Below are 72,089 nucleotides of genomic sequence, written 5' to 3' on the forward strand. Positions count from 1 at the left end.
AGACGTTCTTCTAGATTTTCACCACTCTCAGCTCGCAGTGCATCCTGGTGGTACGAAGATGTATCATAATCTGTGGTGACAGTTTTGGTGGCAGGGCATAAAACGGGATGTCTCACAGTTTATGGCTCGATGCCTTACTTGTCAACAAGTGAAGGCAGAGCATCAATGACCGACAGGATTGTTGCAACCATTACCAGTAGCTGAGTGGAAGTGAGAGCATATCACTATGGATTTCGTAACAGGACTTCTGAGGTCTAAGGCAAGGAGTGATGTCATTTGGGTCATAGTTGACAGGTTGACTAAGACGGCTCACTTCTTGCCCATGGCAGTGACAGACAATGCAGAGAGACTGAGTGGACTGTATGTGAGACAGATTGTCAAGCTTCATGGGGTTCCAGTATTAATTGTTTTGGATAGAGATCCGTTGTTCATGTTTCACTTATGGCAAATTTTTTAGGAGGCTCTTGATACGGGGCTCCATTTTAGTACGACATTCCATCCTTAGACTGATGGTCAGTCAGAGTACACTATTCAAATATTGGAGGATATGTTACGGGCATGGATCTTGGATTTTGGGGGGAGTTGGGAGGACTACTTACCTTTGGTTGAGTTTGCCTACAACAATAGTTGCTAGACCAGTATTGCAATGGCACCTTTGAGGCGTTGTATGGTAGGCCTTGCAGATCTCTAGTTTGTTAGACCAAGGCCGGTGATACCGTTGCCTTAGGTCCCAACATTATCAGTGAAACTACTGAATTATCAAGTTGATTCGGCAGCGGTTAACTACCACACAGAGCAGATAGAAGAGTTAATCTGACAGGAGGAGACGATCCTTGTCTTTTGAGGTAGGGGACCATGTCTTTCTCAAGATTTCTCCACGGAAGGGACTTCTGAGATTCTGACAGACGGGTAAGTTGTCTCCAAGGTTCATTAGACCATTTGAGATTTTGGAGCACGTCGATGAAGTTACTTATCGTTTGGCATTGCCGTCAGAACTGGATAGGGTTCACGACGTCTTTTACGTTTCTATGCTGAGGAAGTACGAGCCGGATCCATCGCATGTTCTGCAATGGACTGATCTGGTTTTTGATGAGGACGTGACCTATGAGGAAGGTCCGGTCCAGATTCTTGACTCACCGGAATAGGTCTTGCAGACTAAGACCATTCTATTAGTCAAGGTCTTGTGGAGATGGGGAGGCTACCTAAGAGCTCAAATTGGAGGGTCGCTCTCGATATCCCCATATGTTCTCTCTTTCAAGTATGACATAATTTCGGGGATGAAATCCCTTTTAAGGAGGGTAGGTTGTAATAACCCGGTCATTCTTCTCCTTTTCTTTTTTCGGTAATTTCTTTTTTTTCGTCTTTTTCCTTATTTCGTACTTTTTCTCGTTTTTCATTTTTTCCTGCATAATCTCACTTTTCGTGTTCGGATTTGATTCTGGCCTTGTATACATCCATGATATTGAATTTCTGTGATATCCACATTCTCACTTTTGTAAGAAAGCATGCTAGTTACTTACTTTCCTTGTAAAGGGTATGGATGCATAACTTTTGGTAATATTCATAACTTGTGTGGTTTTTGGTGCAATTAAAAAAATAATTATTTTTCGTCTTAGGGACCATTTTGTAATTTATTTTGGAAGATATTTTTAAAAAGTACCTTTTCGCAATTTCTGAAAAATGTGACAAGTGTCACACTCTCATGGCGCCGCTTATTGATCTTGTGGTGGAACCACTTGGAAGCTTAATCTCTTGACACATAGAGGGTGGAGATTCACCCATTTGTTAGCCTAGGATTGGAGCACTTGTTGCCTTAGATGAATGAAAAGTGTAGGCTTGGGATTAAGCCTAGGAAGGAGCCTTAGGTAAATGACAAGTGTAGGCTTATGATTAAGCCTAGGAAGGAGTCTTAGATGAATGACAAGTGTAGGACTCACAATTAGTCTTGCAAGTGTGTGTGTGAGAGGTAGTGCAAGAGCACCTAGTGAGTGGAGAATCCCACCACATTTAGTTTAGGGTTTGTGTCTTTAATTCATTTTATCACTTTCCTCTCAAGGCCTAACCTAGCCACCATTGAAGCAAAGCTTAATTTAGAGCTTTAAGCTTCATTTTGGCCTCCTTCAACTCACCCTATACCTTTCAGCTTGGAATACTTTTGATTCCTCTCACTCACCTCTACAAAACCCTAGTTTGGTTTTCCATTTTAAGCTTAGTTACTTTGGATTATAGAGATACAATTCTTTATTGAGGTTGGGGTGTTCTAGTTTATTATCTAAGTAGATTAATTGCTTTCGTACTGATTTATAAATGCTATGCATGTTTAGTACCAATTTGAGAATTTAGTGATTAATTGTAACTTGCCTATAACTCATTTTAAACTTGATATATGGCATGGCCATGACTTGATCATTGGTATATATTAATTTGGTATGATTTAAATGAACTTTTAAATCTAGAGAATTAATTAATTTAAGTTGATTTTAATTCTACTTAATTGTACCATGCTTGTAATCCATTTTAGACTTAATATATGGCATAGCCATGAGTTAATCCTTGTTATATATTAAATTGGAACCACTTGAACAACTCTTGAAATCTAGAGAAATTAACTAGTTAGTCTATTTAATTTTTATCTTATTGATATAATGATTTAGTCATGTAATTCATGGAGCTTTATTGTGTTTTATTCACATGTCATGACTTGTTGCTCAACGTGTTGATTTTGGAAACTTGGGATATCATCAAGAACTTGAATTGGCTAGGACTCGGTTCTAGCATGGGAGATAGAGAGCTCCCTACAGTATAGTCCGCACTAGGGGAAGTTACCCATGGGTTAATAGCCCTGAAGTGATCCCAAGAGTACGGTTTTAGTCCGGGCGATATCCAAGTATCCACTTTGGTTTAATTTTGCACTTTAATTTCCTAGTTGATAACTTTGTGAAATTGCATCTCATTGTGCCATGTGGAAAGTTCCAATGTCATTTTAATAGCATGGATCAAATTATATTGAATTATAAACTTTGTAATAAGTTGAACTTATGTATGCTCATTCCCTATGAGTAAACTTGTTTACTTACCCCGAAGTTACCCGTTGTTTTTCTAGTAAAGAAATGGTATTGTGGGATGCACAACACCCCTAGGCTTGCTCGACTACTTGGTGTATTTTTGTTATATTAGAATATGCACTTGTTAGCATATCTTACTCCATTTTGGTTTATTTTGACAAAACATGTATTTATTGTTCAAACTATGTAACGTGCACTTAAGTGCACCTTTTAATACTTATTGTGTATGTGTAATATGTATCCAAGGGCTAATTTACATTTGGATTCATCTTTATGCATTATTCGTGGAAAATTTCCTTTAAAAGGGAGAATTGTAAAACCTAAGTATCATTTTTGCATCGGAAGGTATTTTGAGGTTATGAGCTTCCTTTTGAGGTCTATTTATCTTATTCGAGGTGTGGCCAAGGGCCAAATACCTTTCCAAATTTTGCATATGCTCTTAGTCTCCATATTTTACATTTTTAGGAAAGTTCTTGACTAATGGGTGATTGGTAGGTCAATCTTTGCATTTAATGTTTTCGGAGGCTATGAACCATTGTCGCATGTCTAAATAGATACAATACGTTTATGTGCATGCTCACTTGGGCACAATTTACACCATTTCATGAAATGAACTTCCTTTGAACACTTTTTGACATTTTATTCACAAATTTGATGTAAGGGCATTTTGGGGATTTTTCCTTGTCAAATAAATTCCGTCTTGACATGGTCACGTAGAAAATGTTATTTTAGGGGGGTTTCTTCATGGACTCTTTCAAGAAAACATCGTCTTGGTCACGGAAATCCTATTTCAAACTCATTTTCTGCATTTTTTTACTGTTTTTGCTATTTCAGCAATTTGGGTGGGTTAAACCGGTTCAGGGTGGGCTAAACCGGTTCAAGATAAAGATTTGGGTCCAGTATGGGTGTACTATCCATGTTGAACTGGTTCAAAAGGCTAAACCAGTTCAAGTCTTCCAGAATTTGTTTGCGGGCTCAGCTTTTGTCTTCCAACTTTGAACTCTCATAACTTCTTCATTTCAACTCCGAATTGGTCCGTTCTGAAGTCTAAACTGACCACGTCGAAATAAGATTCCCAATGGTGCTAATTAGAGCTTTATATTCTATTTGTAGCTCAAGATGTTCAAGTTTTAGTGAGGTAGTGTCTGACTGGTCTATCGCACTACCGTCAAGCTTAGAGAGTGTGCATTAAGGCGAGGGCCAAGTTTTACATTTATACAAGCCACTACTACCTTTCACTATAAATATAGCTAGGGCGAGCAGGGATCGTCCCAAGGGATTGTGAGGGTCGAACAAGGTTGTGGAATCGCTATTAGGGCTAGTAGGTCGAGTGATCAAACAATTGGTTGGTTGGTTGATTAGACTAGAGAGTAACTAAATTAAACTAAGTGGTAACAAAAGAATGCAACTAAGAGCAAATAAGAGAGAGAAGAGTCTTGGGGTTTAGAGATCACCACCAAGCAATGCATATCTATACCATTGACAAGTGACTAATGAGGGCAAATGGTGTGTTGTAATATTGATGTGTGTGTGTGTTTGGTTGATTCAACAAGCAAGGATGACTAGTTAAGCATGTATTGTCTAAACATCATGTGAAAGGCACAATATATTTAAGCAATGACATATATATTGTCTAAGCAACATGTGAAAGACACAATAGATCAAAACAAGTCATTAATCCTTTCATTAAGCTCACAATCCAAATACAACACAAGATTAGAGATATATGCTACTTGCATTTAAAAGCATGGATCATCAAACAACAAGCATGAATTATCCTCCCATTTAACACTACACTACAAATACACTACTAGCATGAAAATAAACTAAGGGAGAGGCACAATCCATCAAGGAATAAGTATGAACCAGCAAGAAAATCACAAGAGCATTCGATTAAGCACTATGTTTTGACAATCTCTAAATCTGTAGCATCAATACATATAGACATGCATCAATAACACAAAATCTAGAGACAAGCACATGAACATCTATTCTAATATATATAGACATATGGATAGAATGAAATGAACAATTGAAAGCATTTAACCATATAAATCATTGAATAATCAAGATCTCTATATATATCAAAGCGTCAAAACATTAATTACAACACTAATCCCTCAATAATACACAAGATTAAGATATAGAAAGCATGCTTGGGGCTAACTCTAGCCCCAACAGGATGTGTAGCCACTTATGGTGATGTTGCTCTAACCCTCAAGGGCTAACTCCATGGAAGAAATCTACACCTTCTTGATGAAGAACTCCCCCCTTTTGTGTCTCTAGCCTCCTCCTCTTTTCTTATACACCAAGAATAGCCTCTAAAGTTGTATCTACCAAATGCTAAGTGTCTCACTCAAAAAGTACATCATATTCCTTTTATAGGTAGGTCAAATGACACACAAAATGAGCTGGGGCCGTTCAAAGCATATTCCCCAATGATTGGATAAAGGACAACTTTCAATGAGCTGGAAATTTAACTTTTTCGCACTGGAGGAAGTTTGATCGATCGAACCTTGGACTTAGATCGATCGAACTTGGCTGAGATCTATCAAACTTAGGCTGGATCGATCTTCAATGGTAGCACTTTTTGGATAAAGACAAATCTGAGATATTTTGAAGATATTTTTGGGAAAAGGACAAAAGTGGTTGGTAGGGTGGTACAACTAGATAATGTCAATCATTTGGATAAGGACAAAGCAGTTCGATTGATCCTAACTGGGGCAAGAATAGCTCCAAAGCCCCTCTGAATAATGTCATGGTAAGCTGATCGGGTCAGCACCGATTTAGAGAAAAAGCCTGTGTCAAACACTGACTCGTGGTCTACTGCCATATGCGCATATCTAGGCGCGGGCCTATCATGCTCCTGAGCTGGCTGAGCTGGCTGGCATGGTGGAGATGGTACTGGTGAATGTGGAGATGGTGATGGAATATGATCATCCTCAACCTCATGAGCAGGTGACTGAGGTAGAGTAGGTTGTACTGGCTCCTCCTGTGCACGAGAGGGCTCTACTGGCTCCTCTATCCATGGTCTGATATGTCTCTGAGGCCCGTGTTGCCTCTTAGCAACAGTCTTGCGCTTAGTCATAGCCTGAAAAATAATTTAAAAACTTTCAAAGGGAGTTAGTACCAGAATTAAGAATTGAAAGCACAAAATAGAAACATGCATGTCAAATAAGATAGACAAATCATGTAGATGACATGAATCTATGTAAGTGATAGGATATGAAATATGCTAAACAATGTAAGTATGAAATACATCCAATGTCGAATGTCACAAGCATTGGGCATATATGAGATAGCATGAACATAAGGCATGATGAATGAAGTGTGTGTGAGATCTGTGAAGTTCGATCGATCATAAAAAGGTTTGAGATCGATCTCAAAACTTCGATCGATCTGAGGTATGAGTTTAATCGATCTCTCAAGATCGATCTGGGATTGAAGTTCGATCGATCGAACTGTGCAAAGGTGAAAACTCAAAGGTCACAGATCTGTGACTTTGGAAGAACGGGGGCTTTCACGACATGGTCGTGGGCCCATCAACACAACAAATCATCAATTACCACTACCCAAATAAGGCCCATACACATATATACATACATGCTTCAAGCTCATCAATGGTGGATTTTTCATGAAAATTGCATGGATTGAACATATAAAACATGTAAGCGTGAGATCTAAGCCAAAATCAAGCATGGTGCCTCGGATCTTACCTCAACTGAAAAAGAGAAGTGGAGCTGAAGAGGGAGTGAGATTCGGGGTGAGTTTGATGTCACCGGAGGTGTCACCGGAGATGAGGAAGACGGAGAGGGTGATTGGGGTTCACGGCGATGATGAGGGAAGCAAGGGGTAGGGTAGGGAGTTGTTGGATCGATCTTTGTAATCGATCTCACAACTCTCGGTTTTATTTTTAAAAACATTTCCCTATTAGTTCGATTGATCGAACTTTGATGAACTCTCCTCAAAGTATTTTTTTTTGAAATTTTTAAAATTTTTGAAAAATGAAAAACTAAAATTAAAAATTAGAATTAAAATTAAAAATTGTAAAATAAAATAAAATAGAATAAAATATTTTTGGATTATTTTTTTATGATTATTATTTTTAATTGAATAAACAATAATAATTAAAAACTAAATAAACTAAAATATTTTTGTATTTTTGAAAACTTTTTGAAAAATAAAATGAAATGAAATGAAATGAAAATAAAATAAAATAAAAATGAAAATATTTTTGGATTTTTGAAATTTGAAAAATCAAAATAATGAAATGAAGAACTAAGATCGATCAGAATAAGAGTTCGATCGATTTGACAGAGGGCAAAAATATGCAGGTTTTTGGCTCAGAAAATTGGCTAAGTGTTTAAACTTGAAGATCGATCGAACTTTGAAGTTGGATCGATCAAAGAAGTTCAGATCGATCTTGGAATGTTTTCGATCGATGAGATAGAGAGCTGAATATACAGGTTGATGCAGGCTCGAAGTTTTTCTAAGTGTTGGATCATGAGATCAATCAAACTTTAAAGTTGGATCGATTGAAGGGCTCCTGATCGATTTAAGAATAAGTTCGAACGATGGGACAGAAAGGTGATTTGGATGTAGGTAGATACAGGTCGAAAATTTTTCTAAGTGTTGGATGCAGGTGGAAGTTCGATCGATTGAACTCTCATTTGAGATTGATCGAACTTATGCAAAATGCTCAATTACAACATAAAAATTCATGCAATCCTAATCACAGTTCCTAGCAATGCATATGAACCAAAAATAAGTATCTAGACTTCACAAGAAATGAAATTTAAGATAGAAATGAGGGAGGAATAGGGTTTTAACACCCTACGAATTGTTTTTGCTAGTCTTTAACGTCTCTAGCAAGACATTGGGCTCTTTTAGCCCTGATCAAAGATCTTGTAATGCATCCCCTCCTTGTTGGGGTGATAGATGCTTTGAACTCCACCCAACAAATGGTTTTTTGAAGAACTTGTTAGATTAAGTTTAAAAGAAACTTTTGATCCTTTGTCTATGTAATCACAACCTTTGGGCTCTTCTATGCTCTTTCAAAGCAAGAATTTGAAGCAACACTTTGAGAATGCAAGGTTGAAGATGATCCCTTTGAAGTTTTGGTCTTACACAAAAGCTCATTTCCTTGACATTGAAGAGCATGACATTTATCTACAACATTAACCTCTCCTTCATATTTGTTAAATGAATTGGGTGTGGGATTAAAGATATTCAACTTCACCTTCATGTGGCCAAATGAGATCTTCATTATCCCCGTCCTACAATTGATGTTGGCATTAGCGGTTGCCAAGAAAGGACGGCCAAGGATAACAGGAATTTGGCTTTTAGGATTAGGGACCGGTTCCGTGTCTATGACAACGAAATCAACCGGGAAGAAGAATTTATTAATTTTAATCAAAACATCCTCAATGACACCCCTAGGCTTCTTGATAGATCGGTCGGCAAGTTGCAAAACTACCGACGTTGGTTTTGATTCACCTAGGCCTAATTTCACATAAACCGAGTATGGAAGAAGGTTAACACTTGCTCCTAAGTCAAGAAGCACCCGATTAATGATATGATCACCAATGATGCATGAAGTAGTAGGTGAACCGGGGTCCTTAAACTTTGGCAAAGTGTTATGTTACAAAATTGAGCTTACTTGCTTAGTCAAAACCACTTTTCTTGGTGCTTGGCTCTTGTTCTTCCGCTTTTGGGTGCACAAGTCTTTCAAGAATTTGGTATAAGCCGGAATTTGCTTGATTGCATCCAAAAGTGGAAGATTAACTTTTACTTGCCTAAACATTTCCATAATTTCATTGGTTTTTGCCTTTTGCTTGTCTTTTGAAATGGATCCTTTTAAGGCATCTGGAAATGGAACTTTTGGTTCAAACACTTTTTTAGAATTTTCTTTTGAACTCTCTTCAACACAAGAAGTTTTCAAATCACTTTGTTTCAAATCATGCAATTATTTGGATAGTGGTTTTGGACTGTAGATTACTTGTTCATTATGTATACATTGTAATTTACCTGGATATGGAGGATGGTATGTACCGATATGGGACGGTGACATACTAGGAACGGTTTAGCTCAAAACGCCTAAACCTAACCTAACGGATTAAAGGAATGGATTTATAAATATTGAATCCTAATTTTGGTTAAGACATATCAACTGCAACTAAGTTGAGTGGCTTCCTGGATTAATGGACGGTAGTTAAGTCACATCGACTGAATAAGTTGAGTGACTAACTAGTGGGTTTTTTGTATGTTAGTTTATTAATTATTTAAACTATATACCCTGGATTTGGATGAACTTTATATATATGTTTATGGTACCACGAGCTGAGCTTGAGTCTCAGACTCGTTAGTTAGGGTGCGTATATGCAGTGGATGCGTAGCTGGTTATAATAGGTTGAGATGTACCCTGTTAGGTCTAGGTACTCATGCCCACCTTTGGGTGTGTATTTGCATGTTGCCTTCTATTCAGGTTGAGACCCCTATTATAGACCAGTGAATGTCCCTTAGTGTGGATATATTTATATGTATGGACTAGTTAGATATTGTGAGGTGTCTATGGTGTATCTACGTATCGGGTCACTGTATGGATTACAGTTAGATTAGAACTTGCTCGTGGGTCTGACCCACTCCTTTATTATTCTTTTCAGGTACAGTACGGTTCTAACCTTAGAGCTTGATCGTGCTTGTTGAGGCCAGTCTCACATTCAGATTACATAGGACTTCTCTCGATGTTTCTAGCGTTATCTATTTTCAGTTTTCAGTTTCATTTGAGCTTTTGGTTAGGAGTCCACCAGTGGATTCCCAAGTTGTAACCTTGAAGTTTTGGAGGATTAGAGTTTTATTATTCAGTTATACATGGAGGGTTTTATAATTAGTATTTGTTTCAGCTTTATTCTATCTTTATTATTTTATTTTGTCATCTGTGTTCGCTTTAAAAAACTTTAATTATTTGATATTCCCTCGGGTCTGGGCCTGGGCCTGATCAACCCATGTCTCAAATCCGAGGGGTATCACATGGCATTACCCACTTCTATTGTTTTCGTGCTTTAGATTTCAAGCTGATAGCTTTAAGAATTTGTATTTTGTTGCCTTGTATAACATGCTTTTATGTGGCTTGATTGCATTGAAATTGTAATTTGTGTTTTGATTGTTCAACATGGTCTAGGATAATTCCTTAGTCTTATTTAGAACATAGACGTTAGGTGGCATGATCATTTTAGTTGTTTGTGTATTCTAGATTGCAAGTTGATACCTTTAAGAACCTTTATCTTGTTGCCTTGTATAACGTGCTTCCATATTGTTTAAATTGCATAGATGATATGATTTATGCTAGAAATGATCTAAGATAGCTTAGGATGATTCCTGAGTCTAATCTTTGACATAGACGTTAGGTGGCATGATCCCTTCTGAACTATATCATGTTAGTCCTAAAAATCTCTAAAGAAATCGAGTCGATGCATGCTCATCCCCTACGAATAAACTTGTTAGTCTTGTTTATTCACCCCGAAGTTATTGGGTGTTTTGCAGGTGAAAAAGCTTTGTTGTGGGATACAAAACACTCTTAGATACACAATACCCCAAAGTTATTGGGTGTCTTGAAGTAATTTTGATGATATTGAATATGCACATGTTAGCATATAATGTTTACTTTTGTTTATTTTGACAAAACTTGTACTTATTGTTTAAGCCATGTAATGTGCACTTAAATGCACCTTTTGACACTCTTTTGATGTGTATGTAATGAGGCCGGAGGCCAATATCATATATTTTGTATGTTATGCACTTTTACTTACAAACTTCATTATGGAAATATTGAAAATTCATGAGATATTATGTCATAACTTTTGCATCGGGTGTGGGAATTCCATTTTCATTCATTCATAGGGTTTTATAAATCATGTTTGAAGTGTGGCCAAGGGCCAAACTGTAATTTGAAATCATTTGTCAATTTTGGTTTTCATGTTTTCCATTTCAAGTCCATTTTTGCCTTTTCGGCCGTTGGGGGGTCGGATTTTGCATCGGCGGTATTTTTAAGCCATAGACCATTGTAGTGCATCCAAATAGGTAAGTTACGTTTGTGTGCATGATCGTTTTAAAAAAAAAAAAACCCTTTCATTTGTGAATTGAGCCTCCTAGGGATTCATTTTGACATTTTGTTGCATGATCTGATTTAGGGGCATTCTAGACCTTTCCCATCAGTTTTATTTCTTCTTTTGAAATGGTCGCTTAGAAAACGTGATTTTAGGGGGGTTTCTTTTTCATGTTTTTCCAGAAAATGTCGTCTTGGTATCGGAAATCCCTCGTGAAGTTTCAGCTTCCAGTTTTCATTTAGCAGCTTTATGACCCTCATGACCAAATTTCTTTGAGGGGCATTTTGGGCATTTTACATTGAGTTTTTTTCATTTCCATCTACATAATCGGGTAGAAAACTCGATTTTAGGGGGGGGTTTCTTCTTTGTATTTTTCCAGAAAAACTCTTCTTGGCCTCAATTTCAAGCCTCGGTTCTGGAATCTCACTTTTTTTTTTTCTTGCTGTCAGCTTGGGCATGCCATTGGGCGCCGGTATGAGCGCCGGTGGGCTCGTGCATGGGCACCGTGTGCGCCACGGCCTTCGTCGGGCCGCCGCGACGTCTCAACTTCAAACCCTCGTTTCTCCCTCGTCCGGACTCCAAAACGAGTTGACTTTTTTTTGAACTTGACTAATTTTTCATTGTCTTTCCAACGTTGTGCTCGGTTGCACCCGGATCTTCCTGGATAATTACCAGTTTACCCTTTTAGCCTTAAGTGCTCGTTTTTCTTCGTCAAGCCGTTTCTCCTTTGTTCGGACTTCCAATCATGCGATTCTTGAGTCCATCTTGATTATTTTTTTGTTGTCTTTCTAGCAGTGTGCTCGGTGGCACCCGAATCCACATTTTTTAAAAATGACTATTTTGCCCCTGGGGGCTTATTTGTCATATTTTTGATCTTTTGCTTCCGCATCTGTTCTCACTGAGTTCCACGAACTCATGGAAGGTCACGTTGACTTCTTAGAGTCTTGTTTTCTGTTTTCACTTCCGCATTTCGGATCCGTTATCGGATCATCCTTACGATTCATCACAGGACACGCTGGCCTAAAAACCAGGGTCGTCACAGGTGGTATCAGAGCGTCTGGGTTCGAATACCTTGGACGACGGATTTTGGGTGCATATCATGCTCACGTTGTTTTGCTTTGATGTGTCATTTATATCTTAATAACATGCTTTGTTTGATAACATGTCTTGTATGACAACATGTTCACATGCTTAGGTGTTTTGAGGCATCTATTATTTGTTAAACATGCTTTATGTGTATATATGCTCTTGATAACATGATCTGGGTTTCTATCATGTCTACATGCTTATGTTAGCATGACCGTATGCGACGTATGTTGGTATGCCTTACGCTTTTCCCTCACGTGTATTGTCGTACCATGTACTTACATGTTTCTTGATAGCATATTTGATTTGATAACATGCCTATTTGCTTATGTGGCAACTTGTTTACTACTTGTGTGAGTAGATAGTTATACTATGTTGCATGTTACTTGTTTACTTTATGTTAGGTTTTGGCATTGTCTCTTGGGATCTGTCGTATACCTTGGATGCGTTCTTGTTTTACAAGTTTCTTCCTTGGATAAGAGAAATTCATTCTGTGAGGACCCATGTAGGGAACCTTCTTGTCTGTTCTGTTGGTTGATGCGAGTAAGGCTCATGTGAGCGTAGACGACTGCGATTCATTTCCTTTTCCTTATCTGGTGGAGTGAGACGTGGGCCGGGGAGGCACCGTTTCATTTCCTTTTCCTTCGTGGCTTCTAGATCTAAGGCCTTAAGCGAAATGGTGCCAGTGTCATTATTATCAGAGTTTTGGGATTAGCTACCCCAACTCTCGCAGATGCCTGGTTCCCGTGGTGCTTTTGGTAGTGATCATTTTCGACATTGATGTCATCCGTATCAATAGGTTTCTCAGAGTTGACCTGGTTTGGGGCATGTTATGGACTAGTGCCTTATACTGTCATACTACCTTGCTGACGAGTAAGTGTGGGCGGGTTCTGGTCGCTGTTTATATTGCCTTGTCAGTCTCCTCCTTTTATCATGTTTCAATGTTTCGTTGTCTTGGGATTGTCTCGATGGTTGACGTTGAGTTAATGTACTGATTCGTATGAGGTGTTGCCTCAATCCGTAGTTCAACATTCCTTCAATTGATCTTGGACTTCAGGAGTTGTCCTTCTGTGCTTTATGAGCATTCCTTTTGTTTGGTCCCTGCCTGTTCTTTTCCGGAATGTTCTGAATTTCGAGGACGAAATTCCTTTAAGGAGGGTAGGTTGTAACGACCCGGTCATTTACCTCAATTTCCTTTTTCCTGAAATTTTACGGATAAATTTTTTTCGTTTGATTTTCTTTTCTGAGCTCTGTTTCTTGTCGCTTAGTGTCATCTCGAGTGCTTGGAAATGATTTTCAAGATTCTTTTCCATGGATTGACAAATTCCTTTAAGGACCGAGTCATTTCTGCATTTTCACTTTTCAGACACCATGCGCCTTTCGTCCTTTTCCTTATTTCGTCTTTTTCCCTATTCTGTCTTTTCCCCCATTTGTCACATGTTTGGTAAAACCTCACTTTTCATGCTCAGAGTTAGTTTTTGACTTCACGTGCCTTCATCTTGAGTGGTTTCCTCGAAATACATATCGTTACTTTTGCAAGAAAGTAATCTGGTTGCTCTCGGTGTCCATAGGGGCATAGATGCACAATTCTTCAGAATTTTTTTCATTTCTTAGGGTATTTTTCATAAATATATTTTAAAGATATTTTATTTTAGGGGTATCTAAGAAAATATCTTTTGGAAGATATTTTCATTCTGGGGCAGTTTCGTAGTTAACCCTTTTGTAGGGGCCATTGTGCAATTAACGAAAGTTATTGCAAAATATCTCGTCTGGAGACTGGATCCTCGTATGGAATTCATTTTCACTTTTCATTGACTCATAAATTCATAGAATTCCGTTCTGGTCATTTTTTTCCCGTTTCAAAATTTCTAGACCCAGTTGCCGCCGAACTTGTTCGGGGTATAACTTTCTGGTCGGGACTCGGTTTTTGACGCTGTTTCTTCTGTTATTCATATTTTCTCATTTTGAATCTTTTTTGTTCAAGGAGTTTTGCCATTTGAGCGCGTTTGCTCAAAATTCACTTTTCCGGACTCGACAGGGCCCGTTTGGGGCACCTTTTGAGATTTCTATAAAGGGGGATGAGATATTTCATTTTTCATCTTCCCCACTCTCCATACATGACCTGACGCAGCCATGGATGTCCATGGAGCTGCCACCTTCTCTCTCCTCCTTTGATTTACTTTTCCTAAGTGAAAAGTCTTCGGCTTTCACATTTTTTTGTTCCCCTCGACATGTTCTATCATTCCCCCTTATTAGAATTCATTTCTGACCATTTCTTGAGTTTGACTTTGAGGTCAAGTTGTGATTTTCATGGGGCTTCCTTCGGATTCATGTAGATCGTGTTGTCCCCGACAAAACCCTTCGGTTTCGGTGGATTCGGAACACTTTTCTTTCGGTAGGCCTTTGAAATTTTCATCTCAAATTGAGGTAGGGGGTGTTATAATTTACTTTCTTGCTCTATTACATACTTGTGATGCTTATTCAACTCAATTGCATGCTTGGATATTAAATTTATAATTTTTCATTATTTATTTTCTAGTATGAAATTTAATTTTCCCGGTGAATTATAACATGTTTTAAATTTGTGGCTTGACATTATATTACACCTTGATATGTTGATTAACATATATTAAAATTGGAGCATTTGGATAAGAAATGAAGATTTTATTTAATATTTATCTTGAATAAAATATTAATTCATGTGGTCTTAACTAGCTTGAAATCAATGTGTGATAGCATATTATATTTGGCCTTAGTATGCTCTTCAACATGGTTGAATTTGAAAGTAATTGGAGGTGTTTTGAAAATTAGTAATTATAAATTAATTTGATTAATTAATTTGCCCCCAGTGCACTATTCACTCCATTTGAATTCCGACTTGATATTCTTGATCTACATGCCATATAGCTTCACATATATTTGATTTAGAATATTCGGTGAGGTTTTGATACCTTTCATTCAATTTAATTTCCTTGTTTAAGATTTAATCCTCATGTAATGCTAGAAAATTAGGCTTTGGTATGGTTGTTCACATATATTAAATTGGGATTTATTGCATGAGAATTGCAACTTTTATTTTATATTTAACTTTTGTGAAAGTTTAATTCACATTGTCGTAAATTGAATGAAATAAACTTGTAATGTGATATTACATTAGTCCTTAGCATGTTCTCTAAGATATGTTAAATTGAGAGCATTTGGTTAAGTTTGAAAATCTAGGGATTTTAATTAAAAGAATTAATTAAAATCTATTTAATGGTCCCCTTAGCGTAATTAAGTTTTTAACATGATAATTGTATTGATCATGACTTGTTTACTAGCATATATTAATTTGGGACTACTAGATGTTGTTTTAGAACCTTGGGATTCAAATTAGCATGATTTAATTAAAGCTCTACCTTGTTGTTGTATACTCATTTTGGTTATGTTTTGTGCATTGGATAACATAGTTGCTATGTTTATACTCATGAGAATATGTTTCCTTATTGAATATATTGTTTCCTTGTGTAATGATTTGCACACTTCGTATTTAACATCATTCATGCATAGCGTGTAACGAATCGCACACTGAAGATTCGACATTCATCATATCATATTAGTTGTGGACTTAGAGCATGTATTGTATAGGTTTCCGAATTTGGTTGTGCATGGTAGATAGTTGATTATCTTGTATATACATGCTGATATATACGTTGTTGCACAACTTGTTGATTTTGGAAACTTGGGGATGTCGTTGTTTGGCTACGGCTAGGACGTGGTTCTACTACGGGGGATTATCCTTCTATATAGTCTAGTGCGCATATAGGAAGGTTACCCATGGGCTAGTAATCCTAAAGTAACTATGTTGTCGGTCTGATCCGGCGTGACGTCCAAGTATCCACTTTATTTGATTTCGCATTTCCTTTCAAGTTGATAACTAGATGATGTTATGACTTGTCGTTTCTGACTTGTTTTCTTGTTTGAAGTTTCAGGATGTTTACTTTGAGACACCATGCTTTACGCGTTGTATTAGAAGTTCTAATGTTGGTTAGATTGCATTGAAATTGTGATTTGTGTTTTGATGTTCTAATGTAGTTTAGGAATGATCCTATAGATTCAATTGGAACATAAACGTTAGGTGGCATGACCCACTTCTGTTGTTTTCGTGCTTTAGATTTCAAGCTGATAGCTTTAAGAATTTGTATTTTGTTGCCTTGTATAACATGTTTTTATGTGGCTTGATTGCATTTAAATTGTAATTTGTGTTTTGATTGTTCAACATGGTTTAGGATAATTCCTTAGATTTATTTAGAATATAGATGTTAGGTGGCATGATCATTTTAGTTGTTTCTGTATTCTAGATTGCAAGTTGATACCTTTAAGAACCTTTATCTTGTTGCCTTGTATAACGTGCTTCCATATTGTTTAAATTGCATAGATGATGTGATTTATGCTAGAAATGATCTAAGATAGCTTAGGATGATTCTCGAGTCTAATCTTTGACATAAACGTTAGGTGGCATGATCCCTTTTGAACTATATCATGTTAGTCCTAAAAATCTCTAAAGAAATCGAGTCGATGCATGCTCATCCCCTACGAATAAACTTGTTAGTCTTGTTTATTCACCCCGAAGTTATTGGGTGTTTTGCAGGTGAAGAAGCTTTGTTGTGGGATACACAACACTCTTAGATAGGCTAGAAGTCTTGAAGTAATTTTGATGATATTGAATATGCACATGTTAGCATATCATGTTTACTTTTGTTTATTTTGACAAAACTTGTACTTATTGTTTAAGCCATGTAATGTGCACTTAAGTGCACCTTTTGACACTCTTTTGATGTATATGTAATGAGGCCGGAGGCCAATATCGTATATTATGTATGTTATGTACTTTTACTTACAAACTTCATTATGGAAATATTGAAAATTCATGAGATATTATGTCATAACTTTTGCATCGGGTGTGGGAATTCCATTTTCATTCTTTCATAGGGTCTTATAAATCATGTTTGAAGTGTGGCCAAGGGCTAAACGGTAATTTGAAATCATTTGTCAATTTTGGTTTTCATGTTTTCCATTTCAAGTCCATTTTTGCCTTTTCGGCCGTTTGGGTCGAATTTTGCATCGGCGGTATTTTTAAGCCATGGACCATTGTAGCGCGTCCAAATAGGTTAGTTACATTTGCGTGCATGATCGTTTTCAAGAAAAACCCTTTCATTTGTGAATTGAGCCTCCTAGGGTTTCATTTTGACATTTTGTTGCATAATCTGATCTAGGGGCATTCTAGACCTTTCACATCAGTTTTATTTTCTTCTTTCAACATGGTCACTTAGAAAACGTGATTTTAGGGGGGGTTTCATTTTCGTGTTTTTCCAGAAAATGTCGTCTTGGTACTGGAAATGTTTCGTGAAGTTTCAGCTTCTAATTTCATTTAGTAGCTTTATGACCCTTATGACCAGATTTCTTGGAGGGGCATTTTACAGTGAGTTTTTTTCGTTTCCGTTCACGTGCTTGGATAGAAAACTCGATTTTAGTGGGGGTTTCTTCTTCGTGTTTTTCTAGAAAAACTCGTTTTGGCCTCTGTTTCAAGCCTCAGTTCTGGAATCTCACTTTTTTTTTTTTCTTCTTGCTGTCAGCTTGTGCATGCCATTGGGCGCCGGCATGGGCGCCGGTGGGCTCGTGCATGGGCGCCGTGTGCGCCATGGCCATCGTCGGGCCGTCGCGACGTCTCAACTTCAAACCCTCGTTTCTCCCTCGCCCGGACTCCAAAGCGAGTGAACTTTTTTTTGAACTTGATTAATTTTTTGCTGTCTTTCCAACGGTGTCCTCGGTTGCACCCGAATCTTCTTGGATAATTACTAGTTTAACCTTTTAGCCTTAAGTGCTCGTTTTTCTTCGTCAGGCCGTTTCTCCTTTGTCCGGACTCCGAATCATGCGATTCTTGAGTCCATCCTGATTATTTTTTTTTTTGTCTTTCAAGCAGTGTGCTCGGTGGCACCCGAATCCACATTTTTCAAAAATGACTATTTTGCCCTTGGGGGCTTATTTGTCATATTTTTGATCTTTTGCTTCCGCATTAGTTCTCATTGAGTTCCACGACCTCATGGAAGGTCACTTTGACTTCTTAGAGCCTTGTTTTCTATTTTCGCTTCCGTATTTCGGATCCGTTATCAGATCATCCTTACGGCTCATTACAAGACACGCTGGCCTAAAAATCAGGGTCGTTATAGGTGGTATCCGAGCTTCCGGGTTCAAATACCTTGACGGCAGGTTTTGGGTGCATATCATGCTCACGTTGTTTTGCTTTGATGTGTCATTTATATCTTGATAACATGCTTTGTTTGATAACATGTTTTGCATGATAATATGTTGATATGCTTAGGTGTTTTGAGGCATCTATTATTTGTTAAACATGCTTTATGTGTATATATGCTCTTGATAACATGATCTGGGTTTCTATCATGTCTGCGTGCTTATGTTAGCATGACCGTATGCGACGTATGTTGGTATGCCTTACGCTTTTCATTCACGTGTATTGTCGTACCATGTACTTATATGCTTCTTAATAGCATGTTTGATTTGATAACATGCCTATTTTCTTATGTGGCAACTTGTTTACTACTTGTGTGAGTAGAGAGTTATGCTATGTTGTATGCTACTTGTTTAATTATGTCAGGTTTTGGCATTGTCTCTTGGGATCTGTCGTATCCCTTGGATGCATTCTTGTTTCATGAGTTTCTTCCTTAGATAGGAGAAATTCATTCTATGAGGACCCATGTAGGGAACCTTCTTGTCTGTTCTGTTGGTTGATGCGAGTAAAGCTCATGTGAGCGTAGACGACTACAATTCATTTCCTTTTCCTTGTCTGGTGGAGTGAGACGTGGGCCAGGGAGGCACCGTTTTATTTCCTTTTCCTTCGTGGCTTCTAGATCTAAGGCCTTAAGTGAAATGGTGCCAGTGTCGTTGTTGTCAGAGTTTTGGGATTAGCTACCCTAACTCTCGCAGATGCCTGGTTCCCGTGGTGCTTTTGGTAGTGATCATTTTCGACATTGATGTCATCCGTATCGATAGGTTTCTCAGAGTTGACCTAGTTTGGGGTATGTTATGGACTTGTGCCTTATACTGTCACACTACCTTTCTAACGAGTAAGTGTGGGCGGGTTCTGGTCGCTGTTTGTACTGCCTTGTCACTCTCTTCCTTTTATCGTGTTTCAATGTTTCATTGTCTTGGGATTCTTTTGGTGGTTCACGTTGAGTTAATGTACTGATTCGTATGAGGTGTTGCCTTAGGCCGTAGTTCTGCATTCCTTCAATTGATCTTGGACTTCAGGAGTTGTCCTTCAGTGCTTTATGAGCTGTCCTGGGTTTGACATTTTGTTTGATCCCTGCTCTGTTCTTTTCCGGTATGTTCTGAATTTCGGGGACGAAATTCCTTTAAAGAAGTTAGGTTGTAACGACCCAGTCATTTACCTCAATTTCCTTTTTCCTAAAATTTTACGGATAAATTTTTTTCGTTTAATTTTCTTTTCTGAGCTCTGGTTTCCGAGTCTCTTTTCTGTGGATTGACAACTTCCTTTAAGGACCGAGTCATTTTTGCATTTTCACTTTTCGGACACTATGCATTTTTTGTCCTTTTCCTTATTTCATCTTTTTCCCTATTCTGTCTTTTCCCCCATTTGTCACTTGTTTGGTAAAACCTCACTTTTCATGCTCAAAGTTAGTTTTTGACTTCACGTGCTTTCATCTTGAGTGCTTTCCTCGAAATACGTATCTTTACTTTTGCAAGAAAGTACTCTTGTTGCTCCCGGTGTCCATGGGGCATAAATGCACAATTGTTCAGAATCTTTTTCATTTCTTGGGGTGTTTTTCATAAATATCTTTTGAAGATATTTTATTTTAGGGGTATCTAAGAAAATATCTTTTGGAAGATATTTTCATTCTGGGGTAGTTTCGCAGTTAACCCTTTTTATAGGGGCCATTGTGCAATTAACGAAAGTTATTGCAAAATATTTCGTCTGGAGACTGGATCCTCGTATGGGATTCATTTTCACTTTTCATCGACTCGTAAATTCATAGAATTCCGTTCTAGTCATTTTTCTCCAGTTTAAGAGTTTCCGGACTCGGTTGCCGTCGAACTTGTTCAAGGCATAACTTTCTACTCGGGACTCAGTTTTTGACGTTGTTTCTTCCATTGTTCATATTTTCTCATTTTGAATCTTTTTTGTTCACGGAGTTTTGCCATTTCAGCGCATTTCCTCAAAATCCACTTTTCCGGACCTGTCGGGGCTCGTTCGGGGTACTTTTTGAGAATTCTATAAAAGGGGGATGAGATATTTCATTTTTCATCTTCCCCACTCTCCATGGACGACCTGAAGCAGTCATGGATGTCCATGGAGCTGCCACCTTCTCTCTCCTCCTTTGATTTACTTTTCCTAAGTGAAAAGTCTTCGGCTGTCACGTTTTTTGTTCCCCTCGACGTGTTCTATCATTCCCCTTTATTAGAATTCATTTCTGACAATTTCTTGAGTTTGGGTTTGAGGTCAAGTTGTGTTTTCATGGGGCTTCCTTTGGATTCATGTAGATCGTGTTGTCCCCGACAAAACCCTTCGGTTTCGGTGGATTCGGAACACTTTTTTTTCGGTGGGCCTTTGAGGTTTTCATCTCAAATTGAGGTAGGGGGTGTTATAATTTACTTTTTTGCTCTATTACATGCTTGTGATGCTTATTCAACTCAATTGCATGCTTTGATATTAAATCTAGAATTTCTTATTATTTATTTTCTAGTATGAAATTTAATTTTCCCGGTGAGTTATAGCATGTTTTAAACTTGTGGCTTGACATTATATTACACCTTGATATGTTGTTTAACATATATTAAAATTGGAGCATTTGGATAAGAAATGAAGATTTTATTTAATATTTATTTTAAATAAAATATTAATTCATGTGGCCTTAACTAACTTGAAATCAATGTGTGATAGCATATTATATTTGGCCTTAGCATGCTCTTCAACATAGTTGAATTTGAAAGTAATTGGAGGTGTTTTGAAAATTAGTAATTATTAATTAATTTGATTAATTAATTTGCTCCCAGTGCACTATTCACTCCATTTGAATTCTGATTTGATATTCTTGATTTACATGCCATATAGCTTCACATATATTTGATTTAGAATATTCGGTGAGGTTTTGAAACCTTTCATTTAATTAATTTCCTTGTTTAAGATTTAATCCTCATGGTGATATACAACTTGGAATTGAATTGTGCCATGCTAGAAAATTAGGCTTTGGTATGGTTGTTCACATATATTAAATTGGGATTAATTGCATGAGAATTGCAACTTTTATTTTATATTTAACTTTAGTGAAAGTTTAATTCACATGGTCGTAAATTGAATGAAATAAACTGGTAATGTGATATTATATTAGTCCTTGGCATGTTCTCTTAGATATGTTAAATTGAGAGCATTTGGTTAAGTTTGAAAATCTAGGGATTTTAATTAAAAGAATTAAATAAAATCTATTTAATGGTCCCCTTAGCTTAATTAAGTTTTTAATTTGATAATTGTATTGATCATGACTTGTTTACTAGCATGTGTTAATTTGGGACTATTAGAAGTTGTTTTAGAACCTTGGGATTCAAATTAGCATGATTTAATTAAAGCTCTACCTTGTTGTTGTATACTCATTTGGTTATGTTTTGAGCATTGGATAGCATAGTTGCTATGTTTATACTCATGAGAATATGTTTCCTTATTGAATATATTGTTTCCTTGTGTAATGATTTGCACACTTCGTATTTAACATCTTTCATGCATAGCGTGTAACGAATCGCACACTGAAGATTCGACATTCATCACATCATATTAGTTGTAGACTTAGACCATGTATTGTATAGGTTTCTAAATTTGGTTGTGCATGGTACATAGTTGATTATCTTGTATATACATGCTGATATATACGTTGTTGCACAACTTGTTGATTTTGGAAACTTGGGGATGTCATTGTTTGGCTACAGCTAGGACATGGTTCTAGTACGGGGGATTGTCCCTCTATATAGTCTAGTGCGCACATAGGGAGGTTACCCATGGGCTGTAACCCTAAAGTAACTATGTTGTTGGTCTGATCTGGCGTGACGTCCAAGTATCCACTTTATTTGATTTCGCATTTCATTTCAAGTTGATAACTAGATGATGTTATGACTTCTCGTTTCTTACTTGTTTTCTCGTTTTAAGTTTAAGGATGTTTACTTTGAGACACTTTGCTTTACGCATTGTATTAAAAGTTCTAATGTTGGTTAGATTGCATTGAAATTGTGATTTGTGTTTTGATGTTCTAATGTAGTTTAGGAATGACCCTATAGATTCAATTGGAACATAGACGTTGGGTGGCATGACCCACTTCTGTTGTTTTCGTGCTTTAGATTTCAAGCTGATAGCTTTAAGAATTTGTGTTTTGTTGCCTTATATAACATGCTTTTATGTGGCTAAATTGCATTAAAATTGTAATTTGTGTTTTGATTGTTCAACATGGTCTAGGATGATTCCTTAGACTTATTTAGAATATAGATGTTAGGTGGCATGATCATTTTAGTTGTTTCTGTATTCTAGATTGCAAGTTGATACCTTTAAGAACCTTTATATTGTTGCCTTGTATAATGTGTTTCTATATTGTTTAAATTGCATAAATGATGTGATATATGCTAGAAATGATCTAAGATAGCTTAGGATTACTCCTGAGTCTAATCTTTGACATAGACTATTGGTGGTATGATCCCTTTTGAACTATATCATGTTAGTCCTAAAAATCTCTAAAGAAATCGAGTTGATGCATGCTTATCCCCTATGAATAAACTTGTTAGTCTTGTTTATTCACCCCGAAGTTACTGGGTGTTTTACAGGTGAAGAAGCTTTGTTGTGGGATACACAACACTCTTTGATAGGCTAGAAGTCTTGAAGTAATTTTGATGATATTGAATATGCATATGTTAGCATATAATGTTTACTTTTGTTTATTTTGACAAAACTTGTACTTATTGTTTAAGCCATGTAATGTGCACTTAAGTGCACCTTTTGACACTCTTTTGATGTGTATGTAATGAGGCCGGAGGCCAAAATCATATGTTATGTATGTTATGCACTTTTACTTACAAACTTCATTATGGAAATATTGAAAATTCATGAGATATTATGTCATAACTTTTGCATCGGGTGTGGGAATTCCATTTTCATTCTTTCATAGGGTCTTATAAATCATGTTTGAAGTGTGGCCAAGGGCCAAATGGTAATTTGAAATCATTTGTCAATTTTGGTTTTCATGTTTTCCATTTCAAGTCCATTTTTGCCTTTTCGGCCGTTGGGGGGCCGGATTTTGCATCGGTGGTATTTTTAAGCCATGGACTATTGTAGCGCGTCCAAATAGGTATGTTACGTTTGTGTGCATGATCGTTTTTAAGAAAAATCCTTTCATTTGTGAATTGAGCCTCCTAGGGATTCATTTTGACATTTTGTTGCATAATCTGATCTAGGGGCATTGTAGACCTTTCACATCAGTTTTACTTTCTTCTTTCAATATGGTCGCTTAGAAAACGTGATTTTAGGGGGAGTTTTTTTTTCATGTTTTTCCAGAAAATGTCGTCTTGGTGCCAGAAATCCATCGTGAAGTTTCAGCTTCCAATTTTCATTTAGCAGCTTTATGACCCCCATGACCAAATTTCTTGGATGGGCATTTTGGGCATTTTACAGTGACTTTTTTTTTGTTTCCGTCGCTAGTTTTTGTAGAAAACTCGATTTTAGGGGAGGTTTCTTCTTCGTGTTTTTCCAGAAAAACTCGTCCTGGACTCCATTGCAAGCCTCAGTTCTGGAATCTTACTTTTTTTTTTTTTTCTTGCTGTCAGCTTGTGCATGCCATTGGGCGCCGGCATGGGTGTCGATGGGCTCGTGCAAGGGCGCCATGGCCTTCGTCGGGCTGCCGCTATGTCTCAACTTTAAACTCTCGTTTCTCCCTCGTCCGGACTCCAAAACGAGTGAACTTTTTTTTGAACTTGACTAATTTTTTGCTGTCTTTCCAACAGTGTACTCGGTTACAAACGGATCTTCCTGGATAATTACTAGTTTAACCTTTTAGCCTTAAGTGCTTGTTTTTTTCGTCAAGCCGTTTCTCCTTCGTCCGGACTTCGAATCATGCGATTCTTAAGTCCATCCTGATTATTTTTTTGTTGTCTTTCTAGCGGTGTGCTCGGTGGCACCCGAATCCACATTTTTTAAAAATAACTATTTTGCCCCTGGGGGATTATTTTTCATATTTTTGATCTTTTGCTTCCGCATCAGTTCTCATTGAGTTGCACGACCTCATGGAAGGTCACTTTGACTTCTTAGTGTCTTGTTTTTTGTTTTCGCTTCCGCATTTCGGATTAGTTATCGGATCATCCTTACGGTTCATCATAGGACACACTGGCCTAAAAACCAGGGTCATCACAATGACCCAGTCATTTTCCTTTCCTTCCCTTTTCTCAGATTTTCACAGATATTTTTTTTCCGTTGATCTTTCCTTTCTGAGTTCAGTTTCTCATCACTTAGTATCATCATGAGTGTTCTGGAAGGGTTTCCGAGACTCTTTTCCTTGAATTGACAACTTCTTTTGAGGACCGCGTCAATTCAATATTTTCATTTTTTGACACTATTTACTTTTCGTCTTTTTCCCTATTTTGTCTTTTTCCTGTTTATTATTTTTCTTTGCATAACCTCACTTTTTGAACTCGGATTTGATTATAGCTTTGTATGCATCCACAATGTTAGAATTCCATGACATTTGTATTTTTACTTTTGTAGAAAATACATTCTAGTTGCTTACTTTTCGTAAAGGGCATGGATGCATACTTTATTGTAATTATTCTTGATTTTGGGGTTTTAGTGTAATTATGTAAAATAATTACTTTTCGTCTTAGGGACCATCTTATAATTTTATTTAGAAGATATTTTTAAAAAAGGACCATTTTGCAATTCTTGGAAAGTGTGACAAGTGTCACACTCTGATGGAGCCACTTGTTGGCATTCAGGTGGGGAGACTTAGAAACATAATCTTGTGACATTTAAAGGGTGGAGATTCACCCATTTGTTGGCCAAGGATTGGTGCACTTGTTGGCTTAGATGGTTGATAAATGTAGGCTTAGGATTAAGCCTAGGAATGAGCCTTAGATTTGTGACAAGTGTAGCCACCAAAATAAGTCTTGCATTAGTGTGTGTAAGAGAGGTAGTGTAAGAGCACATAGTGAGTGGAGGAATACTAGATCCTCCACTCACTATTTTCATTTCATCTTTTTCATTGCACTTGTTCCTCAAACTCTAACCTAGCCACCATTAGAGGAAAGCTTGGTTAATAACTTATTTCTTCATTTTGGCTTCCTTCCATTCACCTTAGACCATTAACCTTGGGAGACAAAAGTTTTCTCTCACTCCCCTCTTCAAAACCCTTGTTTTGTTTTCCATTTTTGAGCTTGGTTGCTTAGGATTATAGAGATTCAATTCTCTATTGAGGTAGGGGTGTTATAGTTTACTTTTTTGTTATCTTACATGCTATTAATGCTTTTACAACTTGTATGTATGCTTTTGTTCAAGTTCTAGACATTAATTTACTTTGATTTAAATTCTACTTAATGGTACCTTGCTTGTCTTCCATTTTAGACTTAATATATGGCATGATCATGATGTAATCCTTGTTATATATTAATTTGGGACCATTTGAGTAACTTTTGAAATATAAAGGAAAATTTATTAATTAGTTTAATTCATTTTATTTTAAGTGTTTCATTCACATAATTAGATTTTCAACTTGATATTGTTGATGGCCATGTTAAGTTCTTTAACATATATTAAATTGAGGCTATTTGGAATTGTTTTGAAATCTAGAGATTCTAATTAACTGAATTAATTAAAAATCTATTTAATGGTCCTATTGATTTAATCATGTGCTTGAGTAGATATAACTTGCATAGAAAGTTATTTAATTTAGTCTAAATTCTTGTGATTTCATAGTATTATGAATATGAATGCTTTTTGTGCATCATTGGAAGTTCAATTGTTAACTTGTTACTATATAGTAGTAATATGAGATTCTTGTAAATTATCGATATTTTTAGCCTTGTAAACTTCTTGCTACAATGTTATAGAATTGGTGTTTAAAGTTTACCATGGAGACGTGACTTAAATTGTTAAATAGATAGTATGTATTGTACATTGTATCATAATAAAGACTTGACATTATATATGCCATTTTAGAATTGAAACTCTAAGGCATGGATTGTGTGGTTTCAACCTACTTGTGCATGGAAGGTGATTTCATACATCATATAAATTATGTATAAGTTGTGAACTTATTTGGTTTATTTTGGAGTATTGGGACATTGTTACAAATGATATGGCTAAAGTTTGGCTCTAGTGCGGGAGGTATGAGTTCTCCCCAATTGAGATAGTGCGCACAAAGTGATCTTCCAGAGGGATAATGCTTGGAATAACCATAGGTCTCGGCTTTATCTAAGATTTGATGTCCAAGTCTTCCACTATTTGATTTTGCACTCAATTTCAAGTTGACAATCATGTTTAATTGTGACTTGTGATTTTGGTTATTGGCGATTTTGATGTTGTTAAGTACATCTATGCATTATGATTTTGAATGAATCATAGTATGCTTTTAATGTTGTTAAGTACATTTATGTTTTATGATTTTTAAATAATCATTGTGAATTTTGATGTTGTTAAGTACATCTATGCTATAATGTTCAAATGTAGTTTAGGAATGATCCTATAGATTCATTTGGAACATAGACGCTAGGTGGCATGACCCACTTTTATCATTTTCGTATTTTAGATTTCAAGTTGATGACTTTGAGAATCTATATTGTGTTGCTTCATATGACTTGCTTCTATGTGGTTTAAATTGCATAAATGATGTGTTTTATGCTAGAAATGATTTAAGGTAGCTTAAAATGCTCGCCGAGTCTCACCTTTGACATAGATGTTATGTGGCATGACTCTTTTGAATTGCTTCATGTAAATGTAAAGATCTATAAGAAATCGAGTCGATGCATGCCCATTCCCTACGAGTAAACTTGTTTACTCACCCTGAAGTTACTGGTGGTGTTGTTCAGGTACAAGATACAAGATTTGGAGATTTGCACTTGCCTTGGGTGGTTTGGAGATTTGAAGCTTCGTTTAAAGTATTCTTGTTAACATGCATGTGTAACATGCTTTACTTTTGGATGATATATTTTGTACACCATGGATGTATGGTATTTTAGAAGCTAAGATGGCTTCCTTCTTGTAATGCGTATCTAAGTACATTTAGAAGTGTTCATTTTGCATGTATGACATGTGTCCAAAGGCCATTAACTTTAAAGATTACAAGTATGCTTTCCTTAAAACTCAAGTATTGCCATTGTAGCTTATTTGTAAGAATTTGGGGCTTGGTAGGCCAAAACTTGTAAATGTATTGTGATGAGGCCATATGCCATTGTAGCACATCTATTTTATCATATTACATACACTTGCATGCTCACTTTGGCAAACAATACCCTTCTTAATGAAACAAAAACTTAAGGCTGCATTTTTTTTAGTTTTTACCCTATTCTGTTCTAGGGGAATTTCGGGAATTTCACAATGTGTTTTTTTTCATTTTTGTCCATGTAGTCGGGTAGAAAAATCGATTTCAGAGGTGGTTTCTTCTTTGTGTTTTTCAGAAAACATCATCTTGGCTCTCAAAAACCCATTTTTTCCCAGAAAATCCTTGCTGCCAGGTTTTTGTTGATTTTTAATACAAGTGTACATGGTATATTCATCGACTTATTTTTGAAAAGTGTGATGATTGATCCAAAACTTCCGGGGGTCTTGTGGGTGTATTTTAAGATTGCATTTTCAATTTAGGCAATTTAAAAACCCCCCGAAGACCCATTTCCTTTCCTTGGGCAGTAGCTAGGAATGATTTTTACCCTCTTGACCTGATTTTCTTGGGGGCATTCTGGGCATCTTGCAATGTATTTATTTTGTTTCCGTCCATGACATTGAGTAGAAAACTTGATTTTAGGTGGGGTTTCTTCTTTGAATTTTTCCAAAAAAGTTCGTTTAGATGCCCCTTTTTACTCTCAGTTGCAGCAGCAATGGGTCGATAGCATTGTAGCTGTCATGACCCTCTTTTTGTTTTTGACCTTTCTCCCTCGTCCGGACTCCAAATTGAGTAAAAAAAATTTTGAACTTGACTATTATTTTTTTGTCTTTCCAACAGTGTGCTCGGTTGTACCCAGATCTTCCTGGATAATTACCATTTTACCCTTTTTGCTTTGTATGTCCGTTTTTCGTTGTTTTGCCGTTTCTCTTTCGTCCGGACTCCTAATCATGCGATTCTTGAGTCCATCTTGATTATTGTTTCATTGTATTTCCATTAGGGTGCTCAGTAGCACCTGAATTTATATTTTTTGAAAAGATTATTTTGCCCTTGGAGGCATACTTGGTCTATTTTTGATCTTTTTCTTCTGCATTAGCTCTCGTTGAGTTTCGTGGCCTCTTGGAAGGTCACTTTGATTTCTTAAAGACGTATTGTATCTCTAGAGACTTAGGTTCTATTTTTTTTTTTTTCTTTTTTGCTTCCGCTTTCTGGATTCGTTATCGGATCTACGTTCGGTTCATCACAGGATGTACTGGCTTAAAAACCAGGGCTATCACAGGTGGTATCAGAGCTCCTAGGTTCAAAAACCTTAGGACGATGGGTTTTGGGTGCATATCATGCCTGTGTTGCCATGTTTATGTGTTTTTATGCTTCCCCATAACATGTTTATGTGCTTATGTGCTATATGTGGTATGCCGTTGTTTAACCTGATTTTATTCTAATGTAAAGAGCATGGCATATGATGTATGCTAGATTTAATTTGTATATGCATAATTATTTTGCATATTTGGCAGGACTTGGGATTAGTCATTGGACGTTTGAGTTGAGGTTGGGTCGTTTAGTGAGTTTTCACTTAGTACAATGGTTGGTGTGTTTGGTTTTATTTAGGCACTCTTCCTTGAGGTTGTTGGTGATTGTCCACATGGTTTTACAGTAGTATAGGTTGTAGTCGACCTAACTTTGGTTTTAAGGTAGGTGGAGAGACAACTTTTGTTTAGACTCTTATGAAGTGAGTCATTAGGTGTTGTCGTAGTGCTGGATTTGTTGGTTCTAGGCCATGATGAGGTTATAGACCACTTAGGATCCTTAGTTGTTCAGGATAATTCCTCTGGGATTACGATTTTTATGGGCAGGTACGTTTGTGGGTGGGTGCTTGGCACTATCATGCTACTGTACTGGATAGCTACAAGTGTAGTTCGGATGGAATCAATGTTGGTTTTGTTTTGATGGGCATTGTCTTTATGATCGATGATGATGATAGTTGTTTTGGGGATCAGTCGTAGTGATTGATTTGTTTGTTGTTGGTATGGCTATAGTTGCCATTTTTTTTAAGTTTTCCTTGCTTGATGACGCTTTTGGGATCAAGTCAATTAATTGATATTTTGGGTAGAGAGAGCATTGCACTGTTAGTGTCATTTGTAGTGTCACCTCTAGATTCATAAATGGATTGTTAGAGTCTTACCATTGTGGTGAGGGCTCACGTTTGTTTTGAGACGAGTTGTTGTTATATTGGTTTTGGAGTCAGTTTATGGCTAGGACTGGTCATTCATTTTACCTAGACACTCTAGGACACAATGTCCATAGGGTCCATTGTTGCATCATTTTTATTTTATTCAGTTTCATTTTCTACTATGTTAGTAGTATGATTTATGATATTGCAATGCATGAGTAGGTGGAAGTGTGTCCACATTTGCTTTCTTGTTATATGGCATTATCATACCTTCCTTATATGCTTAGAGACGCTATGTTGTTATTGCATTTTTTTTATATGACTTTTGTGCTTATGTGGAGACGTGCTGAATGTACCTTTGATTTTAGCTATGCAAGTAGATTTATTTATTTAGTAGTTGCATTCCTTATCGTATGCATGACTTCCATATTTGGCTTTCCCTTTTGTTTCCTTCAGTCACACGTTGTTTGTGTGCCGGTTTCTACAATGGTTTCGTTGTGAAATTCCTTGTAAAGGAATTCTCCTCTTTTTCTTGGTTCATGTTAAGGATTTCACAAGGAGTGAGTCTCTTCTCTTCGTCGCCTTAGCACAATTTTGGGGTTGGTTGGTCCGTGAGGATCACCTTTGTTGTCTTGAGTCCTTAGTGAGGATTTGATGGATTTTAGTCGACTTACTTCTATGTAGGGGGCGAAGCCTTTGGCCTTGTTGTCTTTCATTTTAGAGGTGGAGTTATGGTGTTGTCATTCTTACGACTAGTGGTTCCCTTTCTTTCGTGTCTTCCCTTGGGGAGTTTTTTCCGTAGTTGTTGACAAAGTTGTGGTGCTCAAAGTGAGTGGATTGGTGTGAGATCATTTTTCAAGGACTTGTGTCCATATCATTAAGGATCTAGTTGATCCGTGAGGTAAGCTCGATGCTCTTTTGAGAATGTCTTTTGGAGACTTGTTTCAATTTTGGAGACCTAGATATGGTTGACTCTTAGGAGAAGTTTTGGAGGATCACTGTTAGATATGGCTTATTTGTGGAGTTTTCTTATCATAGTTATGACTAGGCATAGTTTTGAGGAATTTTAATACCAGTGGTTGTTTATGGGTCAATGGAAATTGAGGAATTTTGATTTAGCTTGGTAATGCCAAGCACAATTTTGAGAGATTCATTTTGTGACCTTAGTTATCAGGATTTTGATGTCTATGCCACGTGGTGGACTTATATTTCGAGGATTTAGCTATCCATGATAGGGATGTGGATCTGATGTTTAATTACGGTATGATCTTGTAGTTGATTTGTTTCAAGGAGATATGTAGGACTTTCGATGAAATGTCTTGTAGCGAGGTTCATTTTGATTTCTAGAGGTTTTGATTTGCTTTTCAGGCTTTGGATTCTTCATTGATGTTATTAATAGGAGTATTTTTAAGATATTAGAGATGTTGGTTTTGCTATATTGAGGATTTGGGGCATTAAGCATAATGGTGCCTATGGCATTGTTGTTAGAGTTTGGGATTGGCCGGGATGGTCCGGAACGTCTTTGGACCACATTCCAACTCTCACAGATGCCTGGTTCCCATATTGCTTTTGGCCATGATCATTTTGCGACATTGATGTCATTTGTATCGAAAGGTTTCATTGGTAGACCTAGTGGGGAGCAGGTTATGAATTGGTGCCTTCTACTGTCATGCTACCATACAAGTTGTGTGTTGTAGTCGGGTGCTGGTTGCCGTTGATGCTATCTTACTAATGAGTAAGTGTGGGCGGGCACTAGGCACTGTCATTGCTACCACACATTTGAGTACGTCGTGGGCGGGTTCTGGTCACTATTCGTACTACCATGTCGTCTTTGTTAAGTACCTTAATTTGATACGTGGTTATTTTGGAGTTATTTTGGTGGTTATTTTTGGTTCATAATGATGGTTCGTTAAGAGGGACGTTTACGGTTATTGTCTTCCATTCCTTTATCTAACCTTGGGTTCTGTGTGTAAGTTCGAACTTTTTGTGTGGCCGTGTGGTCACTTTTCGTTGAGAGGTTATCCTGTCGTGAACACGTGGGTACGAATGACAATGGTTTGTACGTTGTCTTTCAGTTTTGGGATTGCTTTCGTAGCACGTTATGTCAGATACTCGGTGATGTACACTGTAGTTATGCTGGTTTCACCCTTTATTTTGTTGGGGCCGGATATCGGGGACGAAATTCCTTTAAGGAGGGTAGGTTGTAATGACCCAGTCATTTTCTTTCCCTTCCCTTTTCTCAAATTTTCACGAATATTTTTTTTCTGTTGATATTTCCTTTCTGAGTTCGGTTTCTCGTCACTTAGTGTCATCTCGAGTGCTCTGGAAGGGTTTCTGAGACTCTTTTCCTTGAATTGACAACTTCCTTTGAGGACCGCATCAATTCCAGATTTTCATTTTTTAACACTATTCACTTTTGGTCTTTTTCTCGTTTATTGTTTTTCTTTGCATAACCTCACTTTTTGAGCTTGGATTTGATTCTGGCTTTGCATACATCCATAATATTGGAATTCCATGATATTTGTATTTTTACTTTTGCAGAAAATACATTCTAGTTGCTTACATTTCAAAAAGGGCATGGATGCATACTTTATTGTAATTACTCTTGATTTTGGGGTTTTAGTGTAATTATGTAAAATAATTATGTTTCGTCTTGGGGACCATTCTGTAATTTTATTCGGAAGATATTTTGAAAAAATAACCATTTTGCAATTTTTGGAAAGTGTGATAAGTGTCACACTCTCATGGAGCCACTTGTTGGCATTTGGGTGGGGAGACTTGGAAGCATAATCTTATGACATTTGGAGGGTGGAGATTCACCCACTTGTTGGCCTAGGATTGGTGCACTTGTTGGCTTAGATTGTTGACAAGTGTAGGCTTAGGATTAAGCCTAGGGAAGAGCCTTGGATTTGTGAGAAGTGTAGGCACCAAAATAAGTCTTGCATTAGTGTGTGTGTGAGAGGCAGTGTAAGAGTACATAGTGAGTGGAGGAATACTAGATCCTCCACTCACCATTTTCATTTCATCTTTTTCATTACACTTGTTTTTCAAACCCTAACCTAGCCACCATTGAAGGAAAGCTGGGTTAATAGCTTATTTCTTCATTTTGGCTTCCTTCCATTCACCTTAGACCATTAACCTTGGGAGACAAAAGTTTCCTCTCACTCCCCTCTTCAAAACCCTTGTTTTGTTTTCCATTTTTGAGCTTGGTTGCTTGGGATTATAGAGATTCAATTATTTATTGAGGTAAGGGTGGTTATAGTTTACATTTTTGTTATCTTGCATGTTATTGATGCTTTTACAGCTTGTATGCATGCTTTTGTTCAAGTTCTAGACATTAATTTAATTTGATTTAAATTCTACTTAATGGTACCTTGCTTGTATTCCATTTTAGACTTCATATATGGAATAATCATGATGTAATCCTTGTTATATATTAATTTGGAACCATTTGAGTAACTTTTGAAATCTAGAGGAAAATTGATTAATTAGTTTAATTCATTTTATTTTAAGTGTTTCATTCACTTAATTAGATTTTCAACTTGATATTGTTGATGGCCATGTTAAGTTTTTTAACATAAATTAAATTGTGGCTATTTGGAATTGTTTTGAAATCTAGAGATTCTAATTAAATGAATTAATTAAAAATCTATTTAATGGTGCTCTTGATTTAATCATGTACTTGAGTAGATATAACTTGTATCGAAAAGTTATTTAATTTAGTAAATTGCCAAATTCTTGTGATTTTATAGTATTATGAATACGAATGTTTTTTTGTGCATCATTGGAAGTTAAATTGTTAACTTGTTACTATATAGTAGTAATATGAGATTCTTGTGAATTATCGATATTTTTAGCCTTGTAAACTTCTTGCTACAATGTCATAGAATTGGCGTTTAAAGTTTACCATGGAGGCATGACTTAAATTGTTAAGTAGAGGGTATGTATTGTACATTGTATCATAGTAAAGACTTGACATTATATATTCCATTTGAGAATTGAAACTCTAAGGCATGGATTGTGTGGTTTCAACTTACTTGTGCATGGAAGGTGATCTCGTGCATCATATAAATTATGTATAAGTTGTGAACTTATTTGGTTTATTTTGGAGTATTGGGACATTGTTACAAGTGATATGGCTAGAATTTGGCTCTAGTGCGGGAGGTATTTGATCGGTTGGTCAATTAACATCAACCTTCGCAATAGCACGAATCATTGTAAAATAGGGCTATTGGTCGGGTAAGTCGAACCACTGGGACTGCGCTAGTCTTACGGCAACCTTAGTGTCTAGAATCTTTCTAGAATGATGAAGGGTTTATAAAGGTTTTGTTGTTTGTCACTTAAGCTAAGAATATTGAAATTGCATAAATTAAAAACTTGCAAGAATTAAAAAGAAATGAAATACAAGTAGAGAAAAAAAAAAAAAAAAACTAGGGAAATGAATCCGCTCCAACCCTATACAAATTCTAGATTGAGATTAAATTGGGAAAATCAACATAAATGATGGTCATGACACATAACAACCCTTGGTTGCTATACTATCCTCAAGAGGTTCATTAAATCAAAAACAAGAATAATCCATCAAAGATTCACATGCTTGAACTACCTAAACTAGGGTGTAGTCTTCAACATGCTCCCTAAGCCAAAGATTATCAAGCCCTTAATTAAATGATGAGAGCACACAAAGTTAAGAATCAAGTATAAACCATCAAAGGACATCCTAAGCAATGATTTATCAAAGTTCTCAAACTCCATGCCATTAAAACCATTCTATGATCTAACTTCCATTGTCACTATGGAAATGCAAGCAATATGATTAGGAAGAGAAACCATCTAAGACAAGATGAATAGCTCAAAATAATCATGTATAGACATTAGAATTCATTACAACACATATGATGCTCTAGATCATAAAATCACCAACAATAATACATTGAAATCCCAAAAGTAAAATCTACACTAGAACATGCTTACAAGGGAGGGGCTTCATCACCTCCCTAGAGAACATTTAGTTACCCATAGGAGCAATGGAAGAAGGAAGAAGCTTGAAGACCTCCTCCATTTTCGTGCTCCCTTCTTCAAGCTTGAAGAACTCTATCTCCTTGCTCTCTTCTATCTCTTCTAATCTTGTAGAATATGGGCCAATGATATGTGTGGCCTTCCTTTCCTTATCTACCACCCAAAAGGTCACCAACCAACATCTCCAACCACTTCATTAAAGAGGAAAGAAAAGTGAAGAAACCAAGGTGCAAGTGGGCTGAAATGAGCCATTTCCGAAGGGCATTCTGCCCAAAATTCGAGCACTCTAAGCAAGGCCTCGAGCACTCGAATTTAGTGTAAAAATGCCCATGCTTCACTTGCTCCGCCCAGACCTACTTTGGTTAAACAGCCATAACTTTGCATTCCGAACTCCGAATGATGAACTGTTTGAAGATTTAGAAAGCTAATTCAGAGCTCTAAATATTTCATGTTTTGGTGGAGATCCAATTCTCAAGGATGGTTGGTCGAAAATGAAGATCAAGGCAGACTTTCATTGCTGCCAGGCAGTTCTGCGCGCCTCTGGTAACAAGGCCATAACTCTCTGCTCCGAGCTCCGAATGACAAACCATTTGAAGATTTGGAAAGCTGATTCAGAGCTCTAAATCTTTCATGTTATGAGGGAAGTCCAGTTCTCGAGTTTGGAAGGTCAAAATGGCAAGCAAAGCCCAGGTTCTACTGCTGCCAGAATTCAGCATTGGCACCTTTTGTTGCTCAAGATTCCACAAGGCCTTATTCTTGTTCCATTTTGGCCAATGAACCTGAAAATGCATAAAAACATAGAAATGAAGATAATCTACATAAATTAACATACAACGGACTTTACTAATGCAATTTAGGGCGCTTGAATATATAATATTCGGCGCTTATCACACCCCCAAACTTACATTTTGCTAGTCTCTTAGCAAAACTACAATGAAAAATTTAATGAAAAGACAACCATGGGCTTGCTACTGCAAAAATATCATCCATGGTAAAATAAGATATATACATTGCTCAAAAATAACTTGAAATAGAAAAAGAGCTGGAGATGGGGTCATTGGGAAGACTACCTTGCATATATGAAGCATTGATACAAAAATTGGCTAAATACATTTCCACATACATGCATCAACATCAAAGTCTATATAAATAACTCAATTATCATCTCTTGAATGGAAATCAACTCTAGCTTCAGTGAAAGTGAATTGGATTCTCAACATGCGGCTTTTACTTTCTTTTCCAATTCCAAAGCACAAGTTTTCAAATCATTAAATTCCCCTTTAAATGAGGTCCCTAAGGCATGATTTTATTTACAAGACAACTTTTGTTGCTTATTGACAATTTATTGTAACTCATAAGTGAAACATAGAATGGTTGTGCAATGCTGAAGTCCCTTAAGCTTTCTAACCAACCTATATAGCAAGCGTTAGGCCAACAACTCCCAAACCAGATGGCTTTAGGGTGTTAAGTGTAGAGACACTCCTAGGGCTTAATAGCTCAAGTTGGAAAGGCTACGAACTCCAACAAACCATGTTTATTACCAGTTTATTTTTTGAATGACCGTGCAATGTTTAAGTCCCTTAAGCTTTCTAACCAACCCTTGTAGCAAGCGTTAGGCCAACAACTCCCAAACCAGATGGCTTTAGGGTGTTAAGTGTAGAGACACTCCTAGGGCTTAATAGCTCGAGTTGGAAAGGCTACGAACGTCAACTGGTCATTATTTTCTTTCATTTTCAGTTTTTTTTTTTTTTTTTTTTTTTTAGACAACTTAAATCATGCCAAAGATATTCATCCATTAGGTTCATCAAATCAGATTCACTAGGGCAAGGTCAAGGTCAATCAAGTTGCATGCCTCACAGTTAAGTTTCCAATGTGCATCTGTGCATTGTGAAGCTTAAAAGAGTGTCAAATCCAGCGAGAATTTAATTGAGACATTTATACAGACTAATTTGAATCTACATGATCATTTCAACTCAAATTTTCTTTATTTTCAAAAATATCAGCTGCTTCTATACACAAAGTTTTAAACATATGCTTTCGTCTCCAACAGGTTTCAAATTCCATTATCATTGCTTAGCAAAAATGTAAAACCAAAAATACATAAATGCACCCCCAAACTTGAATGTCACATTGTCCTCAATGTGAGAAGACAAGTAAATCAAAATAAGCGCAAAGAGGGTAAAAGAACAATAATACCAAGTGGAGTGACGACGACGTAGATGTTCAGCCATGTTAGTGCGCAACGGCGTCCCCCAAACTTAGACATGAAGACCTATCAAAACAGAACTAATGTACACAGGTGAAAGCATAGGTCTCGTAAGAAAAATCAAAACAGAAAGAAAAATACTAACCTGAATGTGATTGCAAGGTAAAAATCCATACAAAATACAAATTGGCACACATGAGTCATAAGTGTAAAATGGAAAAAAAAAATAATGCCAAAAGCCGTGCATTTAGAGAGATAAAGTTGGCTTAGGCAATTCGTCAAACACGTGGTGTGCAAGACAAAAAGGAAGAGGGCCAAAGGTTGATTAGAGATGAGAAAATCCAAAAATTTGGCCCTGCAATTGCAATACACAACTCCCAAACAATCACAAATCCTTCACACAAGCAATCCCATCCTCCATGGATCAAAAAGTAAAAGAAAAAGAGGGTAGACACTTACCCAACAATGGAGAACACAAGGCCCATTATTTTGTGGTTAATGGAAGATATGGATGATAGATTGATAGATGGGTGGGTAAGCATGCATGGGGAGTGGAAGGAAATGGATAAGCATGTATGGAGAGGTGCATGCATGAATGCATGTCCTTGTGTGGTGGTGTGGTTATGGAGGCATGCATGAGGTGGTGGGTTTGGATAGTTGGGTTGGAGCTTAAGGGTGCCGAGAGGTTGAGTTTGGAGGATGGTGTGCATGGTTGCCGAGAGAGGTGTAGTGGATTTGGGAGAGGGTTGTGAGGTGAGGTTGATGAGTTGTGGAAAGGTTGAGCCGAGTGAGAGGGAGTTGGTTGGTTGAGGTTGTGTTTAAAAGAGAGGGGGCTTGGTTCGAGCACTCGAAGTGTGTCTTCGAGTGCTCTAAAATGGGGCAGTGGGCTCGGGTGTTTATTGTGTGAGAATTCAAGCAAGTGCGAGCACTCGAAGCTTGGCTTCGAGTGCTCGAAAATATGGTAGAGAGGTGAGGGGAGCTTTGTGCATGAAATTGTAGGTTGTGGGGTGGCTTGGGGTTGGCATGGAGTGGGTTGTTAGAGAGTTGGGGTTGTGGATGGAGATGCCGAGAGGGTTGGTTGTGAGGTTGGTTGGTGCATGGTTAGTTGATGAAGGGAAGTTGGCCGGAGCTGGGAATGGGGATGGTGTTGGGATGGTGATGCAGGCAAGATGCATGGAAGTTGGTTTGGTGTGGAAAAGGTTGGTGCAAGATGCCGAGAGATGGGGGTTGTTGATGGGTTCGGGTGAGGTGGTGAGTGGTGGTAGGCATAGGGAGTGGGAGGGATGCATGGAGTGGGTTGTTTGGTTGGAGCCGAGATAGAGTGATGCATGAGGTGAGAGAAGGTGATTGCTGGGATGTTGGTTGTTAGAGTTGGGTTTCTTGGTTGAGAGAAGTGGTCGAGCACTCTAAGCATGGAAGTAGAGTGCTCGAATTGGGACCAGCTGCCTCAGCAGCTTTGGGGTTTAAAATTCAAGCAAGGACGAGCACTCCAAATTGGAGTTTAGATTGCTCGAAATGAAGCCAGAGAGTTCGGGTTTGCTGGGATGTGGCTGCGAGCACTCCAAAGGAACTTGAGAGGGCTCGAAAATGAGGCAGTGGCTGCAAATGAAGGGCTGAAATTGGAGGGCATCAGCGAGCACTCCAACTTGGATTTTGAATGCTCGAAATTGGATCAGTAGGCTTGAAAATGAATTCATTGCAATGGAATGTGTAATGTGAGCAACATGGAAATGGAAGCTGTTCAAAATGGAGTCCATGCATGGAAAGTCAGTGGCTTAGAGATGAAAGAATGCATGCAATCTAAATACATTATCAGTGGTTACTGTTGCATGCATTGGATGGAATTTGATTCATGTGCAACATCATTCCATGCATTTGCATTTGCAATCTCATTCTATGGAAGACAGTGAGCACTATTGCATGCATTTTCATGCATTTTGATGCATTTGCAACATCATTCCAAGAATTTTGCAAGTTGGCGACTTGGAAACAAAAAAAAAAAAAAAAAATTTTGCATGTCATTCCCATGGAATGCATGGGGAAAGTTTTAAACTTTGCATGCGGCAACCTAAATTCAAGCTATGCATAGAAAAATTTTGAAGCTTTGCATGGCATTCCCATGCATAGAAGAAATTTTTGAACTTTTGCATCGCAACATCATTCCAATTTTAATGTAGGGAAAATTTTTTGAAGCCTTGCAAGAGAATTCCAATCCAATGCATGGATGGAAAATTTTTGAAACTTAGCACTTTATCTCTAAAGCATGGAAAAAATTTTAAAATTTGCAAATTCAGTCCATTCCACTGCGTGGATGGAAAATTTTTGGAAAAATTATCAAATTGCTCAACATTTCTAATGCCTAGATGAAAAATTTTCAAACTTTGCATTTCATCTCCAATGCATGGAAAATTTTGAGAAAATTTTCAAACCTTGCAGCTTCTCTCTAATGCATGGAGAATTTTGAGAAAATTTCCAACTTGTGCATTAAAAATGAGAAAATATGCACATGAGAAGCATTCTCAAGATCCGATGAAATTGCTAGGAAGCGATGGAAATTTTCGGGAATGAAAATTAGGGCTGAGAAGGTCTAAGAAGCCGATCTAAAATTGCGGAACACAACTGAAGACCATTTCAGAAAAATCAAATTTTTGGCTTTTCGAAACCATTTCCCAGAAAATTTCAAGGCACGAGCAATTTGAGAAGGTAGGGAAGCTTGGAACATCGAAAGAATTTATTCCCTTGCTTTGCTAAATTTAATGTCGATAGCTAGACGAAGTTAGAGCAGGCACTAATCCTCAAAAATCTCGATAGCTAGACACACCGAGATCAGGTTAGTCCTCCTTACCCTATACCATGTCTCTCTAGAGATTCAAGCTTCCCTAAGTAAGAAAGTTCGTTTGGAAGCGGAAGAAAAAGAGCTTGAAGACAAAAGTTGGAAAGAGGTAATGGAAAGACCTCAATCCACTCTTCATCCTCAATGAAGAACTTTGGACTATGGGGCTGATTTGGATTATAGGAAGATGGATTAGGTGAAGGTGCACCAAGCAACGACTTATGAAGGGTCATATTGAGCACGGGAATGCTCAACAAGTTATCCTTTAGACTTTCAACATCCTCCTCACACTTATCCGGCGGTTCGGGCTCAATAGCTTGAGATAACTCAGGAGAAGGAATGAGATGAGATGCAAGCTCCCAAGAAAGAGATACATTTGATGTTGACCAAGGAAGAGAATGAATAGGTGGATGAATATTAAGCAAAGAATTCACCTCTGAAATGGAATTGTCAACATTAAAATCCTCACAATTGAAATGAGCCAAACAAGCTTTTAGAGGATCCTCCATTGAAGGAGGTGCATCAAGCAAAGGATTATTTAGGGGTTGTTCTGGAGTTTTAAAGGATGCAATCTCATCATCTTTTTCCTCATTTTTAACCACAAATTCTTCCATTTTATGAGTGGCAACAATTTGATCTTCAACCACTATTTCATCATTTTCATATTTGATGACCACTTGATCATTCTCATGATGAAAGTTACTAGGAGTAATCTCATCATTCATAGAATTTTCTTTTGGATTGGCCATAAATTCAAATGAAAATGTTTCCTCCTCTTTATGATTTTTAGCATTAATCCTTTGTTGAATTTGAGATATTTGGTCATCTATCATTGCACTAACTTGGGACTGGTGATATGGTACCACTTGATTGATAGACTCTACTGTGGATTGCATGCTAGCAAGGGAAGCCAATAGTTGATTGTTGGAGTCCATCATTTGCGTGTGCATAGACTCCATCATTTGTTTGTTAGCAACAATTAGCTCATCCAATGGAGATGGTGGAAAAGGAGAAGAGGGCGGGAAAGAATGATCATTGGGTTGAAAAGGTTGCATATGAGATTGTGGGGTTGAATTTCCTATGTTATGCCACAAGAAGTTTTGTTGGTCTCCCCAACCCGAGTTATAACCATTGAAGTATGGATTACTACCCGGTTCAAATAAATTTTCATTTGGTTGCTCTAGATAAAAATCCGAGAATTGTCTCGTTGGAAGACAATCTCTTGTATGATGTGAATTACTAGAGCAAAAAGCACAAAACGCATGTGGTGTGTAGAATTGAGTTGGGAGATAATTATCCTCCATCTAGGAGTAATTCAACAACACACAATGCAATCAACACAACAATTCTTTATCATCAACTCCACATACAATGATCCCTTTCTCCTCAATTATCAACAAGATAGGAAATAAATGGCCACGACAAGGACCGATGCTTGAACATAAAATTTAAACAGGATAAGAGCCTCAACAAGGGCTTCACAACTAAACTAAAACTAAATTTAACACATGCACAATATTCACAACTCGAAACTAGAAGTCACGAGACTTACCTGGGGTCCTCTAGACTTACAATTTGCTAGCATTCCCACGGCGAGCTTCGAGTCCCTAGAATCTTACAACACTTAAAACACAAAGATGGTCAAAACACACAAGGAATATTCACAAGACACAATATTCACAATCAAACTAAATTTAACCCTAGAAACTTCGGTTGCTAAACCGTTTGCAGTCCCCGGCAACGGCGCCAAAAATTGATCGGTTGGTCAATTAACATCAACCTTCGCAATAGCACGAATCATTGTAAAATAGGGCTATTGGTCGGGTAAGTCGAACCACTGGGACTGCGCTAGTCTTACGGCAACCTTAGTGTCTAGAATCTTTCTAGAATGATGAAGGGTTTATAAAGGTTTTGTTGTTTGTCACTTAAGCTAAGAATATTGAAATTGCATAAATTAAAAACTTGCAAGAATTAAAAAGAAATGAAATACAAGTAGAGAAAAAAAAAAAAACTAGGGAAATGAATCCGCTCCAACCCTATACAAATTCTAGATTGAGATTAAATTGGGAAAATCAACATAAATGATGGTCATGACACATAACAACCCTTGGTTGCTATACTATCCTCAAGAGGTTCATTAAATCAAAAACAAGAATAATCCATCAAAGATTCACATGCTTGAACTACCTAAACTAGGGTGTAGTCTTCAACATGCTCCCTAAGCCAAAGATTATCAAGCCCTTAATTAAATGATGAGAGCACACAAAGTTAAGAATCAAGTATAAACCATCAAAGGACATCCTAAGCAATGATTTATCAAAGTTCTCAAACTCCATGCCATTAAAACCATTCTATGATCTAACTTCCATTGTCACTATGGAAATGCAAGCAATATGATTAGGAAGAGAAACCATCTAAGACAAGATGAATAGCTCAAAATAATCATGTATAGACATTAGAATTCATTACAACACATATGATGCTCTAGATCATAAAATCACCAACAATAATACATTGAAATCCCAAAAGTAAAATCTACACTAGAACATGCTTACAAGGGAGGGGCTTCATCACCTCCCTAGAGAACATTTAGTTACCCATAGGAGCAATGGAAGAAGGAAGAAGCTTGAAGACCTCCTCCATTTTCGTGCTCCCTTCTTCAAGCTTGAAGAACTCTATCTCCTTGCTCTCTTCTCTCTCTTCTAATCTTGTAGAATATGGGCCAATGATATGTGTGGCCTTCCTTGCCTTATCTACCACCCAAAAGGTCACCAACCAACATCTCCAACCACTTCATTAAAGAGGAAAGAAAAGTGAAGAAACCAAGGTGCAAGTGGGCTGAAATGAGCCATTTCTGAAGGGCATTCTGCCCAAAATTCGAGCACTCTAAGCAAGGCCTCGAGCACTCGAATTTAGTGTAAAAATGCCCATGCTTCACTTGCTCCGCCCAGACCTACTTTGGTTAAACAGCCATAACTTTGCACTCTGAACTCCGAATGATGAACTGTTTGAAGATTTAGAAAGCTAATTTAGAGCTCTAAATATTTCATGTTTTGGTGGAGATCCAATTCTCAAGGATGGTTGGTCGAAAATGAAGATCAAGGCAGAATTTCATTGCTGCCAGGCAGTTCTGCGCGCCTCTGGTAACAAGGCCATAACTCTCTGCTTCGAGCTCCGAATGACAAACCGTTTAAAGATTTGGAAAGCTGATTCAGAGCTCTAAATCTTTCATGTTATGAGGGAAGTCCAGTTCTCGAGTTTGGAAGGTCAAAATGGCAAGCAAAGCCCAGGTTCTACTGCTGCCAGAATTCAGCATTGGCACCTTTTGTTGCTCAAGATTCCACAAGGCCTTATTCTTGTTCCATTTTGGCCAATGAACCTGAAATGCATAAAAACATAGAAATGAAGATAATCTACATAAATTAACATACAACGGACTTTACTAATGCAATTTAGGGCGCTTGAATATATAATATTCGGCGCTTATCAGTATTAGTTCTCCCCAGTTGAGATAGTGGTCTTCCCAGCGGGTTCATGCCCGGAATAACCATAGGTCTCGGCTTTATCTAAGATTTGATATCCAAGTTTTCCACTATCTGATTTCACATTCAATTTCAAGTTGACAATCATGTTTAATTGTGACTGTTGCTTTTGGTTATTGGCTATTTTGATGTTGTTAAGTACATCTATGTATTATGATTTTGAATGAATCATAGTATGCTTTTAATGTTGTTACGTACATTTATGTTTTATGATTTTTAAAGAATCATTGTGAATTTTGATGTTGTTAAGTACATCTATGCTATAATGTTCAAATGTAGTTTAGGAATGATCCTATAGATTCATTTGGAACATAGATGCTAGGTGGCATGACCCACTTTTGTCATTTTCGTATTTTAGATTTCAAGTTGATGACTTTGAGAATCTATATTGTGTTGCTTCATATAGCATGCTTCTATGTAGTTTAAATTGCATAAAGGATGTGTTTCATGGTAGAAATGATTTAAGGTAGCTTAAGATGCTCCCCGAGTCTTACCTTTGACATAGATGTTAAGTGGCATGACCCTTTTGAATTGCTTCATTTAAATGTAAAAATCTATAAGATATCGAGTCGATGCATGCTCATTCCCTACGACTAAACTTGTTTACTCACCCCGAAGTTACTGGGGGTATTGGTCAGGTACAGGATACAAGATTTGAAGATTTGCACTTGCCTTGGGTGGTTTGGAGATTTGAAGCTTCGTTTAAAGTGTTCTTTTTAACATGCATGTGTAGCATGCTTTACTTTTGGATGATATATTTTGTATACCATGGATGTATTGTATTTTAGAAGCTAAGATGGCTTCCTTCTTGTAATGTGTATCTAAGTACATTTGGAAGTGTTCATTTTGCATGTATGACATGAAGGCAAGAGCTATTAACTTTAAAGATTACAAGTATGCTTTCCTTAAAACTCAAGTATTGCCATTGTAGCTTATTTGTGAGAATTTGGGACTAAGTATGCCAAAACTTGTAAATGTGTTATGATGAGGCCATAGGTCATTTGAGCACATCTATTTTATCATATTACATACACTTGCATACTCACTTTGGCAAACAATACCCTTCTTGATGAAACAAAAACTTAAGGTTGCATTTTTTTGAGTTTTTACCCTATTCTGTTCCAGGGGCATTTTGTGTATTTCACAATGTGTTTTTATCATTTTTGCTAGTGTGGTTGGGTATAAAACTCGATTTCGGAGGGGGTTTCTCCTTTATGTTTTTCCAGAAAACATCATTTTGGCCCTCAAAAACCCTTTTTTTCCAAAAAATCCTTGCTGCTAGGTTTTTGTTGATTTTTAATACAAGTGTACATGGTACTATACATCGTCTTATTTTTGAAAAGTGTGATGACCGATCCAAAACTTCCGGGGGTCTTGTGGGTGTATTTTAAGATTGTATTTTCAATTTAGGCAATTTAAAAACCCCCCGAAGCCCAATTTCCTTTCCTTGGACAATAGCTAGGAATGATTTTTACCCTCTTGACCTGATTTTCTTGGGGGTTTTTTTTTTTTTTTTTTTTGTTTCTGTCCATGCCATTAAGTAGAAAACTTGATTTTAGGTGGGGTTTCTTCTTTGATTTTTTCCAAAAAAAGTCCGTTTAGATGCCTGTTTTTACTCTTAGTTGCAGCAGCAGTGGGTCGGCAGTGCTGTAGCTGTCATGACCCTCTTTTTGTTTTTGACCTTTCTCCCTCGTCCGAACTCCAAATCAAGTAAAAAAAATTTTGAAATTGTCTATTTTTTTACTGTGTTTCCAACGATGTGCTTGGTTGCACCCAGATCTTCCTAAATAATTACCAGTTTACCCTTTTTGCTTTCTATGTCCGTTTTTCATTGCTTTGTCGTTTCTCCTTCGTCCGGGCTCCGAATCATGCGATTCTTGAGTCCATCTTGATAAGTTTTTCATTGTCTTTCCATTGGTGTGGTCAGTAGCACCTGAATCTATATTTTTAGAAAAGACTATTTTGCCCTTGGAGGCATACTTGGTCTATTTTTGATCTTTTTCTTCTGCGTTAGTTCTCATTGAGCTTCTTAGCCTCTTGGAAGGTCACTTTGGTTTCTTAGAGACGTATTGTATCTCTAGAGACTTGGGTTCTAATTTTTTATTTTTTTTACTTCCGCTTTCTGATTTGTTATCGGATCTACGTTCGGTTCATCACAGGACGTACTGGCTTAAAAACTAAGGCTGTCATAGTGTTTTTCCAGAAAATGACATCTAGGCCCTCAAAAACCCATTTTTTACCGAAAAACCCCTGCTGCCAGGTTTTTGTTGACTTTTAGTACAAGTGTGCGAGTAGTAGACTTCTCATAACCGGTTAGATGACTTGGGCCAGTGTTGTGGTTATTAGTTTTGGCCTCCTAACCGGTTAGGAAAGTTTGGTAACCGGTTAGATGTTCTAGGTTTGACTATTTTGACCATTTTACCCCTTCGAATCAAGTGATTCTTGAGTCTAAGTTTATTAATTTTTTGTTGTCTTTCCAATGGTGTGCTCAGTAGCACCCAATTTTATTTTGGAAATGACCATTTTGCCCTTAGGTTTATTCTTGTCCGTTTTTGAAATGTCACTTCCGCATTTGTTTTCTTTGGATTCCATATCCTAAGGGCGTGTTGTATCCCCAGAGACCTTGGTTTATCTTTTGCTTCCGCATTTCTGGTCCGTTACCGGGTCAACTTCAGGTCATCACTGACGCACCGGGTTGAATAAAAACTCGGGTCATTACAAGTGGTATCAGAGCTCCTAGGTTCGAAAACCTTAGGACGACGGGTTTTAGGTGCATATCATGTTTTTGTTAGTGTACATTGATTTGTTCATATGCCTTTAATAATATGTTTTAGTCTTATAATATGTTTACGTGCGTAGTTTGATAACATGTCTATGTGTTTATGTGCTTAGGTACCTAAAAGTTTTTAGTATCTGTTCAGCATATTGTATATGTTTATCTGCTTTACCATAATGATATGTTACATACATTGACAAGCTTCTTATCTCATGCATTCATAGCGTGAGTTGCAGTTGGTCATAATAACTTATGTTATTGTTGACCTCTTTCCTTGTGTACGATTAGCTTCACGGTTATCATGCGTGGAAAGTCTTCACGTCAGGGCATTGAGGAGCAGGTTAACGACACTGAGTTTACAAGGGGTCTAGGAAGGCCCAGGATTCCAGTTCGTGGCATGGGTCCTAATCCACCACGAGCTCCGACTTATGAGGAATAGATCACACAGAGAGTGGCTCTAGGAATGTCAGAGTCCATCCAGCAGATGTTTCATCAGCATATTGTAGGGATGCAGATTCTGGTACCGGCACCAGTTGCTAATGAGGCATTGGACTACCTTATGAAGTTACAGCGGGTTAAGATCGACCAATTTACGGGGAGTTTGGATCCGCTTGCTTTAGAGGCATGGCTTGATCTCATGGTATGAAAGCTCGATAGTATGGATGTACCTACAAACTGATTGAGGATCTCCTTGATAGCTTCTATGTTTATGGGAGATACCGATATCTGGTGGAGGTCTATGACCAATATCCATGATGTAGAGGTGATGACTTGGGAGGAGTTCAGGACCTTGTTCTTCGACCGCTTCTTTCTGAGGGCTATGAGGCAGGATATGAGAGTACAGTTCACAGGTCCCTATCAGGGCATGGTGAGTGTCATTGAGTATAAGACACGCTTTACTTCTCTTTCCCGTTATGCATTGGAGATGGTAGCTATCGATGAGCTCAGGGCAAGGAAGTTTTAGAATGGGTTACATCTTGATATTAGGCCACGGATTTCAGCATTAGATTTGAGGACCTACGGGGAGGTGTTCAAGAGGGCTATGATGGTTGAGACAGAGGACCGAGATCAGCACAGGATCAAGGGTTCGTATAAGCAGCCGCATGGAGAGGCTCCATCAGTATCTATTGGGGGTCAATGGAAGAAGGCTAAGGCCGGGGACAGTTCACGTGCTCAAGGACAGTCATAGTAGGCTCAGTCTACATTTGCAGTTCCAGTATCTTCGAGGTCAACCCGTGGAGTGATTTTTCATCATTGTCAGCAACCAAGGCATATCAAGCCTCGCTGCCCATAGCTTTAGCCACAGACCAGTCAATCACTGGCTAGTAAGCCTATAGCTTTGACGAAGGGGTTTCAGGGGACTTGCAATTACTATAAGCATCCCGGTCACATGAGGAAGGATTGCCCTCATCCACAGAGTAGGGCACAGGTTCACAGGCCACAAAGGTACAGTCAGAAGTTGTGCAGTCAAGTTTAGGGTGCCTCCGGCACCACAGCCAATGGTGCCACCAGTTGGTTCTTATTTGGGTAGAGGTTCTAAGCCTACTACTTCCGAACATCAGTCGGGCCATCAAGGCAGTTCTCAATAGTCAGGGGCTCAGGGATGAGCTTACGCATTGCCACCAGTCGATACCTCCGCTGGGACTTCAACAGTTTGAGGTATCTTTCCAGTTTTCAGTTCTTGGGCTAGAGTTCTTGGTGACATGGGTGCATCACATTCATTCATATCTGTATCATTTGCACATTCTTTAGGCCTGGAGGTCACGTAACGGGATGGTTTCCTTTGTGTTGACACACCGGTTGAGGTCCAGTGTTTTTTGACCATATTTGTCGGGGTTGCACTATCGAGATATCTAGACGGACATTAGAGTTCAGTTTTGTTGTTTTCGACATGACGAGCTTTGACATCATTCTCGGGATGGACTGGTTGTATTTCTTTCGTGCCACGATCAATTGCTTCCGCAGGCGAGTGTCTATTTGCACTCCCAAAGGAGATTGTTTTCACTTCGTGGGAGATTGGAGTGATTCCCACCTGGCGATGATTTTCAGTAGCAATGACTGGAGTCGCCACACGTCCTACTTAGCTAGCCTGTTAGACGATGAGGACAGTAGTTCGGGCCACGTTTATCCAGCAGTTGTAGTGGAGTTTCTGGATGTTTTTCTTGAGGAGTTGACAGAGCTTCCTCCTCTTCGGGAAGTTGTCTTTGCCATCGACATCATTCCTAATACTGCGCCAATCTCTATGGCACCGTACCGTATGGCACCGGTAGAGCTTGACGAGCTGAAAGCTCAATTGGATAAAGGTTGTATTCATCCTAGTGTTTCACCAAGGGGAGCACTGGTTCCTTTTACAAAGAAGAAGAATGGGTCCTTGAGACTTTACATCAATTATCAAAAGCTGAACCACATTACTATCAAGAACATGTATCCTTTGCCTAGGATTGATGACTTATTTGATCAGTTGAAAGGAGCCACTTGTTTTTTGAAGATTGATTTGAGATCGGATTACTATCAATTGAGGGTTAAGGATAAGGTTATATCCAATACCGCTTTCCGTACATGGTATGGCCGTTATGAGTTTCTGGTGTTGCCATTTGGTTTGACTAATGCTCCAGCAGCTTTTATGGACTTGATGAACCATGTATTCAGTGACCATCTTGACCAGTTCATTGTGGTTTTTGTCGATGACATTCTTGTATACTCAGCTTCGGTAGAGGAACACGAGTATCTGTTAAACCAAGAGGGGGGTGAATTGGTCTAATTAAACTTTTTCAGGTTAATCAATTCAAATATATATGATGCACAAAACATAAGATATACAAGGAAACCCTCTCAATAGGGAAAAACCTTGGTTCTTGGCCTCAGCCAATAAATCATCCACTAGCTGTATGTACCTTGTTACACACTCAGCTGTCTCACTCTCTGCACACACCCAAGTACAAGAATAGACACTAGTTTTCACAGCCAATACACACACTAGTTCACCAATGTGCTCACAAGCACTCCCCCTGTCCTAAGCAACCTTGCTTGGACCCTAAAGTTCTCAATAGCTTAGACAACCATGGGGTGAGGTATCAAGGCCTCACTACCATTTAGAATAAGGTGTCAACACACCACTTATCACAGCACCACAAGAATAGATTGAATATACAGCTTTAAGAACTCAATAAGGTGAAACCCTAGCTTCACAATTCTGCACAATAAGGATATAACTGTCAACACACAATGTAGCTTCACTTAATAATCAGACTAGGTTCCCACAACCTTGAATAGAACAAATACACTTGCTTGAGATATGAACTTGGCGAAACCAGCAAGGTAAAATAAAGAAAGCACACAGCAGCCTTGTATTTCCCAAAACCCTAGCTTTGAGCTTCAAAGGGTAAGATTGTAAGTCAGCCTCAGAACAAACCCAATTTCAACTTCTTCTATCTTCAATAGGTAGAATACACTTGCTTAGTAGATAAGATCAAGATAAGTAGCAAGGTATAGCATAGATATCACAGTTTAAGCTAAAACCTCAATAAACCCTAGGAATATAGCTTCAATGATCAACTCTGCAATGTAGCTTTACTTCAGGTTTGCAATAGACTCTTATAGCCTTGTATCATCAAAATAAACTTGCTTGATTGAAAAGAGCAATTTAAACAGCAAATTACAACAATGAACACACACAAGAAGGCTTAACCTCAACAAGCCCTAGTTTTCAAGCTTCAAAGGGTGAATCTGTAAATTAGCTTTGCAACTAGCTCAAACTCCACTCCCCCAGTCTTCAATACGCCAAATATACTTGCTCAGATGTTTAGAACAAATTAACAAGCAAGGTATAGACTTGTATAAGATCAAAACAGCTTCTTTACAGTTTAAAAGGCAGTTTTCAGTCTTTGTCAAACACCACCTTGAGGTAATTCAAAATCTCTTCAAACAAGGACTCCCTCAGCTTAAAAATGATGTATCACATTTAATTTAAAGCTGGGACAAGATATACACACAAGGACAAAGCAATGAAGCACAAATAACACCAATTTAAAGCTTACAATAGGTGTATTTTCAACATCTGCAACTTTCTGTTTCGAGGGGTAAATTTGTAATTCCGAAATTGAAAACTCTTGAATTTAATTCTCACAATTTTCCTTCATCATATTACACTTGCTCAAATCATCATAATTCAGTTTTCAACAAGTTAATATCAAATTTTAGTCCAAATAAGGCTTCACACGACAGTTTCTGATGCAGCCCTGTTATGAGGATATTTTTTGTTTCATAGCTACAAATATCTGGATTTTAGTTCTATCAAGAGTATATTAACTGTGTAGATATGCTCGTACAAATAACTCAACAAGCACAACAACATATTGCAATTTCAGTACCCAAAACAGACTATCAAACTACTATAAGCTGAAGCAAGTGTGATTCACAGTTCTAAATTAGAACAAGTCATCCCTCAGTCCAAACCACAACTAAGACAGCCTTAAATCAACAAACTAGACATGCTCAGATGATAAACATTCATGGTGTAGCATGGTTCAAACAATTTAAGCTCAGGATTATAGAATTAAACCAGAAATGCAAGCTAAACTTGAGGTTTGAGATCTGAAAATTGATACCAGCCTTAATATGTTGTCTCAGGCCACCTTAGCTGATGTAAACCCTCAAGAAACACTTGTTTGGACCTTGTTCAAACTCCAAAAGTAACCACAGCAGATTTTCACCTCCCAATCCTCATTGTTCGCACCAGAAAACAACATCACAGGTCCTTATATTCTTCAGTAAGTTAGCACACACTTCATACTAATTTCAGAGAATAAATTCAGCTCAAAACCTTAAGTATTTCTCTAAAAGTCACTCAAACTTTTTAGCTCTCGATTCTCTCATACACAGCCTCACAACGTAGCTCAAAGGACTCTATTTTTGTGCTACCAGCTGCAGGCTGTTATAACAACATTTATATACTAGTCTCATTGCTGCCCTAGTATGGATAAGATTGAGTCACCAACCACCAATCATTTGATGGGAAATATTCAGATAGAATACACCTTGAATAGATCAAAATACCCCTGTACAATTCTCAGCTTGTGTCACAGCATACACCTTTTTGCAGCCCTTAAGTGATAATATACAATTCTGATGTATACAGCCCAAAATTGTGATTCTGAGCATATCATTCTCTCACTAGGACCACTATTCACGTGGCACATTTCTGTGAGACCTTCAACAGCCTTGAAGAAATAATGTAGTACCAGAATTGCCCTCACAATAGTCTTGTAATTTATGCCACATACATATGTGAATGTAAACCAGGATATAAACACTGTAGTGTATTACAGCTCAATGACGTACTGTAATATATTAGCACACATAGTGTAAAGACTAAAATACCCTTGTGATAGATACCAATATGTGAATGTATAGCCTTGACCACTTTTGACTTGCACTTGACATTAATAAGGCAAACCTCAACCAATAATCTCCCCCTTTTGCCTTTAATGTCAAAAAAACCCTTAGAATTCTCCCCCTTTTTAATATTGAAAGTCAAAAGGGTTAAGGGATTTAGACTTGGAGTGGTATCTTCATTGAGATGCAGATAAGACAAACAAATTACATATCAAGTGAAAATGCAATTATCCACTGATTTCAGAATTGATTACCCCAAACCAATCTTGGTTAGATCTCTGAGTCATAAAGTTTAACACTTATTTGCTCAAACCTTTAGATGTATAGCCTTCAACACAAAGAGTGTAGATACTGAAATGATAAACTTGAGGAGCAGAGAGAGGTAATATGCAGAGACTTCAATAAGAAGAACAAGTTTGTAACATAACCAGAGGTATTCAACCTCTTAATTTGAATGAACTTACTGGCTTTAAGGCACCACAATAATTTTCCCTGAATTAAGCACTGAGAAATACTCCCATAAACATTATTCAGCAAACCTCTCATGCTTAGAGCAGCAACAATTAATGTACAATATTGGAAATTCATAAAACTGTTTGAAGCAGTCCTTAATAGTGATTCTGCTGAGTTGATCTCCAAGAGGGGCAAAACTTAGATTTCATCTTAGAACAGTCAGAGAACATTGTTCCATTACTTCAATATTAGCTGAATACTCATACTCGGAAGAGAATTAGACAAAGAGATGCATGATTGAATCAATTTGACACACAACAAGAATCAGTTCTACAGAAAATCCCAAAGTGTTTGGTTCAAGAATCCAACATTGATTAAAGCATTATTTCAGAACTTTGGTCAACTTCAACAACACTTGATTAGAGAGATAATCAGGCTCAGATGATAAAAGGCATTAATTGAACATAGTAGTGTCAGAGCAAGGTAAGATTCTCAGATCAAAATAGTCTTCACAAGAGTTTTGCAGAGCTACTGTTCATAGAAACAAGCTTGGAAATCCACTGCAGTCAATACCAAAATTGTGTTCCATCATACATGTATTAACAGAATACTCATCCTCAAGAAATGTCTTCATTGAAGGCAGCATAACAAAAATTTTCTCTTCATATCATAGCTCTTTAAGAACTGAAGAATCCTAACAAAGAAGGGTTACAGAATCTGAAATTGTCTTGACAATTTTTCTGATTGAGTCTCAAATTAAGTGATCTTGAATCAGCAAATTATAGATGCTTGGATGATGAATACACAGTGAACCACATGATTCAGGCATGATCGGCACACATTCAAAGACATTACTCAGAAAGCATAAGCTGCGCAGAGAATTGAGTAACCAAAACCCACTGAAGTGAGAGTTTTTAGAGAAAACCTGAATTATGCATTTACAGGGTATCATAATAGATTTATTTTAGCTTGTGTGACATGAGGAGCCTTGTCTCTGAGTGGAGGTGGTCTTGAGCCTTCAACAAGTGAGTTAGGTGGGATGGCAAGAGAACATCTCAACCACAAATGCGGAGCAACAATTGATTGAATAGAGAGTTGAGAATCTGAGAGTAGATCAGATATATTAGCTGTTAAAGACTTGAGATTGCCCTGCAATATTTCAGCCCTTTCTTCATCTGAATAATGAACTAACTTGTCTCTGAGAGGTGGAGGCTTTGAAGACCATGAAAGATGATATTTAGAATATGGAAGAGACCTTTTCACGCTTGAATCTTCTTGTAAAGCAGTTTCCCAAGCATGATCAATTTTATCTACAGTGAACATCCTTGTATCAATAGAGATGATGGTTTTTGAGTGAACATCTTCAAGGCTTGCATATCTTGAATTGGCTTTCAAATAAGGTTTCATCATCATGAATTTCAGGAAGTGTTTCTTGTCTTTGAATTCAAGAAACCAGTGCTTTGCAAATCTGCTTACAACAGGACTAGAGGGGGCTCTAGCAAGATTCAGAGGAATGATAGTGAAGTGAGGACTGTTATACCTTAGAAGAATGAGAGGAATATTAACATTACTGTGAGTACTCTTGAAAAATCTTCTTCTTCTTGAGATGAGAGGGGCTGAGTACCACCAGTACACTTTTCTATACTTCACACAGCTTTTCAAGGAACTTGTTGGCCTGAATGTAAGGTATGTCATTTGTGAAAAATAGCAAAGAGTGGAGGGATTCTTGTCACTTTCAGTTCTGACGGAGTTGTAGTAAACATCATCCCTTACAATGCAATTAGCTTCATTACCAGAAATCTTTTCAACTCCACTTTTCTTTGACATACACTTCAACATGCTGAGAAGAATAAGTGAAAAGGAGGACATAATTGCAAGGTTAGTTTTGACAGAACCAATACAAGACTTTTGCTCAACATTATTTCTTTCAACACTGACAATCTGAGATGCTTCAGAATCTTCAAAGAGATCATAGAATGCCCCAAGAGTGTCCCACACATCTTTGGATGATTTGCAATCTTTGACTTTAATAAGATCCTGGGAATTAAGACCACTAAAAAGTGCATATCTTCCTTTTGCATCATTTGACAAAGTCACTCCTTTAGTGGTAGTGTACCACACATCATATGATTGAGACATAAGATAGGCTTCTATCTTGATCTTCCAGTAATCATAGCATGTACCATCAAACCATGGTGCATCATCAACACACTGACCTTCCATTATACTCCAAGAACTGTTCTGCAGGCTTGTTAATACCTTGGTTAAGCAGACCAAGGCTCTTATACCAATTGTTAGACCAAGAGGGGGGGTGAATTGGTCTAATTAAACTTTTTCAAGTTAATCAATTCAAACACATATGATGCACAAAACACAAGATATACAAGGAAACCCTCTCAATAGGGAAAAACCTTGGTTCTTGGCCTCAGCCAATAAATTATCCACTAGCTGTATGTACCTTGTTACACACTCAGCTGTCTCACTCCTTGCACACACCCAAGTATAAGAATAGATACTAGTTTTCACAACCAATACACACACTAGTTCACCAATGTGCTCACAAGCACTCCCCTTGTCCTAAGCAACCTTGCTTGGACCCTAAAGCTCTTAATAGCTTAGACAACCATGGGGTGAGGTATCAAGGCCTCACTACCATTTACAATAAGGTTTCAACACACCACTTATCACAGCACCACAAGAATAGATTGAATATACATCTTTAAGAACTCAATAAGGTGAAACCCTAGCTTCACAATTCTGCACAAGAAGGATATAACTGTCAACACACAATGCAGCTTCACTTAATGATCAGACTAGTTTCCACAACCTTGAATAGAACAAATACACTTGCCTGAGATATGAACTTGGTGAAACCAGCAAGGTAGAATAAAGAAAGCACACTGCAGCCTTGTATTTCCCAAAACCCTAGCTTTGAGCTTCAAAGGGTAAGATTGTAAGTCAGCCTCAGAACCAACCCAATTTCAACTTCTTCTATCTTCAATAGGTATAATACACTTGCTTAGTAGATAAGATCAAGATAAGTAGCAAGGTATAGCATAGATATCACAGTTTAAGCTAAAACCTCAATAAACCCTAGGAATATAGCTTCAATGATCAACTCTGCAATGTAGCTTCAATTTAGGTTTGCAATAAACTCCCATAGCCTTGTATCATCAAAATAAACTTGCTTGATTGAAGAGAGCAATTTAAACAGCAAATTACAACAATGAACACACACAAGAAGGCTTAACCTCAACAAGCCCTAGTTTTCAAGCTTCAAAGGGTGAATCTGTAAATTAGCTTTGCAACCAGCTCAAACTCCACTGCCCCAGCCTTCAATATGCCAAATATACTTACTCAGATGTTTAGAACAAATTAACAAACAAGGTATAGACTTGTATAAGATCAAAACAGCTTCTTTACAATTTAAAAGGCAGTTTTCAGTCTTTGTCAAACACCACCTTGAGGTAATTCAAAATCTCTTCAAACAAGGACTCCCTCAGCTTAAAAATGATGTATCGCATTTGATTTAAAGCTGGGACAAGATATACACACAAGGACAAAGCAATGAAGCACAAACAGCACCAATTTAAAGTTTACAGTAGGTGTATTTTCAGCATCTGCAACTTTCTGTTTTGAGGGGTAAATTTGTAATTCCGAAACTGAAAACTCTTGAATTTAATTCTCACAATTTTCCTTCATCATATTAGACTTGCTCGAATCATCATAATTCAGTTTTCAACAAGTTAATATCAAATCTCAGTCCAAATAAGGCTTCACAAGACAGTTTCTGATGTAGCCATGTTATGAGGGTATTTTTGGTTTTTCACAACTACAACAATCTGGATTTTGGTTCTATCAAGAGTATATTAACTATGTAGACATGCTCATATGAATAACTCAACATGCACAACAACATATTGCAATTTCAGTACCCAAAACAGACTATAAAACTACTATAAGCTGAAGCAAGTGTGATTCACAGTTCTAAATTAGAACAAGTCATCCCTCAGTCCAAACCACAACTAAGACAGCCTTAAATCAACAAACTAGACATGCTCAGATGATAAACATTCATGGTGTAGCATGGTTTAAACAAGTTAAGCTCAGGATTATAGAATTAAACCAGAAATGCAAGCTAAACTTGAGGTTTGAGATCTGAAAATTGATACTAGCCTTAATATGTTGTCTCAGTCCACTTCAGCTGATGTAAACCCTCAAGATACACTTGGTTGGACCTTGTTCAAACTCCAAAAGTAACCACAGCAGATTTTCACCTCCCAATCCTCATTGTTCGCACCAGAAAACAACATCACAGGTCCTTATGTTCTTCAGTAAGTTAGCACACACTTCATACTGATTTCAGAGAATAAATTCAGCTCAAAACCTTAAGTATTTCTCTGAAAGTCACTCAAACTTTTTAGCTCTCGATTCTCTCATACACAGCCTCACAATGTAGCTCAAATGACTCTATTTTTATGCTATCAGCTGCAGGCTATTATAACAGCATTTATATACTAGTCTCATTGCTGCCCTAGTATAGATAAGATTGAGTCACCAACCACCAATCATTTGATGGGAAATATTCAGATAGAATACACCTTGAATAGATCAAAATACCCCTGTACAATTCTCAGCTTGTGTCACAGCATACACCTTTTTGCAGCCCTTAAGTGACAATATACAATTCTGATGAATACAGCCCAAAATTATGATTCTGAGCATATCCTTCTCTCACTAGGACCACTATTCACATGGCACATTTCTGTAAGACCTTCAACGGCCTTGAAGAAACAATGTAGTACCAGAATTGCCCTCACAATAGTCTTGTAATTTTTGCCACATACACATGTGAATATAAACCATGATATGAACACTGTAGTGTATTACAGCTCAATGACGTAGTGTAATATATTAGCACACATAGTGTAAAGACTAAAATACCCTTGTGACAGATAGCAATATGTGAATGTATAGCCTTGAACACTTTTGACTTGCACTTGACATTAATAAGGCAAACCTCAACCAACAGTATCATTTAAGGACAGTGTTGCAGATCCTTAGGGATAATCAATTGTACGCCAAGTTTGAGAAATGTGAATTTTGGCTATCAAAAGTGAAGTTCCTTAGAGATGTTGTGTCTGGGGGCGGAGTTGCAGTGGATCCATCAAAGATTGAATCTGTGATGGATTGTGAACATCCAAAGACAGTGTTCGAGATTCAGAGTTTTCTTAGCCTAGCTGGCTACTACCGTAGATTTATTCAAGATTTCTCTAGTTTAGCAGCACCTATGACTCAACTTACCGGCAAGGGGATCAAGTTCGTATGGAACGAGGATTGTGAGTTTGCTTTTCAGGAGTTAAAGGTCAGGTTGACATCGGCTCTGGTTTTGATCATTCCTGAATGTGGTTTGGGTTATGTGATCTTTTGTGATACTTTGCTGGAAGGTTTAGGTTGCATCCTGATACAGACAGAACGGGTGGTTGTTTATGGGTCTTGACAGTTAAAGACACACGAGTTGAACTATCCGACATATGATTTAGAATTGGCAGCAGTTATCTTTATCATGAAAGGGTGGAGACACTATTTGTACAGGGAGAAGTTTAAGGTTTTCTCCGATCACAAGAGTCTCAAATATCTCTTCTCTTAGAAGGATTTGAATTTGAGACAGTGCAGATGGGTCAAGTTCATAGAGGACTACGATTTTGAGTTGTAGTACCATCTGGGTAAGGCCAATGTGGTGGCCGATGCATTGAGTAGGAAGTCACGAGGGACTTTTGCTAGCATTTGCATTCACAGATGGAAGATACTAGAAGAGCATACAGATCTTGGTTTACAATCTTATGAGGATGTTTCACCGGCTATTTTATTTAGCCTTGTAGCTCAACCGACTCTTGTTAGTAGAGTTATTGAGGCACAGTTGGAGGATGGGGAGATGAAGGCCATCCATGTTTGGATTTCAGGCGGCGAGAATGTAGAGGGTTGGACCTTACATTCAGACTGTGGTCTCAAGTATAAGGGGATGATATTTGTTCCTTTGTCTTGCAGTAAAGATGTTCTTCGGGATTTTTACCACTCTTGGCTCACAATTCATCCTGGTGGTACGAAGATGTATCACAATTTGCGATGACAGTTTTGGTGGCAAGGTATGAAACGGGATATTTCACAGTTTGTGGCCCAATGCCTTACTTGTTGCAACCATTACCAGTATTTGAATGGAAATGGGAGCATATTATTATGGATTTCGTAACGAGACTTCCGAGGTCTCAAGTAGGAAAAGATGCCATTTGGGTCATAGTTAACAGGTTGACTAAAATGGCTCACTTCTTGCCCTTGGTAGTAACAGACATTTCGAGAGACTGAGTGGACTATATGTAAGGTAGATTATTAGGCTTCACGGGGTTCCTGTATCCATTATTTTGGATAGGGATCCGCGGTTCACGTTTCACTTTTGACAGAGTTTTTAGGAGGCTCTTAATACGGGGTTTCACTTCAGCACGGCATTCCATCCTCAGACTGATGGTCAGTCGGAGCGCACTATTAAGATATTAGAGGATATGCTATGGGCTTGTATCTTGGATTTTGGAGGTAGTTGGGAGGACTACTTACCTTTGGTTGAGTTTGCCTACAACAACAGTTACTAGACCATTATTGGCATGGCACCTTTTGAGGCATTGTATGGCAGACCTTACAGATCTCTAGTTTATTGGACCGAGGTCGGTGATACCGTTGCCTTAGGTCCTGACATTGTCATTGAGACTACTGAGAAAATCAAGTTGATTCGGCAGCGGTTGGCTACCGCACAGAGTAGACAGAAGACCATGTCTTTCTTAAGATTTCTTCGCGCAAGGAACTTCTGAGATTTCGACAGATGGGCAAGTTGTCTCCTAGGTTCATTGAACCATTTGAGATATTGGAGTGCGTCGGTGAAGTTACTTATCGTTTGGCGTTGCCGCCAGACCTAGATAGGGTTCAGGATGCGTTTCATGTTTCTATGCTGAGGAAGTACGAGCCAGATCCATCACATATTTTACGATGGACAGATGTTGTTATTGATGAGGACGTGACCTACGAGGAAGGTCCGGTCCAGATTCTTTATTCACAGGAACATGTCTTGCGGACTAAGACCATTCCATGGGTCAAGGTCTTGTGGAGACACCACGGCATTGAGGAGGCTACCTGGGAGCTTGAATAAGAGGTTCGATCTCGGTATCCCCAACTGTTCTCTCTTTCAAGTACGATTCGATTTCAGGGACAAAATCCTTTTAAAGAGAGTAGGTCATAATGACCCGATCATTTTCCTTCTTTTCTTTTTTTGGTAATTTTTTTTTTTTTGACTTTTTCCCTATTTTGTCTTTTTCTCGTTAATCATTTTTCCTTGCATAACCTCACTTTTTGTGCTCGGATTTGATTTCGGCTTTGCATACATCCATGTTACTTAAATTCCATGATATCTACATTTTTACTTTTGTAGAAAGGCATGCTAAATGTTTACTTTTCTGGTAAAGGGCGTAGATGCATAACTTCTTGGTAATATTCTTGACTTTTGGCGTTTTAGTGTAATTATGCAAAGTAATTATCTTTCGTCTTAGGGACCATTTTGTAATTTAATTTGAAAGATATTACAAAAAAGAACCTTATTACAATTTTTGGAAAATGTGACAAGTGTCACACTATCGTGGTGCCACTTGTTGATCTTGTTGTGAAGCCACTTGGAGGCTTAATCTCTTAACACATGGAAGGTGGAGATTCACCCATTTGTTGGCATAGGAGTGGAGCACTTGTTGCCTTACATGAATGAAAAGTGTAAGCTTGGGATTAAGCATAGGAAGGAGACTTAGATGAATGACAAGTGTAGGTCTCACAATTAGTCTTACAAGTATGTGTGTGAGAGGTAGTGCAAGAGCACCTAGTGAGTGGAGAATCCTATCACATTTAGCTTAGGGTTTACACTTAGATTTCATTCCATCTCTTTCCTCTCAAACCCTAACTTGGTCACCATTGGAGCAAAGCTTGATTTAAGGCTTTTGACTTCATTTTTTGGCCTCTTTCCAATCGCTCTAGACCTTTGAGCTTGGAATACTTTTGTTTCCTCTCACCCTCCTCTACAAAACCCTTATTTGGTTTTCCATTTTCAAGCTTGGTTGCCTTGGATTAGAGAGATACAATTCTCTATTGAGGTATGGGGTGTTTTAGTTTATTATCTAAGTAAATTAATTGTTTTTGTAGTGATTTATAAATGGTATGCATGTCTAGTACCAATTTGAGAAATTAGTGATAAATTATAACTTGTATATAACTCACTTTAGACTTGGTATATGGCATAGCCATGACTTGAACCTTATTGTATATTAATATGGCATGATTTAAATGAGCTTTTAAATCTAGAGATTTAAGTGATTTAAATTGATTTTAATTCTACATATTTATACCATGCTTGTATTCCAATTTGGACTTGATATATAGCATGGCCATAACTTCCTCCTTGATATATATATATTAAATTGGAACCATTTGAACAACTCTTGAAATCTAGAGAAATTAACTAGTTAGTCTATTTAATTTCTATCTTATTGATCTAATGATTTAGTCATGTAATTCATGGAGCTTTATTATGTTTTTATCACATATTATGACTTGTTACTCAACGTGTTGATTTTGGAAACTTTGGATATCATCAAGAACTTGACTTGGCTAGGACTTGGTTCTAGTACGGGAGATAGAGAGCTCCCTACACTAAAGTGCGCACTAGGGGAAGGTACCTATGGGTTAATAGCCCTAAAGTGATCCCAAGAGTACGGTTTTAGTCCGGGCGATGTCCAAGTATCTACTTTGGTTTGATTTCACTCTTTAAATTCTAAGTTGATAACCTTATGAATTTGTATCTCATTGTGTCTTGTTAAAAGTTCCAATGTCATTTAAATAGTATGGATTAAATTGTATTGAATTGCAAACTCTATATAAGGATAAGCCTATGCATGCTCATTCCCTACGAGTTAACTTGTTTACTCACCCCTAAAGTTACCAAGTGTTTTTCAGGTAAAGAACCATTATTGTGGGATGCACATCACTCTTAGGATTTCTTGACTATTTGGAGCATTTTTGTTATAGTAGAATATGCACTTGTTAGCATATCATGCTTCCTTTTTGGTTTAATGTGTCAAAACTTGTAATTTTTGCTCTAGCTATGTAATGTGCACTTAAGTGCACCTTTTGTTACTCTTAGAATGTGTTTGTAATGAGGCCAAGGGCCAAAGACACTTATGTGATGTGTATGCTAATTTTAACTTAATTGTTGCCTATGGAAGATATGTGATTTAATGCATTGAAGGGTCATATTTTGCATATGATATGCCATGAGGCGGTAGGCCATTGTAGTGCATCTACTTTATTGTATTCAGCAGGCGTGCATGTTCACATTGGCACATAATACCATTCTTGATGAAATAAAAACTTAAAGTTGCATTTTATTGAGTTTTAACCCTTTTTCTGGTGAAGGGGCATTTTGGGTATTTTACATTGCATTTTTTTAATTTTCATTTGCATTACCAGGTAGAAAACTCGATTTCGGGGATGGTTTCTTCTTTGTGTTTTTTCAGAAAATGTCATCTAGGCCCTCAAAAACCCAATTTTTATCCAAAAACCCCTGCTGCCAGGTTTTTGCTGACTTTTAGTGCAAGTGTGCGAGTAGTAAACTTCTTGTAACCGGTTAGATGACTTGGGGCAATGTTGTGGTCATTCGTTTTGGCCTCCTAACCGGTTAGGAAAGTTTGGTAACTGGTTAGATGTTCAAGGGTTGACTACTTTGACCATTTTACCCCTCTTTCTTCCGTTAGCCATATCTCATTCTTCCGAACTCCGAATCAAGTGATTCTTGAGTCTAAGTTTATTGATTTTTCATTGTCTTTCCAATGGTGTGCTCGGTAGCACCTACTTTTATTTTAAAAATGACCATTTTGCCCCTAGGTTCATTCTTGTCCATTTTTAAAATGTTGTTTCTGCATTTATTTTCTTTGGGTCATTGGTGTCCTAGGGACGTGTTGTATCCCCAGAGACCTTGGTTTATCTTTTGTTTCCATATTTTGAGTCCGTTGCCAAGTCAACTTTCGGGTCATCACTGACGCATCGGGTTGAATAAAAACTCGGGTCTTACACATAGCATGGTTTATCTTTTCTAGGCATAATCCATCAAATCTCTAACATTATATTTAGAGAAATACCATTGTGTATTCATCTCATTCACAACTACAAGAAGTGAATGAGTTGTGTTTAATCACAAGATTAAAATATCTAAGACAAGAAAAATATTTGTAATTGAATTAAAACTCTAAAACCAATTCTCATTGAAAAGTCAATTAAAAATCCTATAGATTACACAATCATGCATGATAAAAATTGTTCTCCAATAATTAAATACAATCAAACCAGTGTGCTAAGCTAGGGTTACATCACAACCCTAGCAAAGGGTTTACCCAAGCATGATTGGAGTAGAATTCTTCATAGCTGAGGAAGACATCTTCACCGCTATGGATCGATCTTTTCTTTTTTCTGAATGCTTCTCTCTGATCTCAGCCTCAAGCTCTTCTATATATCCCTCAATGCTGTAGAGGACTACCTTTAAATAATAAAAGATCAGCCCTAAAGTTCCCTTTTTCATATAGAAGACAAACATAGAAATTCTGTCAAATAAGGACTCCAAAATTTGTACAGACTTCCAGCCCAATTTTGACAAGGTAAACAGCTATTTTAGGGAATCCTCGTGAAATATAAAATTGTAGCTCTTCGAATTTCCTTTCAACTTACATGAGAACTTAGCTATTTTGACACTCGAGGAGAGAGATACGACCAAATTACCAAAACGGGCTAAAGTTTCCTTTTTGGAGAAGGATTTTTCCTTTTGTTCTTCTTTTCATTCTCATTAACTTGTGGCTTCTTTTAGACTATTTTCTAAGTATAATTAAACTTGGATCTTCAACATTGCTCGGTCCCATGGAATGTCATATTTTAAAGCTCAGAATCACTGGTCTTGACTGATTTTACAATTAAAGCCCTGAAATAAATAAAAACAATAAAACAAAGTAAAATCACAAATAAGCTATTATTAAGAGAATAAAACATGCAAGTAAAGGAGCTAAAATGTATAACATTTAGCGCCTAACACACCCCTAAACTTACATATTGCTAGTCCTATAGCAATAAAACTAAAGAAAACATAAATGCCACTTTCGTGTGAATTACGATTCCATTTACTGTATGCAACAAGCCTTTTAAACCCCTAGGTTACCCCTAGTGGACGAGTGAAGTCTCGTGAGGGTTTCCAGAGAGAGATGATACCCACAAACATACAATACAATTTAATCATCTGGCAATTAACTTATTCTCATATCATCCCAATAATCAAGGCGAAGACTACACAAAAGTACTTTAAAAATTATCATCTGACTATACTCCTTAATCCCTATTTTCATACTTTACCCCAATGTTTTCCACACACTTGTGTAACAAAAATTACAGCAAAAATCAATTCCCAATGTTGTGAAATTTATGAACTAGCAAGTTACCTATATAGTAATGTCTTTTTAATTGAACCCAACTTCTGTAACTTCAATTCCTCAAATCCCTTCTTAAGTTATTTTCTATGGCAAAATATTATTTATTTCTTCTTTTTATTTCTTTTTTTTTTTTTTTTTTTCTTTTTATCCTTACCCCCATTTCTTCATGCAAACACTCTACGCATATGAGACATGAGCCCTGATTACTCCATGAAAGGGTTACGAATTTCTTTTTTTAATATCTATGTCATAGTAATAACCTTGAAAGTTCACAAATTCATATACATCCATAGTCATCAGAATTTAACAAAAAATACAAATACCCATAGATAAAATTCTAGTGTGCATGTAAAATCCATCAAGGACCGACAATTACTAAAACTCCAATCGTACTAGATAATAGAACCCACTTAAAATAAAGCACGGATATTAGGGATTTAAGATGATCTCATAAAAGAATTTTAAAAAATACTTAAGTGTCTTAATTCCACCGACAATTCTCAAATACTTGAATAAAGTCAATGTGCCAAAGAAAAAGAATTGAATTTTTTTTAAAATTTTTAACAACTAGAGCAGACTCTGTGCCCCCAAACTTGAATTGGACAGTGTCCTCACTGGGCAAAAATCAAAAGCAAGAAAAATAATAACTAAAAAAAATAAAAACAAAGAACGAAATCACATGGCAAGATATCTGGAATTGAGGCAGTGGGGCATCGTAGCCATCATCATCATTTGATCCTGACGAATTTTTTGAAATTCAGCGCGAAGTCGGGTCAGCTCACCAACCAAGTAATCAGGTGCTTATCAACGCATTAGCGGCAGCCTCATGGGTAGGAATTATTCTAATAAGGTAGGAAAGGTGGTGATTATGGTGGTGATTGTGGGGAACGATAATGGATTATGGTAAGATAGAAGGAATTTTGCAATGGTTTATGTAGAGATGGAATATGAAAATTTGGAAAGATGTAAGGATAATGGGTTTAGGTAATTTGATGCCCGTCAACAAAATCACAAACTCACTCAGTTGCAATCACCACCCACAAATTATAATTCAACCAAGTACAACAACCCAATCAACCACTAAACAACAACCAAACTACCAAAGTCACCACAAGTATCAGCCCCAAACTTTTGTAATTAACAATCCAAATCCAAACACTAAAGTCACAATTTAGGATCACTGTGCTCACAACCCAAAAGTGCATAAAACATCCACAAATTATAATTCAACCAAGTGCAACAACCCAATCAAAACCCCACGCTCAACACAAAATTCGGCAACCGGTTTTGTAAATTGAAGGATGACAGCGAGCAACAAAACCCCACGCTCAACACAAAATTCGGCAACCGGTTTTGTAAATTGAAGGATGACAGCGAGCAACCAAGGCCGGAGAAAAGCGACAAACAATCCGTGAGCAAGAAGGACCCAACCTCAATCGGACCACAAACAGCAACCCAACAAATAATCACTGACTCTATATATCAATCAAGCCTCCCTAATTCCAAGTTCTGAAATTAAATAATATGCACAAACCACCAATTGAAACTACTGTAATCAACAAAGCAATTTATCATCACCCAAAGATAATTATGTAGATCATTTGTAAAATAACTATGTTCAACACCAAATTCACAATCGCAATTCAGCCATTGTAATTGACCATGTAATCAACAACCAAACCATTCCGGCTAGAGAAAAATCCAACCACCGCTGCTACCTACTGTTACCGCATCGTCATGGGCGACTGTTGCCATGTGGAGCCAGGCGATGTTCGCTCGCCAACTACTGTCCACTTGCCTCGAAGTCGCCATGGGCGACTGTCACAATTAAGTCAGGCGATTGATCACCCGACGCTTCTACTGGATTGGTGGTCACTGGGAAAAAAAATGACCGGGCAACGATCGCCATGAAACCGGGCGAATGATCGCCCGGCGCTGCTACTTCGCGTCAGAATTAAATTGCCGGGCGATGGTCACCCATGGGCTGGGTGATCGTTCACCCAGAACTGATACTCGCTCCGAAAAAAAATCCTCATCTGGGCGATGGTCGCCCATGGGCCGGGCGATCATTCACCCGGGCTTGTAGCTGGAAAAAAATTTTATTATTAATTTTTTTTTAGAAAGCAAATTTCAAACGGCCATTACTTTGGCATCGATGGCATCGATGGTCCGTTTTGGACGAATTTTTTTTACTGCCATAAAATTTTTTTTATTTTCTGCAAAACCAGCACAACGCTTCATTATTACACAACTTGTATCCTGCACAAGTAACTAAAAATCTTACGAAACACATTAAATCTTCCTAATTTACTAAAACAAAAGATAAAATTAAAGAGAGAAAAAAAAAAATACATAATTGAAAAATCCTGTCTACAATTCCTACATTTAACGTCGGTAGGCGACGTGATACCTGGATAATTAGGTGGAGTAGATGGGATTTGTCAAATTGATGGATTCAACTTCTTCCGTAGGCATGGAATCTTCAATGTACCAATCCTTTCGATCCGGCCGAACTGTCTTCTTTCTTGACGCCTTCCAATTCATAATATCAGCATCCCATGGTGGAGTCTCATTTTGAAGTTGAAATAGCTGCGTATCCGGGAATGAATTATGCAATGGAAGAGTGTTTTATGGCTCAAGATATGCATAATTCAAATGAGAGGGTAACAACTTCAGCTCTAGCTCTGGTGGAGACTACAAAGATGGCGTAGGTGGTTCACTTGGCAATGATAGAAGTGGCTCAATAGGAATTTTCCATGGTGGAATGTTATGCACATTGGCTTCATCAAAAATGACATTCACCTCTTCAATGCTTTTGTCAACATTAAAGGACTCTGTATCAAAGTAAGATAGGCATGCTTCCAGTAGATCTTTTGTTAAAGCAAATGGGACCATCTCTTTAACACATTCATCGATGGTATCGACAAGAAAACAACCCTTATCATCTGAAGGGCATTGACCGTCATTAAAAATATTTAAGCGCACCTTCATATTGCCAAAAGATAAGTCTATGACGCCATTCCTACAATTTATGGTTGCATTTGTTGTCGCAAGGAAAGGACAACCAAGGATTACTAGAATGTGCCTCCTTGACTCTGGAACTGGCTCGGCATCTAGCACAATAAAGTCCACTGGGAAGTAGAATTTATTTACTTTGATGATCACATCTTCGATGACACCACAGGGTTGCTTGGTTGACCTATCTGCCAATTGGAGAATAATTGAGGCAGGTTTCAATTCTCCTAATCCGAGTTGTAAGTAAACTGAATAAGAAAGAAGGTTTACACTTGCACCCAAATCTAGTAGAGCTCGCTCTACTTGATGATTTCCTATTGTGCATGAAATTATTGGCGCGCCTGGATCTTTGAATTTTGGAATAGTGCAGTGCTGGATTATAGAACTGACTTGCTCAGCTCGTAGCATCTTCTTAGGAACATGACTATTTGAACGCCTTTTCTGAGTACACATATCTTTCAGAAATTTGGCATACGATGGAATTTGCTGAATTGCATTAAGCAATGGGAGTTTAATCTTCACTTGTTTGAACATCTCCATTATGTCCTAAAGTTTGCTTGCTTGCTTTGCTGCCTTTGATGTTTCTTGTAGTCTCTGAGGGAATGGCACAACTGTATACCTCTACTTAAGAAATGGCTTAATAGTTGGAGGTACTTCTTGTGCTTTTCATTACGCTCTTTTTTCTCTTCAAGTCTTTTCTTCCAATTTTCATCCTTCTTTGCTTCCTCTTCTTCCACCTTATTTTCAACTCTCTTGCCACTTCTCAGAGTAGTAATTGCTTGCACTTGTTCATGGTGAACTTCTTGGACAGTAATGTCATCAATTATACGCACATCTCTAGGATTGGCTACTAGTTGACTAGGAAGCTTGCCATCCTCTCTTCTGTTCAAGGCTTGAGCTAGTTGGCCAACTTGAGTCTCTAACTTGGTAAGGGATTGAGAATGAGATTGCACAAGTTGAGAATGAGACTGCACAAGTTGATTAATTGGCTCTAGCTACTTTTCTATCATTGCCACGAGCATCGATAAGAATTGTTGAGGTTGACTGAAGGCATTCATATGAGTAAATCCAGGAGGATTTGAAGTCTAAACTTGAGATTGAAAATTGCCTTGTACCTGAGGTATTTGAGGTGGAGGAGGTGATGTCCCTGTGGTTGGATTTCTCCATAAGAAGTTTGGATGGTTTCTCCAAGCCGGATTGTAAGTGTTTGAAAACATATTACCTCCGGGCGTTTTATAGGCAGCATTAACTTGCTTTTGTGAAATTTCTGAATACTAAGCTGCACTTGGATAACTGGACACATGGTGAGTTAAACTGGAATAGAAAGAGCACACTTCAAAACCTTGAGCATTAGTCGAAGGAGGGGTAAAATTTGACTATGAAGTCATCAATTGATCCATCTTCTTGGTTAATGCCTCAATTTGGCTCACTAACCCTTGATTTATTCCTGCTTCATTCACACTTTCTGCTCTCCTCAATATGATATGAGGTCTTGCCACTAGAGGTATGACATGTTGTGTAGAATTATTAGATATATTTCCAAAAAGCTGCCATGCTTCCTCTACACTATTTAACATAAAATTTCCACCATAAGAGGCATCCACCATATACCTTTGTGCCTCATTGAGCCCCTTATGAACGAAGTTGACAAGCTACTATTTGGGCATGTCATGATGAGGACACTTCCAAAGGAGGTCTCTGACTCTTTCCCAAGCCTCATGAAAAGGCTCGTCAAGCCCTTGAGCAAAACGAGTAATAGCATCTCGATATTAAGTAGTTTTCACCATGGGGAAGTACTTGTTCAAAAACTTCTGTTGCAATTCAGCCCATGTAGTGATGGAGTCTGCTGGTAATGAATTAAACCAATCCTTCGCCTTGTCCTTTAATGAAAAGGAGAAAAGCTGTAGCTTGAGCACATCATCGTCAAAGCTCTGGATCTTTATTGTTCTGCACACCTCTGCAAAGTCATCTAAGTGCCGGTATGGATCCTCTTTTGATAGGCCGTAAAAAGAAGGCAGTAACTGAAGAGTACTAGCCTTAATTTCATAGTGAGGGGCCCTTACTTGAGGATACCGAACTACAAATGAAGAGTTGTATGCACCTGGTTCATAGTGATCCTTTAAACTGCTTCTCCTGCTGATAGATCTGTGCTTCCTTCGACTTGCAACTCCCTACGCTTCTATTGATCATTTGCCATCTTTTCCTTTTTAAGGCCTCCAAAATCTTTCTTCAAGTTTCTAAGAGTTCTTTTGATTTCTGGGTCTAACGGAAGCTTAGGGAGTGATAATGAACGTCTTCCACCTGCAAGTGTGAATAAAAAAAATAATAAAATAAAATAAAATCCTAAACTAAGATCCTAATTGAAATTAATTGTAGAATTTAATATTATCTGTCAAGAACTAAAACAAGTCCCCGGCAACAGCACCAAAAACTTATTATGAGAATTATATGTACCACTCGCAAGTGCACGAATCTTTGCAGATAGGGTTTACTTGTAAGGTTGTCGTACCCAAGGGACTTGTGTAAATTAAGTTTGTCAATAGATTTCCTAAATTCCAAATTAACTTGAAAGTAGGATAATTGAATTGTGATGATTAATTCTAAATTAATTGAGTAAAAAAACTAAAATAAACTAAAGAACAATGATTAAGTAAGATGTAGAAAATAGAGAAGGAGAGAACTAGGGGTATGACTTCACCACTAACGTTGCACCACCAGTTAATTACATCAATTTATTGGAGATACATGATATAACATGCACATGGAATAAATCATGGCTACAAGCACATATTAATTCACCTAAAAAATAATATAATTTAAAGCTAAGCATGGACTATCTTCGATTGGTATAAACCATCTACCTATCTACTTTACTCTAGGGCGTAGCATGGTCCATCTTTTCTAGGCATAATCCATCAAATCTCTAACACTATATTCAGAGAAATACCATTGTGTAATCATCTCATTCACAACTACAAGAAGTAAATCAGCTGTGTTCAATCACAGGATTAAAATATCCAATACAAGAAAAATATTTGTAATTGAATTAAAACTCTAAAATCGATTCTTATTAACAAGTCAATTAAAAATCCTATACATTACACAATCATGCATGATAAAAATTGTTCTACAATAATTAAATATAATCAATCAGTGTGCTAAGCTAGGGCTACATCACAACCCTAGCAAAAAGTTTAGCCAAGCATGACTGGAGTGGAATTCTTCATGGTTGAGGCAGACATCTTTACCGCCATGGATCAATCTCTTCTTTCTTCTGAATGCTTCTCTTTGATATTAGCCTCAAGTTCCTCTGTATATCCCTCAATGCTTTAGAGTACTCCCTTTAAATAATAAAAGATCAGCCCTAAAGTTCCATTTTTCATATAGAAGACATACATAGAAATTCTGTCAAATAAGGACTACAAAATTCATACAGACTTCCAGCCTAATTTTGACAAAGTAAACAGCAGTTTTAGAGAATCCTCATGAAATACAAAATTGTAGCTCTTCGAATTTCCTTTCCCTTTACGTGAGAATTTAGCTATTTTGACACTCAAGGAGGGAGATATGGCCAGATTACCAAAATGGGTTCAAGTTACCAACTTTAGCGAAAGTTTCCTTTTTGGAGAATGATTTTTCCTTTTCTTCTTCTTTTCATTCTCATCAACTTGTGACTTCTTTTGAACTATTTTTTAAGTATAATTAGACTTGAATCTTCAACATTGCTTGGTCCCACAGAATTCATCTTTTAAAGCTCAGAATCACTGGTCTTGACTGATTTTACAATTAAAGCCCTGAAATAAATAAAAACAATAAAATAATATAAAATCACAAATAAACTATTATTAAGAGAATAAAATATGCAAGTAAAGGGGCTAAAATTTATAACATTTAGCACCTAATAGTTATCCATATCAATGACTTATTTGATTTCAATTTTAGCCTAAAATTAATTTGTTTATAATCCATGAGAATCAGGTTTGCATATATGGATTAAAACATACAAAACAAATCAAATGATGATAAACTTAAAAGATGTAAATCGAAATAATCAAATCAGAAAAATAAACAGTAAAAGCATAGATTACCATGAGATGCAAGTAAGAGTAGAATCAAGCGATTTCGTTGAGTTTGAAGAACCCTCAAGAAATCCAAGATATAGTAGTGAGATCTTACAAATATAATAATAAAGAACATGGTTTGGAGATTGTACTGGTGATTACATCGAGCGCTAATAATGATAGCCTGATCTTCCCATAATCATACTAGTGATTTCATCAATCCCTAGTTACAAAACAGTAGACATGCTGATGAAAGGGAGAGAAAATGGCAATGAAAGGGAGAAAGAGACTGCTAAGATTGTGTGTGTAAGAAATGGCACCGTATGAGAAAAAAGAGACTTCTCAAAAAAATTTGAGAGCTGCTATATATGGCAATATTTTTGACAATCTCAAAATATGAGAGGTCTTTTGAGAGCCCATTGGAGTGTATTATTTTCATCCACTTGTTATATTTTGACTTTGAGAGGGAATTGGTGATGCTCTTAAGGTATGAGGTGTTGCCATTGTCTAGAGTAGGAAATATGGATTGTATAGTGATCTAGAGAGTGATAGAATGTCTTGGGATAACTATTGATTTCCATATGAGGTGAAACCATAGAACAAGGGCACATGATATCCTGAGAGGTGAGAGATTATGTGCCTCAGTGAGAATTTCCCTGAAGGAGAGGGAATCTAATGGAGAGTAACTCTACTATGAGGATGCGGGGGAGGGATATTAAGTAGCTCAGGTGCTATGTGACTAAGGGAAGGTGGGATGTTTTATGAATTTCCATGGAGGGAATTCAATGGAATGTATCTTTGCATATGTTGATTGTTTAGTTTGTAAGGGAATGTGATATCATTGATATATTATCCGAAAACTAAATAATTCATAGATTATTTATTTTTGGAACTTGATGTTGAATTTACGACACTTACTAAGTTTATCGAATTACAAAGAATTGGTTATAGTTATATTAATAGTCTTGTTGAGTCCATATTCTCTTTTGGTTTATATATGTAAGTTTTATATAGTTGTTTACTTCTTCTTTATTTTCTTTCTTCGTTTGAGTCCTTCGTCAATTTTTGCCAAAAAGGGGGAGAGAGTTTAGAGTTTAATATGTAGGGAGAGATATATTTTTGCATGTTTTCATTAAGGGGAGAGCACATGTTCATTGCATTTGCATTGCATTGAAATTTTAAGCATAGACTGTAACAAGTGATGACATTATGTTTTGTTTATGCTTTATGATTATCTTTCTTTAGTAAGCTTCACGGATAGTTTTGTTAAGTTGATGTGCAGATTATATGTTGAAGACTACAGAAGCTTCATATGTTTAAAGAAAGTTTAGCTATATGTTTTTTTTATTTTTCACAAAACGTAATTTTACTTTTCCAACTGTGAGTTAGGTTACAAATT

This window comes from Cornus florida, unplaced genomic scaffold, assembly GCF_030987335.1.
Source record: "Cornus florida cultivar Cherokee Brave unplaced genomic scaffold, ASM3098733v1 CherokeeBrave_3.0.0_Hap2_Chr04, whole genome shotgun sequence".
Lineage (NCBI taxonomy): Eukaryota > Viridiplantae > Streptophyta > Magnoliopsida > Cornales > Cornaceae > Cornus > Cornus florida.